The following is a 72,089-nucleotide window of genomic DNA, read 5'->3' on the forward strand; positions in this document are numbered from 1 at the left end:
CAGACAAAATGGCAGCATCATTCAAAATGAGCATTCAGTAGAGATACTGTGAAGCTAGGCAGGCATCAAATCTTGGGTGTGTTTCTTATTGAATGAAAGTGATATGCTTTTTAAAAAATTTAATTTAATTTATTTTTTATACAGTAGGTTCTTATTAGTTATCTATTTTATACATATTAGTGTATATATGTCAATCCCAATCTCCCACTGAAGTCCATTAATTTCTCCATAGGCAGGAGTTTAGGGCTGTAGACTCAAGTCAGAGGTACACAAGAAGAATACCAGTGATTCTCAAAAGTGTGGTTTCTCGATCACCTGTATGGCAGGCTGAGGTGCTGGCTAAAAAGAAGAAAAGAAAAGAAGAGAACAGAAGGGAAGAGAAAAAAGAAAATCCTCCCAAATTTTATCCTAGGAACCTATATTTTAATCCCTCAAACACTAGGTTAGCTGAACCCATGGGGAAGGTCTGCTGAGCTATCCTGATCACCATAGCTCAGGAATGCCAGTGGCAGGCAGGTAAGCAAATATGGAAGCTGTGAAGTAAGTACATAAGATAATGGGAAGTGAATGGTGGGACTCAAGATGAATTGGAGAGGCAGTTTCCTCTTAAAGACATTCATATACAATTTTTTAAACCTGTTAGTTAACAGAAAATATCTGTGGAAATTGCAGTGCCCACATGTTTAACTTGAAGGAATCTTGAGTGCATGAAGGATGTTGAACTTGGGGACTTACACAGTTAGCCATCTAATTTTTCTTTTAATCTACTTGATTTTTGTCCCATAATCTCCTATCCTATTTAACTTCTGTTTGTGCATGTTTAGATCCTTTAGGCTTGTTATTATTCTTTGTAATCTTTCAGTATGTCTGTTTTAACTGACTTACTGTGTCTTCATTTTTTTCTAGCTTGCTGCATCCACAGCCCAGGTAGAGTACTTAGTGACCCCTTTCACTGAGAGACACCAAGCGAATCCTGTGTCACAGGTGTCTTGACAGACATAGCACTGTCACCTGGATGACGAAACTTCAATATCTAGCCTAACTAACTGCATGTGATACCTGTATGCCACGTGCTGCCTAGAATGTACTGATGATCAGCTACTATCCAAACCGTGAAGGAAAAAGTGATATTTTTGAAAGACAATTTGACTATTCCAAATCCTGCCCTAAAACACATTAGGCAGGAGACTACTTCTTTAGTTGCTCACAAAATCACCTTCAGAGAATACACGCCTTTATTGAAAGTCACTGGAAGAAATAATGTTAGGGATTCCAAGGTATTCTAAAATTTTGCCCCAAATTAATGTGATGTTTAGTGATCTAGAGTTTAAGCAGCTATTTCTCAAAGTATGGTCTGGGTCCCCAAGACCCTTTCCAAGTTTAGTAAGATCAAAACTATTTGCATAAAAGCACTAAGACGTTTTTGCACTCTCATTCTCTTGTGAGCCCACAGCAGAGTTTTTCAGAGGCTATGTGGCCTGATGATATGATCACTCTGACAGCAATGGAATGTATGCTTTTATATTCTTGTGTCTTCTAGAATTTTCTAAAGTAAAGAGTTCAAGGTATAAATATGTGCATTTTCAGAGATTAACTCAGCTTTCCCTCACTATTTCTACTGTGTTCTTATGATGCTTCTTTGGTTTTACTAGCATAAACTTTGTAACCCCCTTATCATTCCAATAGATCACTGTTTTGAAATCAAGTTTTCCCCATATGTGGAAATACATCAAGAATAAGTAAGTTTTTTGGGCTTCCCTGGTGGCACAGTGGTTGAGAATCTGCCTGCCAATGCAGGGGACACGGGTTCGAGCCCTGGTCTGGGAAGATCCCACATGCCACGGAGCAACTGGGCCCGTGAGCCACAACTACTGAGCCTGCGCGTCTGGAGCCTTTGCTCCGCCACAAGAGAGGCCGCGGCAGTGAGAGGCCTGCGCACCGCGATGAAGAGTGGCCCCCGCTCACCGCAGCTGGAGAGGGCCCTTGCACAGAAACGAAGACCCAACACACCCAAAAATAAATTAAAAAAAAAAAGAAGTAAATTTTGTTATCTTGGTTGGTAATAATACTTCTGAATTGTTTGTGGAACTTTTCTAAATTTAGAAATCTTATAAATGTTATTTTACAATTGTATAGTACTTTATTTTTAAATGAAAGATATCATTTTATAAGTAAATTTATATTTAGTGATAGATTGTTTAATTAAATAAGGAAAATTAAAGGCTCACTTTCTCAACCCATGGTTGTACCATCTATTCTCAAGATATTGAAAAAGATAAAACTGACATTTCATAATGTCCTCTTGACTCATAGAAGGGAAAAATCTACTCCTAATGCAACTGTAAATAATAAATAAAATATGATGAAAGCTGTCTTTATAGATATTAATAGTTTATTTTGTCTCACACAACAGAACATTTCTGAATAGTATTATGTTGCCGGTTAAGTTGCAGCATGATTTTAAGTTAAAAAAATGGGGGAGGGAGATTTGATAGTTTAAAAATAGACAAGGATAACCTCAGTAAAAGCCAAAAATAATTGTTATAGCTTTTCCAACTAGGAATGAAAAAGTCACTGACATTATAAAGGCTAACTTATCATATTGCATTGGCCAAAGGCACACGCCCAACAGCTGAGACACTAACGAAGCTCTGTAGAGTTCACCTTGCTGGCTGCCTGCTGCATGAAAAGTTAGTGAGAGGAAACACTGTACTGCTCCTTTCCAACAAGATGACAACACGCGAAATTAAAGATTTAGTTGCAAACATGAAGACTAGGTTAATACGTTGTCAGCAGAATTATACTTTGCCTTAAAGATGGGTGAATCTACTGACAGGATTAAACTTGTGGTTTTGCTTATTTTTGATCAATGATGGCATCAACTTGTTAAAGATATGTGACTTGTTGGCAACAAACACAAATGGTGCTGAAATTTTCAGTGTTGAATAATTATTTTGGATTTCATGGTTTGTTAGGAAACAAGAATGTCCTTGATGAAGCTGTAAAATGAGCATTAATTCTTATTTGATTGTTATTGGTGAAACTATTAATTGTATTCAATGTGACCTTGCGTACACATCTCTTACTGGTCTGGGTTATTCCCGTGTGTACTCTTTGAGCTGCTGCTTCTCAGAAACCCTATGCCAACAAGCTCTGTGATCAGTGGTTACTTACTTCATCCCCCCTGATTTGAAATTTCCTTACCTTTAAAATGGGGAAGCTAATTTCTATCTCATGGAATTATGGTGGGGATAAAATAAGCCAGTTAAGTGACTTTTACTGTAAGGCATAAGCCTTTTAAAATATTATGACTTGTTCTTTTAAAATCTGAACTAATTATAGGATCCCACTAGGCAACAAAATCAGAATCAGTACTTTACTCTTCCCTCCAAACTGGATCCACCTATAATTTCACACTGAAAAATTCTGACATTGTTCGAAATTGCATGGTAATTCCATTCATTCTATACTCTACCTTCTAAAAATAAAATTGTTTACAAGATGGGTCAAGAATGTATTTGCTATACCTGTAGCTAAACAGGATGGAGAGCAGATGTGTGGCCCACTGAAGCCCTCATCTCTGCTTTATTCTAACTCTGTGACAGTTTTGAGGTCAGTGTAAAAACATATTCAATACTGTCCATCTGTTTGGATAGTTTTGTGTACTTTTACAATGATATCATTTGTGTGACTTTTTCATTTTATTCAAATGTAAATAAGAGTTCTGCATAGACATTCTAACACCAAGGCTGAAGATTTCTATGCAAGCATGCATCTTCTTTCTGCACCTCCCCTACAAATCCACTGACCCCTTTCCAAGTAACCCCTTGGTTACTCACATTTTCTTACACTATTGCCTACATTGTGCTTCTTGACACTTTCTCTCCCAAGGCTTCCATCACTCCTTTCTCTTCCTTCTCTTGTTCTTCCTCTGATGACCCTATGGTCTTCTTCACAGGCTCCTCTTCCTTTGCCCACTTTTCAATGTGCTATCAGTACCCTCGGAACTTGCAGAGTGCCTGTGAAATAGTCATTATCTTCATCCTCAAGAATAAACAGAGATTTGTTCCTTTATTCATTCAATCAACGAACATTTATTGAGTGTCTCCTATGTACCTAGGCAGCATGTTAAATGCTGAAGATACGGTGATGAGCAACAACATGGTCTCTGCTCTCTAATAGAACTTAAAATCTCTTGAGGGAAACATTAGTCAAGTAATCACCCCGAAAAGCCAGAGTTTAATTGCATATAGAAATAAATGCTGTGAAGGCAAGGCACTTGGTTCAGTGAGAACCTATCATCCAGGAACCTGACCTAGATTTGGGGAGGGGGAGCAGGGAGCAAGGAAAGATTTTGCTGATATTTGAAAGAAGAGTGAAATTTACCAGATGATATGAAGGGCTCAAGGGGAGCTGCAGGTTGGGGAAAATGGCATGTGTGAAGGACAGTGTAACTAGAGTTGAAAGACCAATGATAGGAGTGGTGCAAATTGAGACTGCAGAGAGAGGCAGAGGCTGGATCACACAAGGATGCATAGGGCTGCCAAGGCTTTGAGTCTTTATTCTAAGTACAGTGGAAAACTCTGGAAGGGTTTCAAGCTGGGGCTCCAGGTTGAGGGGAGCCATGCCCTGTGGATTAACATGTTAAGATTCATTTAAAAGAATACATGCAATTATTTTGGTGCATAAGCTTTCTTCTCTTGGGTTTGTTGAATAGCTGACTCTAGATGCAGGTGATGCACTGAAGGTAGGAGTGAGCCGTGAAGAAAATTGGCCTGCCCCCCTTTGCAAAGTAACTACCCAAGATGAGTTTGGTATAGGCTTTGAAGCAAATCAGTTTCTTCAGACATAATATTTGGGGTTGATGACACAGCCAGGACCACTGCTGCTGCTGCCTGTGGCTCACCACAGTCCCCTGGGAAAATTCCAGATGCTTCTGCCAACAAATTTGTCTGGCGTTCAAACCCCTGGTCACGGGGCTTCTGCCTCATGTTCCTTCCTTCTACCTCCAACTCTTGTGCTGCTTTTGATCGATGAAATCTAGGTTCTATGTCTGCTCCCCATCTGAAAAGGAGTCTGGAAAATCTAGGAGCTCTGCCTTGGGCAGGCAGGACTCAGAATGTAGGAAATAGCAAACTGTCAAAATATTGTTCCAAGGTGCTGGGCACTAAAAATAACAGATTCCCACAACAGTTATTATAGTAATTACAGTAGCTCATGTATAAGCCATGGGACCACCGTAGCTTAACAGTAAACAACGGTTTGTGGTTCAACCAGTAGTTTCTCTGGAGAAATATATGTATCATTTATTAAATGGCAGAGATTACCTTTCAAACCATCATGGAAAAAATGGATTACTCAAAAAACATACTATTTTGAAATATTAAAGTTGGATTAACATCCTACTCCTCGCTCCAAATAAACTCATATTGTTTTATAACAGCAAAAATACTGGAAAGAACTTAATCTCTATCAATAAGGCACTAATTAAATAAAACACACATTTGGGAAGATGTCCAAGACAAATTGACATATGAAAAAAGCTAATTGCATAACAATAAATACAGTAAATATAGTATGATGATAGATAAGATCTATCATCTTTCTAATCTATCTGTTTTATATATGGCAATATCCTTTATGTGCAAAAAAATTTCACAAAAGATATTCAATGCACAGCATGACCTGATACTGGGTGATATCAGGGTGCAGATGGGGAAGATCTTATTTTCATTTTTAAGTTCTTTTCCAGTAAGCATATATTACTTTGATGCTTGAAAAAAGAAATTAACACAGTTGGAAAGAAAGAGAAATGCTTAGGACCTAGAAGTTAGACATCAATTGAATTCAAGCCAAGTGTACAGATAGGAGTGTCTGAAATGGATTTTCCCCCTTCTGATGATGATATATTTGGAAAGGCCTGGAAACAGCATTGAAGTCCAAAACTGTCATCTCCATCAAAAAAAGGGAGTTGGTCTGTGCATTATGGGAAGATAAAAAGGGGAAGTGAACTGAATATTACATTAATAACAAAAGTAAATATCTTTGTTTAAAACAACAACCCTGAGCTATTGAATCGCAGCAGTCAGAACCAGACGAGAACAGGACTAACTGCCCAGATAAGACCTTGCCAAGAGTGAAAGTATCAGCAAGAGGAAATGTATGCTAGTCTAAAACTCAATTAATTTCATCAAGGGTATCACTGAAAACAAATTATCATGTCTGATAACACAGAACCCTAGCAAGCCAAAGGACAAAGATAACGCTCAAGTTCAAAGGCTTGCAGTTTACTTTGTTTTTAGTAAGCTACATTTTCTCTAAACCTAAGAGGAATAATTAAAGGATGTTTCCTGTGCTGTTTCTGGTATTAATTAAAGCTGTCCAATGGAACTGATAGGAGAACAATAGTAACAGAGCCAGCCAGCTTCAAGTGCACTGCTTGTTGCAAATCAACAAATAATTTGCCTTATGGTAGTAGCTGAATTTCACTTGTTCATATTTGGAGTTAAAGCAATGCGAAGGGTATCCTCGTTCTCAATAATTGCCCTTTGTTTTCCCTTTGGTGAAATTAAGACAGGAGCAGAATGAAAGCTTGGTATCTGCACAAGCACAGACAGACGTTCCTCTGTAGGTGGCTGAAGTCTTCCCGCAGTAGCCATTGGCTCGTGCACAGTCTGATTATCTTTGTTTGGTCACTCAAATGTGGTTGTTTTTGCTTTTTGATGTATTAAAGAAAAATGCAGAGTTGAGGAAACGGCTCAGGAATGAAGGCTGTGGCTCTGTGTTCTCACTCCCAACTGTGACTCATGTCTCTAATGAGGCTTGCAGCAGGCACTTAACTCCTGTGTCTCAGCGTCTTCATCCATAAAATAGAAGTGGCAGCACCACACTCTGCAAGGGATTTTTTGAAATTAGCTAATCAGTGTGAAGAAATCTGGAAAAAAATCTCTCTCTCCATCTCCTACCTATCTCCCTATGTATCTGTCTACCTACCTGTCTGTCTCCCTAGCTAGCTAGCTAGCATCCTCTGGCAATAAGGATTACTAAATGTAAAACAAATTGTCAAGGAGGAGTACTTGGGAGCACAGGGGAGAGCTTTAAGAATAGAATACATTTTTATTTCTCCGGGGTGGTCCTAAGGGAGCTGAAGGCAAACACTGGAACTAGATAACCTCTCCAAGTCTTTTCCAGTTCTTTGATTTCATAGTGTCAAATCCTGAAAGATTGTCTGGGTTATATCTACTAAAATATATGTACCGTTCTAGTCATTGAAGGACAATAATATATTATAGTGTTTGTGTGTTTTACAAATTGAGCAAAACTGCTGATCTATGAACAAGGTTTTTTTTAAAATAAATTTATTTATTTATTTATTTTTGGCTGCATTGGGTCTTCTTTGCTGCACGTGGGCTTTCTTTAGTTGCGTCTAGTGGGGGCTGCTCTTCGTTGTGCGGGCTTCTCATGGCGGTGGCTTCTCTTGTAGCGGAACACGGGCTCTAGGCGTGAGGGCTTCAGTAGTTGTGGCACGCAGGCTCAGTAGTTGTGGCTAACGGGCCCTAAAGGGCAGGCTCAGTAGTTGGATCTGAGGGTTCGAACCCGTGTCCCCCGCACTGGCAGGTGGGTTCTTAACCACTGCGCCACCAGGGAAGCCCTATGAAAAAGTTTTAAATCTCAACTAGTATCGTTCTTGCAAACCTCAGGAAATGTTCTAAAATCTTGACTTATGAACATGAATTTCAGCAAAGACATTGGTTTACTTACTTTCAATTAAAATTCTAAAGGAGCCCAAATATCTTGAGAAGAAAAGATACAGAAATTGTTTTCAAATACAGATACGCACACTCACAAATAAAATAATTTAATGAACATATGGATTTTTGCAAATGCTGGAACTTGCTGCCAATTTTGCAGTTAATATTTCTGAAAGTCAGCATATGCTGATCACCATGTGTTTATAAAACATTCTCAATAGTGAAGACAAAAGATTGGGCTTTGGCACGTTTACTGACCACATGGGCAATTATATCAGACTCTTACTTCACCCAAAAACCAGGAGAGTAAAGTAAGGAAGCCTCTTCTGCAGCTTTATTTGATCTGTGTTAATACCTTAGGACTCCTGATGTAATTGCTTTCTGTGTGAACAGCTCACCAACATAAAAACAAATGAAAATAGTCCTTTAAGTATTTAGTAATTGTAAAAATATTTGGGAAGATAAAAACGTGGGATTTTGTGTGATATTTTCCAATGACAGCTGGAAATATGATTTTTCTTTACTTCAGGAAACTAAAACCTCTGGGATTTTTCAAATATTTATTTTGGACAAAGACTATGAAAACATTCAGTATTTACCCTGGTGCCATTTGAAACTCATGTTTTGTAGGTTTGGGTCATTTGGGCCTGAGATGGGCTCAAGCAAATTTGCATTTGAGTAGATGTAACTTTGACTTGGAGCAAAACACTGCCTGTCACAGATTTGCTGCTATGGAGAAAAATTCAAACCATGAATTAGTATCTTTAAAAATGTATTTTTCAAGATTGTGATCCTTTGGGGAGGTCTGAAAGTCAGGAATTTCAGGCTTTCCCTAAATAAAGGGGTTCTGGTACATCTGGAAGATGCATTTTTTTCCTCTTCCTTACAAAGTCACTGGATTTCAGGCTAACTTATCCATTGAGATACCAGGAGAGCCCTACCACTATCATTCTCTGTCTCCTCTAACCAGGACAGGTGGAAAAAGTCCTGGTTAGAGAAGACAGAGAAAGAAACAGTCTCTGACAGTTATGGAATAAGATGGTATTTATATAACAGGCACTCTTTCAGCTCTGCTCTCAAGAGCTGCACCTGTGCCTTCTCTTCATGGTGGGGAGGAAGGAGGGAGGGTGTTTTTTTCATTCACTTTATCTGCAAAGTCTCACAGAAGCATCTTGTGTCAAGGTGCTCTCCTATTTTATTTACCCCCATGTTTTTTCACCTGGTTAAAGTTATGGGCTTACAATCATTTCAGCATCTTAATATGATTTCCCACTTTTAATGAGGTAGTGAGGATGTGAGTTTGAGAAAGACAAAGACTTAGGCAAGGAAGCCAGTAAAGTAGGCAAAGCAGAACAAGGTTGGGGAGGAGTCTGGGAATATCTGCATGGGAGCAGGTATTTTTTGAGCCTGAGGAGTGAGAACTTTCTATGGAGATAAGACTTTGTCTTTCTAGAAGAGGATCTCATCTAGCCAGTGTCTGCCCAGAAGTCTCCCAGTAGAGCTTAGAAAAAATAAAAAAATAAAAATGCTCTATCTCTTGTCTCAGTTGTGGTTCCCTCTACAGGGGGACCTGGACAGCAGACAGTCCAGTAAAGCATTGAATTCCCTTACCTAGAAGTGTACAGAGAGCAGCCAGATACCTATATGGTCAGCTGAGGCAGAAATGGACACTGTGATTTTAACCTAAATCATAATCTCTTCTTGATTCAATGTCAAAACTTAGTAACATGATTTTTAACCAAGGAGTTAGGTATTTGAAAAAAAACTTGTGTGAAAACTCAGTATACAAAACAAATAAAAGTAGAGCTGTTCTTGGTCCATGGTGGGATGATAGCCTGAGATCCAGCTCACTTGACCTCCTCCAGTCCCTGAGAATCTGTCCTCAGAGCATCACGTGAAAATCATTGCTGTAGGATACAAGATTAACATACAGAATCTGTGTCATTTCTTTACACTAACAATGACATATCAGAAAGGGAAAGTAAAAAAAAAAATCCCTTTTAAAATCACATAAAAAAAAATAAAACATTTAGGAACAAACCTGACCAAGGAGGTGAAAGACTTACATGTTGAGAACTACAAAAGAAATTGAAGATGATTCAAAAAATGAAAAGATATTCCATGCTCTTGGACTGGAACGATTAATATTTTTAAAGTGGCCATACTACCCAAAGTAATCTGTAGATTTAGTGCAATCCCTATCAAATTACCCATGATATTTTTCACAGAACTAGAACAAAGAATCCTAAAATTTATATGGAACCACAAAAGACCCAGAATTGCCAAAGCAATCCTGAGGGAAAAGAACAAAGCTGGAGGCATAACCCTCCCAGACTTCAGAAAACACTACAGAGCTACAGTAATCAAAACAGCATGGTATTGGCACAAAACAGACATATGGATCAATGGAGCAGAATAGAGAGCCTAGAAATAAACCCACACACCTGCAGTCAATTAATCTTCAACAAAGGAGGCAACAATATACAATGGAGAAAAGACAGTCTCTTCAGCAAGTGGTGTTGGGAAAGCTGGACAGCCACATGTAAATCAATGAAGTTAGAACACACCTTCACACCATACAAAAAAATAAACTCAAAATGGCTTAAAGACTTAAATATAAGACATGACACCATAAAACTCCTAGAAGAGAACATAGGCTAAACATTCTCTGACATAAATTGTACCAATGTTTTCTTAGGTCAGTCTCCCAAGGCAATAGAAATAAAAGCAAAAATAAACAAATGGGACCTAGTCAAACTTATAAGCTTTTGCATGGCAAAGGAAACCATAAACAAAATGAAAAGACAACCTATGGACTAGGAGAAAATATTGGTAAATGAGGCGACTGACAAAGGCTTAATTTCCAAAATATACAAACAGCTCATACCACTCAATAACCAAAAAAACAAACAACACAATAAAAAATGGGCAGAAGATCTAAATAGACATTTCTCCAAAGAAGACATACAGATGGTCAATAGGCACATGGAAAGATGCTCAACATCGCTAATTATTAGAGAAATGCAAATCAAAACTACAAAGAGGTATCATCTCACTGGTCAGAATGGCCATCATTAAAATTCTACAAACAATAAATGCTGGAGAGGGTGTATAGAAAAGGAAACCCTCCTACACTGTTGGTGGGAATGTAAATTGTTGCAGCCACTATGGAAAACAGTATGGCGGTTCCTTAACAAACTAAAAATAGAGTTGGCATATGATCCAGCAATCCCACGCCTGGGCATATATCCAGAGAAAACCATAATTTGAAAAGATACGTGCATCCCAATATTCATTTATTTACAATAATCAAGACCTGGAAACAATCTAAATGTCCATCAACAGATGAATGGATAAAGAAGATGTGGTATATGTATACAATGCAATACTACTCAGTCATTATAAAGAATGAAATAATGCCATTTGCAGCAACATGGATGAACCTAGAGATTATCATATTAAGTGAAGTAAGTCAGACAGAGAAAGCCAAATATATGATATCACTTATATGTGGAATCTAAGAAAATGAACTTATTTACAAAACAGAAATAGACTCACAGACATAGAAAACAAACTTATGGTTACCAAAGGGGAAAGGGGGGGAGGGAGAAATTAGGCATTTGGGATTAGCAGATACAAACTACTATATATAAAATAGATAAACAACAAGGTCCTACTGTATAGCACAGGGAACTATATTCAATACTCTGTAATTAACCATAATAGAAAAGAATATGGAAAAGAATATGTATATATATGTATAACTGAATCACTTTGTTGTACACCAGAAACTAACACAACATTGTAGATCAACTGCACTTCAATAAAAAAAAAAGAAAGTCATTGCTGTAACCAAACACCTCTGCTTTGAATTCACACACACCTAGCACACCACATATTATAAACAGATTCTCTTTTTCCCTATTGTGAGTTACATACTGCCAGCCTTCAGTATTCCTGTGACCTATACATTAAACAGTCCATGATTTCATCCACTCGCACACAGATGCTTACCATTATGTTCCAGGCACTGTCCTAATAGCAGGTATACAGTGACGAGTCACATGGCAATCATCCCTGCCCACAGAGAACTGTACTACAGAATGAAGCTTTAGTGAATGGATAAAGTGGTCACAAAAATAGCAGCATTTCCATTCCCATCCTCCTTCTCCACATTTGCCTTCTCCTCTGAGCTGTTCCTTTACAACCTCTAACTCAGGAATCCAAGGCTCTAATGGTATCTTCACTTTTCTCACTTGACCATATAAGCACTCCAGGTGAATTCTTGAGCAATAGCATTGGCATTGGATGGGGGAGATGGATCATGTCACAAATCATCTGCAAAAGCCTGGAAGTTTTACTTCACTGTAAGTGTGTGACAGGGTTCACAAAAAGACCTGGGTTGCATGGACAGGAACGAAGTCGTGATCCACTGAACTTCCCGTCCTGCTCTCTTCTCTCTCTTCAGACTACTTCCAGGGACCAGGAACAGTTCTGGGAGGCATTTTGATAAGGAAACTGACCAACTAGAAAGCATCCTGCAGAGGTAAAGCAGGACCATAGGAGATTCATGGGAGATTAACTGAAGAATTCCTTAAGGAAGTGGGGATATTTAGCCAGAAGAGGACAAAGTGCCTTTACTCTGTGTGTGTCCAGAGGAGAAATGTATATGAAAGTTATTGGCAACCTTTAATAGAGCTACTGTGTTAAAGAGGAACAGCTTGACCTATGTTCTACAAGGAAGAGCCAGAATTCATGAGCGAACATTAAAGGGGAGAATATTTGGGCTCAATATAAGGAAGACTTTCCTAATTATTGCAATGTTCCAAGCATGGAATGGGCTGTCTCACAAAGGAGTGAGGGCCCTGTAACTGAAAACATTCAGGTTAGGACTAAATACCCATCAATTAGGGTGATGTAATGGAGATTCCTGTGACTGTTTCAACAAGCATATTTGTACACCGGTCATGTAGATGATGAGAGACATAGAGAGGAAGGACAAATGCTTCCTCCTTCAAAGAGCACACAGTTTAAAGAGACCACCAAGTAAGCAAACCAATAGTGACAATAAGGTATAATACACACAATCAAAGGACTATGTGCCACATTCTAACTAGCAGAGAGAGAAAACTTGATGTTATGGTGGAGGTGGGAGGAGACTAAAAATGGAAGCAGAGATTTTACAGAGAAAGTGATGCTTGAGCACATTTGAGGGATAAGTAGAAGTTTTGTTTTTGTTTTGTTTGTGGATCCTGTTGTTCAATAAGTGGTGGTCCATAAGGAGGACATTCGGGATAAAGAGGAGGTGGTTGTATATGCAAAAGGCATGGGGGGAGGAACAGCATGGCTTATCAGGGAACCAAATGGCTTTCAATGTCTAGAGCATGACGTGGTGGGGAAAGTGAGGAGATGGGAAGTGGCAGGAGACCGGGATGAGGTGGGAGGTCAAGAAAGAGAATGGCCTTTGATCTTGAACAGAAGGGATTCTCTCACAGAGATAAGAGGAAATGCACAGGGATATGGAGAGAGTAAGGACTGGTCAGTAAGATAAATATGGCTAGTGACAACATAACTTTCCGTGACATAAGGGGTGAATGGCTCAGAGTGGGGGAATGAAGGTTTTGTGGGTATTTTATTGAGACTGTCACAAAGGGTTAGCAAAATTGTGGGTAATGTGAAATAAAGGTAAAATGATTGATAGATTATCAACTTAAGGACCCAAAATGAGGATGAAACTTGTAGCATCACAAGACTGTGATTTTCTTCAGCAGCATTCAGATGTATGGTAGGTCAAAGTAGATGACCTCTAAGGTCTTTTCTAAATTCAAGAATCCCAAATTCCATGATTTGCCATCATTCCTTCTTGGGAATATGGAGTATTTCTTTGTTTGTTTTTTGTTAAAACTTTTTTTTGCATATACCATACAATTTACCAAGTAAAATTATAAAATTCAATGTTTTTTAGTATATTCACAGAGTTGTACAAGCATTACCTCACTTGGTTTTGGAACATTTTCATCACCCCAAAAAGATGTCCCCCTTAGCAGTCACCCCTTAACCTTACCTGGCTCCTGGCAACTACTAATCTATTTTCTGTACCTATAGGCATGTCTATTCTGGACATTTCATATAAATGGAATCATACAATATATGGCCTTTTGTGGCTAGCTTCTTTCACTTAGCATAACATTTTCAAAGTTCATCCATGTTGTACAGCATGAATCAGTAGTCCATTCCTTTTTATGGCTGAATAATACTCCATTATATGGATATACCACATTTGTTTATCCATTCATCAGCTGATGGGCATTAGGTTGTTTTCACTCTTTGAATATCTTGAGTAATGTTGCTATGAACATTCATGCACAAGTTTTTGTGTGGACGCTGTTTTCATTTCTTTTGGCATAATAAATATTTTTTGACCCCCAATGTCTGAGGTAACATATGATGGGTTCACTGTGTTTTCAGAACTACTGAAACATTTCTAAGTGAAATTGTAGAATTTTCATCCTACCAACTCCTCCAAAGTACAAAATAGCAGCACCCTTTGGGGTCTATCTATAGACTTTTATTCTCTTCCTGTGGGAGGCCTGCCTGCAAATTCCAGGGAATGAGGCATATCTAAGAGGCCCTGTATGCTGTTGCCCTCACAAAGCATGTGTGTGTGTGTATATATATATATATACACACACATACACATATACATACATTTATATATTAATTTACAGTGTTTGTAAATAGATTACATATCTTATGATAGAATGTTGTTGTTTTTTCATCTGATTAAGGGAAAATCTTTTTCCCCCTAGCTGTGGGCTCATAGCCATTTCATCACCTTGGAATGATTCTCCTCTCCTGTCTGCTCTGCCTTATAAGGACACATGAAAGGGAGAAATTTGGGCAAAGTTCCAGTGGGGCAACAGATGCCTTTCTCAAGGTAGAAGAGAGTTACCTGGCCAAAGCTCTTGTAGGTTACTTTATGTAGGGGGACGAAGTACAGTTAACTCCTTACTTGCATGAGTTCCTACTCAGCAATCCTGAATAGGAAAAAGGGAAAACAGGGCCCACTGGACAGTCAACTTTTCATACTTTAACAGGGGACTGAATCAAGGGGATTTATTAATAGGAAACTGGCTCAGAAAGCATTAGTACTCAAGCTTGTATGTGGTGACTGAATTTGGTAGGCCTCCAACTCTGGGAGGACCTTCTCCTAAGATCACTCACAATGTCACCAGGGAAGAAATGAAAACTCTCCTTGTCCTTAGGTCTGCAAGATCCTTGGCAGTGCAACTCTGGCAGTAGGGTCTCTGTTTTCTCCTAGCTTCACCCCCATTTCCATGCTTCTCTGAAAACCCACACAGATTCAGGGATGTAGAGTTGAGATGGAAACTAATTCAGAAAGCTTTGAATAGGTTCTTCTTCGGCTCCTTGACTCTCACCTGCCCCAAGTCCTTCCACACTCCTCCATCTGCCCAGATTGTTCTTTCTTCCCTATGTTTCCCATCTGCCCAGGAGCTTGTTCTCTATTCTCTTCAGGAAACCAGATGTGAGGACATTCACTCTGCTCCCACGGCAGAAGGGGTGCTCTCATCCAGGAATAACTTATACTCTAGTTTAGAGAGCAGCATTTTATAAGAAACTCTGTAACAGCCACCGTGGAATGTTCTTACAAATTACAGAAATATTCATGCTGACATTATCCATTTTAATAACTGTCTCCCAACAGATATGGAGATATCACCATCACCAGCCTTCCTAAAAGTGGACCAGTGAAAAGATAAAATTTAACTGAGTCAGAACGGAACTGGACATGTGAGGTGTTGCTCATAATCAGAAGAAATAATTCAAAGTATCATAAACTGTTATCTTACTGTGGCCAAACCTAAATCTTGCAGTTAGTTCCTAAGAGCTTTAGCAATAGATGTTTTTAGCAGAAAATAAGACTATTATGAAATTTAAAAAAATATTTTAAAATGGTGATTGAGGGCTTTTGTTTCTAAGTAGGATGGAATAGAAAGCAACAGAACACCACTCCCAATGTAACAGCTAAAAGAGGCAGGTAATTTGAAAAAATATATAGAAACATATAATTTACTTTAAAACATGTATAACATATAAAAATATACATTTATATATAAATATAAAGATCATATATTATATTTATATATTAAAATATATACATTATATTTATATAAATATAAGTTGTTCCTTATTATTTGCAGATTTCTTAGAGAAATCGCCTATCCGCTAAAATTTATTTTTAATGCTAAAATCAAAGCTCACAGTGCTTCTGAGGTCATTTGCGACAAGCCCATGCACAGAGCGGCAAAGCATTTGAGTCACCCAACATGCATGTTCTCACCTGAGGTCAAATAAGGCAACACTCTGCTTCTTGTTTCAGCTCATACTATAAACAAGCATCCTTTTTATAGTCTATTTAGTGTTTTTTGTATTGATATTTTTGTGGTTTTTGTTGGCCATTTTGCTATAAAATGGCCCCCAAGTAGAGTGCCAAAGTGCTGGCCAGTGTTCCTCAGTGCAAGAAGGCTGTGTGTGCAATATGGAGGAAACACATGTATTAGATAAGCTTCATTCAGGCATAAGTTGGCCATAAGTTCAACATTAATGAACCAACAAACTGTATTAAATAACCTAATCCTCTATTTCCCCTAGGGACAACAATTCAGTATTTGCTAATTCAATGTTTGTGGTGACTTTATAGAACATAACTACTTCAAAAAATCGATTGTGTGTATACATCTTACATATATAATTTTTAGTATCTTTTAATATAATTCTTATTATATATTTTTTACATATATATGTATATATTTTTTAAGACATTGGAAAGATGTGGTATAAAAAGGAGTGAATGAACTAAACCAGAGAGTAGCAACCCCTTCCGAGGCACGCAGGCTATTGCTGGTCAATTTCTCATCTAGGGGTATTTGCAAATTATGGGTAAGAACTGAGGACTGGGCTTGAGGGGAGAAGAGAACCCAACAAGGATTTGGTGGTCTTGCAGGACAATTGTAACAAGGTGGAAATTTCAAGAGCTCCAAAATATGGTGACCATTTTCCCCCAGAGTTCATTTGCTAAATCCAAGTCTGTGTGGGCGGCTAGAAAGCTTCCAAAAGGCACACTATAATCCCTGTTTTTCTAGCAATATTTGGGAGACAAAGTAGTACATGAAGAAGGGAGACTTCATCAAACACAGGGCTGGTCTTCTCCTCAAGACATTTAAAATATTTGCCAGATCAAGGACCAGAAGGCTGCAGAACACAGCTCAAAACTGCCAGAGAGCACATTGAGTCTCTCAGTCTTTGGGGATGGGAAGATTATATGGAGACTTGCTAAGTTTTCAGTCAAAAGTTGGGAAGGTTTCTCTCTTGAGACATTTGGAACCAGAGGTAGATAGAGTTTAATTAAAGCTAAATCTCACTTTCTGGTTGGATCTAGAAAGGGAAAACCCTTTCTGAAGAGAAAAAATATAAACTTCAATCTTTACGATTAGTTTATATACAAAGCCCGGCATAAAATTTTAAAAACAAAAAAACAGAACATGTGAAGAACCATGAGAACAGAGATCAAGACCCAACACAGTCAATAGGCACAGAGCTACAGATGATTCAAATGCTGGAATTAGCAGACAAGACCTAAAAGAATTATAATAAATACGTTAAATAAAGTATAGGATAAGACTGACAAAATGGTTGAAAGGATTAGTAATTTTAGCAGGAAATTGCAATCTATAAAATCAGATAGATCTTCTACAAGGCATACTTTGTTTTATTGCACTTCACTTTATTGTGCTTCACAGATATTGTTTTTTTACAATTTGAAGGTTTGTGGCAACCCTGCATTGAGCAAGTCCATTGGCACAATTTTTCCAATAGCATTATTTTTTAATTAAGGTATGTACATTGTTGTTTTAGGCATAATGCTATTGCACACTTAATAGACTTCTGTATGGTGTAAACATACCTCTATATGCACGTGGAAACCAAAACATTTTGTGACTTGCCTTAGTGTGATATTCACTTTATTGTGGTGGTCTGGAACGGAGCCTGCAATATCTCTGAGGTATGCCTGTATCTGAAATTAAAAACTGAGTGGATGAACTTAAGAGCAGTCAAGATACAGCAGGAAAATATCAACAAGAGAACACTCAAACTGAAAATCAAAGAGAAAAAGGAAAGAAATGATGAAACAGAGTGTAAGAGACATGTAGGATACAGTAAAACAATCTAATGTATATGTAGTTTGAATTTCAGAAGGAGAGAAGAAAGAGAACAAGGCAGAAGCATTATTTGAAGATTTAATAGTCAGTAATCAACCTATAGGTTTAAGAATCTCAGAGAACGCCAACCAGGTAAATACAAAGAAAATCACACGTAGGCATATGATAATCAAACTGCAGAAAACAAAAGATAAAGATAAAATCTCAAAAGTACCTGGTTAAAGGAAACACCTTACTCTCAGGGAGACAACAGTAAGAATCAAAGATGATTTCTCAGCAAAAGCCATGGATGTAGAGAACAATGGAATGATCTGTTTAAAGAGCTGAAGGTAAAAAGCTATTAACCTACAATTCAATACCCGGAGAAAATTTTATCTTTCAAAAACGAAGGGAAATTAGAAGCAAAAGCTGGAATTAATTTATTTCCAATAGATATGCACTACAACGAATGAAGTTCTTTGGCTTGAAGGATATATGTATAGATTTATTAAGTTGTCACTTGAGATTTGTTAAGTTTACTGTATTTAAATTTTTAAAAATATATAATAAATGAAGTTGACCCTCAAAATTAGAAAATTCTCAGCCTCTCTTCCCATTTCAGGACTTCAAACCATCCACAATGTTGTTTATTTTCCTATGTAATTGGAAAAGCAAGTGTCTTCAATAAATGCCTTGAATAGGAATTCTGCACATCAATTAAAACAGTGAAAGAACAGCAAGGAAATGATGATAAATATATGAAACGAACTATGACCTCATTGATTTACTGACTTTTAACCTTCCTTTGCTCAGAATCCTGAAATTGATTAATTCTGGTTATTTTCAAAGAGGTTGCTGTCCTTTCTGCCTTCCAATATAATCTTTGAAAAAGTATCTGCTTATTGGGTCCTCATCTGCTATACCATAAAATAACCTCCAATGGATTCTAAAGCATGTATTGAATTATGTGTGATCCCATACAACGTAGTTATGAATTATATCCTATCTTGGGTATTTCCCTCTTTATTTCCTATCTTGCCTTCTCAAGTTTCTTGGGAGCAGATTAATAAAGATATTTTCTAGCTGTAGGCCTTTTCTGCTTCCTTGGTATACACTTATCTCTGAGATATACTGCCCTCCCCCAAGATTTTTCCTGAATTTCCCTACATTTATATAGGTGGGCCTGCATTGCCAGTCATATATACTGGCATACAAACTATCCAGCTAAGATTCTGAATCAAGATTTATAATTTCTCCTCCTTCTATCCTATGGCTATGCTAAAATTCTCTTCACATTTATCACTACTTCACATATGTACCTTACGAACTAAATCGTTCTTAGCCCCGGTTCGTTTTTGTAACTTTAGATATATATTGTTATAGACCCACTTGTTACATATTTAGTTACCACCAAGATATTCCTGAAGACAGTCTTCCTCAATTTCAGTCAAGTCTAAAAAATTGTGCCAGTGTTAATTCTCTGCACAAGATTATACACGTCACAGATTCAGGTGTGGAAACAGAGAAGATCTTGAAAAAAATAAATTTTCAAGAATTTATAGATAGTACCCAGCATTCAAGGTATGATGCTCTGGATTCTCATAAGCCTTGAAATCAGCATTTTAAACCAAGTTTACCAAAATCTCCAAGGAGCAATAGGCCTCAGATGACACCTCAGATGTAAATAAATCTAATTAGTAATGTGCAGTAAATGAGTAATTAGAAAATACGTATTAAAAATGTATAGTCAATTCATATTTAGTAAACACTTATTAGCGATGTGTAGTAAATTAGTAATCAGTAGTAAATACTTTTGAGTAACGTGTGATAAGTGTGGCTCACAGGAGACTGCTAGGTGGCTTGTCCTCCTGTTTCTTTCTTAGTACTCCTGGGACTATCAAGAAATGGGGCAAGCATCCTTTCCATAAACTCATACTAAAAGTTCAATTAACCCAAAATGCTATATTAATTTTTTCCTTTATCCTTTAACATTTAAACATGGTAATAAAAAAAAAATTCCCATGCTCCTGAGGAAAACATTTAGTATGAATCAGCAAAAACATCTATCGGTCATCGGAACGTCAGAGTTTCTCTTTCACCTCCTCCTCAGTTTAACCACAGCCTTTACTCTGTGTCAGTTCTGGTCTCACCTTTGGCCCCTCAGGCTGCCCTCTTTTCAAGTTCTGACTTTGGAGAAGCTACAAGATCATGAAGCAGTTACTCTCCTGCCTAACTCTCCTCTGGCACACTCACGTTGCCAAGAGGAAGGAATTCACTGTCTACCAGTTATATCGTCTCATTTCCCTTCTAAGATCCTTGTCAGATTTCCTTTCTTGAGCAGAGTCATTTCCCATATCCATGAGGTCTTTTGAGGGAAACCTTCAGTCCTCTGAGCCCTACACATTCGATGTTACTTCTTGGCATTACAGCCTTGTTAGAAAAACAGGCACTTCTTGAAGGTAGAGCCAAATCTAAATGAGACAATATACTCATTTAGATAAAATTGGAAAATTGAAAAAAAGGTTTTAGAACCAAACCAGCCTGGGTTCAAATTCTGACTCTGTCACTTAATACTACAGACACTTGAAGGAAGCTTGGCATAACTTCTCTGAATTTATTTCTGTAAAGAGGAATAATAAAATCTACTTTGCAATGCTGTTGCATTGTAAGAATCAGGGACAATTTTTGTAAGGTGCTAGGATAATGCCTGGACAACACTGGTGCTCAGTCAATGGTAACTTGTTATTCTTGGAGTAGCTTCTCTAATATCAGGGAGAGAATATCCTGATATAAGACACACGACTATGTTGGCTTCTGTGGAAACAAAGGGTCACTTAACAAAGTGGGTATCTAGCTTTGTACCGTAAGCATGCAATAAATTCTATTGAATGAATGGTAAAAGACACTGTTTCCCATTTATACTAGAAGAAGGATAGCTTTCCTTTTCCCTAAACAGCTCGTGAGAGTCATTGTTTTCAAGTGTTCATTGTGCTCTGATATTCTCAGCTATAAAATGCTGTGTGCAACAAGTAATACACTTCTAGCTGCAGACGACCAAATCGAAGCTATTAACTAGAATGTCAGGGCTTTGATTGTACCATGATAAATGGTGCTCGTAACATGACCTTGGTGACTGAAAGATCTGGAAGTATCTTCTGAATCTTCAAAGACTAAATTGATTCAGTATGATTTTTCTATTGAGAGTATTTGTGGTGTTCAAAATCTTTGAATTTGATAACCTAGGGAAGCTCCGTAAGGAAAGGCCAGGGTGTGGTTGGTTATAGTCTATCTATTTATACAATGCCTAGAGAAGAGGAGCTCAATAAACACTTGTTGAACTTTTTTTAAAAAAAGGGGGGGGGGGAGTACAAACTAGTAAGGTATGTAGCATATATGGCAAGTCAATATTCTAACTAGGGATTTAATTAATAAGAACATCATATTGCTAAACCACAAGAGAAAACACAGACATCATTAAAGGTTAGGTGCCTTAATATTACTATTTATAGCAGAATTTCTTTACAAAATGGAATTTCTCTAGCTTTGCAGCCTAGTGAGTCACCTTATTTTTTTCTCATCTGTATGAACAGTGATTTCTAAAGATAGATAAAGAGATGGGTTTCCTAAACTTGCAGACATTCCCCCAAATTTGGCAATGTTAATTTCAAAATATCAGCACTTTAAAAAATTGTATGTTGACTCCACACTGATTTTTACACACCAGATTTAGACTTTAGAGCACTAGCTAATGCCAGTATTCAAGCCATTATTTTTATAGCTGCCTGCCAGACAACAATTGAATTTTGGCATCATGACTTTATTTATCCCCAAAGCAGTTTGTATTATTGAATATTAAATATATATATTTTATAATGTTTTCATTACAGTTCTATAAAAATGCTGCTACTAGTAACAAACATAGTTCTGATATACTTCATACCACTGAAACAAAGAAAATAATTATTAGGTAATCCAAACCAGAAAATATTAATCTCCAATTAGAAGTTTGTTTAATTCAAGTTGGTCAAAGATCAGAGATATAAAATATTTCAAATACATCATCAAAGATAAGCTCTAAATAAATGGTCAAATATAATTGTGAATTTATAATCTTTTATAGATTCCTCCTTATTACATATGTCTATATACATATACAACTTTTCAGAAGTATATTTTTGTAAAACAGGATGAAATCAGCTGTAATTAAACAAGGAAGTTGCAGGTGCAATAGCAAAAAAAGAAGACTTTAGAAACTTTTAGCTATTTGTCCACTTTTCCATAAAATTTTTTTTTTTTTTTTGGTAGCCTTTGCTTAAAATATTGGCATATTCCATTTGGAACATACTTCTGTTCTCTTCCTTCCACTCAGGTGGAAACAAAGCGAGGTTTCTTAAATCTCAACGAGATGATGATTTTTTAAATGCAAAATCAAGCCTCAACCCTGAAGATCCGCTTTGCTGAAGCTAATGGCAAAGTGAAGACAATTTAAGAAAAGAGAAGGCAGCAAAGTGACAGATGTTGAAAAGAAACGACTAGCTTTCATACCTAATCCATTACTTCACCCCTTATGTCAAAAGCCACGCTGACTATCTGCCTTAGCCGGCATTGTTCTTCCTCCAACCCTGGGTTCCTGCCCATCTCTGCACGCACATGCGCTCTGCCTCCTCCCGGGCGCCTCACGGGACAGGTTGCTGGTTCCCGCACTGCCCCACAAGGCGCCGCCCACACCTTGTCTTTCCTGGAAATCTAATGAGAAAGGAGAAGAGATTCTTCCCCCAACCTGATGTTTTATTTTCCCATTTCTCTTCTGGATCTACAGCTTTCATATTTGCTAAATATTTGCTAAACTTACTCTGCCATGCTTTGTGTGAATTTTTGTTTGGAACCAGACACATCAAATTTAACCTAGCGTTCCTGGGAAAATCATAAAATGGCTGTTTCAATGGATTTTTTTATTGAATTAGGACATACAACATCTGTTTCATAGTTACAATAATAAATAATGTTTCACTTCTCAAGACTGTTATAAAAATAATTGATTTTGACATTAGCCCATCTATTTAATACGGTCTATAAAATGTTCAAAAAATTCCGAATAATGTGATGGCCTAACAAAGGAGTCAATCTGCTAGCTGGATGAGGATGTTGGAACTCTGTCGGGGGGACTCTACAGAAGCACAGTTACAAAGACTGTAGCATGGTGTCAGCTGTCTAGTCCCAGTGTTTGTTTATCCATCCAGCATAGCTTAGGGTAAAAGTCCTGTATTTGTTTCTATGGTTATAAACGGCCCCACCCTTCTGGACATTTACATTGAATCAGTCAGCCAGCCAGCCAGTTGTGCAAAAAAGGGTCTGGGAATAATTAAAATGAGAGTTATAAAAATTTTTTTGCCATTGTACCATTTCTTTGTCAGATTCTAACAAAACCAACATATCTGAGACAAGACTGAGATATCTGAAAATGCTGAGACTATACCAGCCAACATAAGAACAGTATAGTAATCATTTATGGCTGTTAAAGGTGCACGGATCAGTATCTCTCCCAGGAATGCAAACAAGTACGCAAGAGCCTGGCCCACTAAGGGCTAGCCCAACGGGGCCTGGATTGTGTGAGGAACCCTGGAGGATCCTGGGAAAGAACTCTTTCTAAGGGGAGGAAGGGTCAACCACATGAGTTTGTTCCAGTAACAGTGCCTCAGCAGTCAGAGGAGTTGGGGACGATAAGAACAGCAAAGCATTTGTCACTCAGATTTGTCTTTCAATGTCCTCTTCAAGAACTGGCTGTGAGGAAGCTGCCAAAGAAGGTGGAAGCAAGCCTCTGTGACATTTGGGAACTGTGAGATTCTTGACTGGCACACAGTGGCTCTAAAACTTTGCTGGCAGTAGCAGCAAAGACCTGCTGGTGGCGGCTGCACCAGCATCAGAAGGTCCAGGGGCCCCTTTGGTAAGAAGAGAGGGACAGAGGGACCTTGGCTGGTGCCTCAATATGGCCCCACCACCAGTGTTGTAGCAGAATAATTTATTGAATTTCATTTCTATTTTGTGTTGGGAAAGGATGAACGGGTGGCTGTAGTTCTGAGAAAATCAGGAGCTTGAGCCTCACTCAGTCTTCATAGGAAGGCTGAACCAAGAGCCCAGGGTTCCAAGACTTGCCTGGTGACCCAGCGGAGCCATCCGTTTTATGGAACCACACAGGCCTGGGCAACGAGCATATCAGCGGGCCTTTCCCAAACACTAGGGGCCACACACAAATCCTAACTTCCCCTGGACCCCAACAATGACAGTTGTGCATTTCAGTCTGGCAGGATGGGAGCTATAAACATATTTAATTCAATTTGGAAAAAATTTATCAAATGTACCATTTCTCATGTTACAGTATTGTGGTGGAATCACATCCATGCCTACTGTATTGGGGGGAAAAAAGAAATTCTACCTATGACTGCTAAGACCCCATTTTCATTCCCAGGTTAGAGGAGGAAGGGTTACAAAACCAAATGCTAAGAAGTTACTAGATTTACTGGGGTCACCATCTTCGGCTAATGTCAAACACCTACAACTTGCTTAGAGTAAGTGTTAGAAAAGAAGTATGTGTTTCAAGGAAAAGAAAAAAACATATGGCGTTACTCTGGCCCAGTTACAAGCTCTAATTTCTAAATAGAAATCTCTGTTATTTATCTGGGAAATTGTTGATAAAATGGCAGCAGTAAGCCCAGACTTCAGTTTCATCTCATCCACTCAGGAGGTGTAGTCCTCCGTTACGCTCATGCTGACAACATGCCCATCCTCATTCATGTCAACTGTATCTGCTCCATGAGATCCAGTGTCCATCAAGGGGCATCATGCACTATGAAGAAGGCCTTCACACTACTGCCTTGCGGTCACCACCATTCTGATCTGATGTGATGAGAGTGAGTATGGAAGTCAGATATTTACTAATGCTAGGCTAGTCTTGAAATGTCTGTCCTGAGATGTGAGGATCTGGGGTAGGGGAAAGGAATCAATGTGATATTTACACAGATCACACTTAGTTACCATGAGCGTCAAGCAGTTTTGGTGAACGGTCTTGAGGGCCAAGTCTAGAATCAGAGTGGGATGATCCATGGGGCACAAAAAGAACATATTAGAGTTTCTGTTTGTATGTTTATCTTATATAATTCTCAATCATTTTAAATATATGGATTGACACTGGTGCCCACACTCTGTATCAGACAGTCACATGCCATAAACAGAAGATAAGGTAGATACTACAAAACACAGAGAGGTTCCTGGCATAGCTCTTACTTGTGAATTTCTTTTCAGTATATTGAGATTTATCACTGTGCCCAGTTCAGTGAATTTATAGATTATCTCGTCTAATTCACATAATAGACACAAGGATTAAAAATATTCTTAAAATGAATTCTCATATTAAAGTATTCTCAATAATTCAAATATGTATAAACAATAAGAGACTGCCAGAACTGACATGTCACCTTCCCTCAGTTATGAAATGAAAACAAGGAACTTATATATAAAATATATATATATATATATATCTCCAGAAGTTCTTTGGAATTATTAAAGACAGTATTTGAAATTATAACTTCATAGTCACTCTAGTTAAAGTTGAACTTTGTACTAAAAATATAAAATTACTTAGGACATTAACAAATAATGTTCAGAAGTATCACTGTCAGCAACAAAGAATCTAGAATATTATTAATAACATACATTATTGTGAGAGAAAATATTTTTGTGCTATTTAGAAGTAATTACAATTCCTTTCTTCTTTCCAATATATAATGTCCATATGAGCGCATGAGGGAGAAAGTTTTACTACTATATGGGGATCAGTGAAGTTCAGAGACTACTACTGGTGTAAATCCAGATCAGGAATATACACAAAAATATTTCACAGCGGGCCCTACAGTCTTCCCCTGCAACCGTATTTAAATCGTTTCCCAAAATTAGGCCCTAAATATTTAATTAAAGAAAGGATTCTGAAACTAACAATAAAATTTTACAACCACTGTGCTAGACAATCTTATACTTTAACCTATGATACATAGGAAAAAAATCCACCCATTTTAGAAATAGTCTCCTAATCTTTGTTTATTCACTGGAAACATATAAACCTGTTATAGCTTTACGTCAACATAATTGCCAACATTCTACCAATTCCTCCATGGAAGCTCAAGAAAGATAGGTTCAGGGAGATCCATGGGGAGCACTGGTTTATTGTCCACAAGTGACCACAATACAAGTTCATGTACTGAGATGTAGCATACATTTTATTGAACCATTTTGAACCTTACTAGCTAAGTTAGCTCACAGCTTGATATATATATATATTTTTTAACATCTGTATTGGAGTATAACTGCTTTACAATGGTGTGTTAGTTTCTGCTGTATAACAAAGTGAATCAGCTATACATATACATACATCCCCATATCTCCTCCCTCTTGCCTCTCCCTCCCACCCTCCCTATCCCACCCCTCTAGGTGGACACAAAGCACCAAGCTGATCTCCCTGTGCTATGCAGCTGCTTCCCACTAGCTATCTGTTTTATAATTGGTAGTGTATATATGTCCATGCCACTCTCTCACTTTGTCCCAGCTTACCCTTTCCCCTCCCCATGTCCTCAAGTCCATTCTCTATGTCTGCGTCTTTATTCCTGTCCTACCCCTAGGTTCTTCAGAACCTTTTTTTTTTTTTTTTTTAGATTCCATATATATGTGTTAACATACAGTATTTGTTTTCCTCTTTCTGACTTACTCCCTCTGTATGACAGTCTCTAGGTCCATCCACCTACTACAAATAACTCAATTTCATTTCTTTTTATGGCTGAGTAATATTCCATTGTATATATGTGCCACATGTTCTTTATCCATTCATCTGTCAAGGGACACTTAGTTGCTTCCATGTCCTGGCTATTGTAAATAGTGCTGCAATGAACATTGTGGTACATGACTCTTTTGAATTATGGTTTTCTCAGGGCATATGCCCAGTAGTGGGTTTGCTGGGTCGTGTGGCAGCTCTATTTTTAGTTTCTTAAGGAACCTCCATACTGTTCTCCATAGTGGCTGTTATCAATTTACATTCCCACCAACAGTGCAAGAGGGTTCCCTTTTCTCCACACCCTCTCCAGCGTTCACTGTTTGTAGATTTTTTGATGATGGTCATTCTGACTGGTGTGAGGTGATACCTCATTGTAGTTTTGATTTGCATTTCTATAATGATTAGTGACGTTGAGCATACTTCCATGTGTTTGTTGGCAATCTGTATATCTTCTTTGGAAAAATGTCTATTTAGATCTTCTGTCCATTTTTGGGTTGGGTTGTTTGTTCTTTTGATATTGAGCTGCATGAGCTGCTTGTATATTTTGGAGATTAATCCTTCGTCAGTTGCTTCATTTGCAAATATTTTCTCCCATTCTGAGGGTTGTCTTTTCGTCTTGTTTATGGTTTCCTTTGCTGTGCAAAAGCTTTTAAGTTTCATTAGGTCCCATTTGTTTATTTTTGTTTCTATTTCCATTTCTCTAGGAGGTGGGTCAAAAAGGATCCTGCTGTGATTTATGTCATAGAGTGTTCTGCCTATGTTCTCCTCTAGTAAGAGTTTGATAGTGTCTGGCCTTACATTTAGGTCTTTAATCCATTTGGAGTTTATTTTTGTGTATGGTGTTAGGGAGTGTTCTAATTTCATTCTTTTACATGTAGCTGTCCAGTTTACCCAGCACCACTTATTGAAGAGGCTGTCTTTTCTCCATTGTATATCCTTGCCTCCTTTGTCATAGATTAGTTGACCATATATGTGTGGGTTTATGTCTGAGCTTTCTGTCCTTTTCCATTGATCTATATTTTTGTTTTTGTGCCAGTATCATACTGTCTTGATTACTGTAGCTTTGTAGGATAGTCTGAAGTCAGGGAGCCTGATTCCTCCAGCTCTGTTTTTCTTTCTCAAGATTGCTTTGGCTATTCGGGGTCTTTTGTGTTTCCATACAAATTGTGAAATTTTTTCTTCTAGTTCTGTGAAAAATGCCAGTGGTAGTTTGATAGGGATTGCATTGAATCTGTAGATTGCTTTGGGTAGTATAGTCATTTTCACAATATTGATTCTTCCGATCCAAGAACATGGTATATCTCTCCATCTCTTTGTATCATCTTTAATTTCTTTCATCATTATAGTTTTCTGCATACGGGTCCTTTGTCTCCTTAGGTAGGTTTATTCCTAGGTATTTTATTCTTTTTGTTGCAATGGTAAATGGGAGTGTTTCCTTAATTTCTCTTTCAGATTTTTCTTCATTAGTGTATAGGAATGAAAGAGATTTCTATGCATTAATTTTGTATCCTGCTCCTTTACCAAATTCGTTGACTAGCTCTAGTAGTTTTCTGGTAGCATCTTTAGGATTCTCTATGTGTAGTATCATGTCATCTGCAAACAGTGACAGCTTTACTTCTTCTTTTTGGATTTGGATTCCTTTTATTTCTGTTTCTTCTATGATTGCTGTGGCTAAAACTTCCAAAACTATGTTGAATAATAGTGGTGAGTGTGGATAACCTTGTCTTGTTCCTTACCTTAGTGGAAATGGTTTGTTTTTCACCACTGAGAACGATGTTGGCTGTGGGTTAGGCATATATGGCCTTTATTATGTTGAGGAAAGTTCCCTCCATGCCTACTTTCTGGAGGGTTTTTATCATAAATGGGTGTTCAATTCTGTCAAAACATTTTTCTGCATCTATTGAGATGATCATATGGTTTTTCTCCTTCAATTTGTTAATATGGTTTATCACATTGATCAACTTGCGTATATTGAAGAATTCTTGCATTCCTGGGATAAACCCCACTTCATCATGGTGTATGATCCTTTTAATGTGCTGCTGGATTCTGTTTGTTAGTATTTTGTTCAGAATTTTTGCATCTATGTTCATCAGTGATATTGGCCTGTAGTTTTCTTTCTTTGTGACATCTTTGTCTGGTTTTGGTATCAGGGTGATGGTGGCCTCGAAGAATGAGTTTGGGAGTGTTCCTCCCTCTGCTATATTTTGGAAGAGTTTGAGAAGGATAGGTGTTAGCTCTTCTCTAAATGTTTGATAGAATTCGCCTGTGAAGCCATCTGGTCCTGGGCTTTTGTTTGTTGGGAGATTTTAGATTACAGTTTCAATTTCAGTGCTTGTGATCGGTCTGTTTATATTTTCTGTTTCTTCCTGGTGCAGTCTTGGAAGGTTGTACTTTTCTAAGAATTTGTCCATTTCTTCCAGATTGTCCATTTTATTGGCATATAGTTGCTTGTAGTAATCTCTCATGATCCTTTGTATTTCTGCAGTGTCAGTTATTACTTCTCCTTTTTCATTTCTAATTCTATTGATTTGAGTCTTCTCCCTTTTTTTCTTGATGAGTCTGGCTAATGGTTTATCGATTTTGTTTATCTTCTCAAGGAACCAGCTTTTAGCTTTATTGATGTTTGCTATCATTTCCTTCATCTATTTTTCATTTATTTCTGATCTGATCTTTATGATTTCTTTCTCTCTGCTAACTTTGGGGGTTTTTTGCTCTTCTACCTCTAATTGCTTTAGATGTAAGGTTAAGTTGTTTGAGATATTTCTTGTTTCTTGACGTAGGATTGTATTGCTATAAACTTCCCTCTTAGAACTGCTTTTGCTGCATCCCATAGGTTTTGGGTCATCGTGTTTTCATTGTCATTTGTTTCTAGGTATTTTTTGATTTCCTCTTTGATTTCTTCAGTGATCTCTTGGTTATTTAGTAGTGTATTGTTTAGCCTCCATGTTTTTGTATTTTCTACAGATTTTTTCCTGTAATTGATATCTATTCTCATAGCGTTGTGGTCAGAAAAGATACTTGATATGATTTCAATTTTCTTAAATTTACCAAGGCTTGATTTGTGACCCAAGATATGATCTATCCTGGAGAATGTTCCATGAGCACTTGAGAAGAAAGTGTATTCTGTTGTTTTAGGATGGAATGCCCTATAAATATCAATTAAGTCCATCTTGTTTAATGTATCATTTAACGCTTGTGTTTCCTTATTTATTTTCATTCTGGATTATCTGTCCATTGGTGAAAGTGGGGTGTTAAAGCCTCCTAGTATGATTGTGTTACTGTCAATTTCCCCTTTTATGGCTGTTAGCATTTGCCTTATGTATTGAGGTGCTCCTTTGTTGGGTGCATAAATATTTACAATTGTTATATCTTCTTCTTGGGTTGATCCCTTAATCATTCTGTAGTGTCCTTCTTTGCCTCTTATAATAGTCTTTATTTTAAAGTCTATTTTGTCTGATATGGGAATTGCTACTCCAGCTTTCATTTGATTTCCATTTGCATGGAATATCTTTTTCTTCCCCTCATTTTCAATCTGTATGTGTCCCTAGTTCTGAAGTGGGTCTCTTGTAGACAGCATATATATGGGTCTTTGGGTTTGTTATTGTAAGTCTTTTCCTTCTCTTGTGTTTCCTGCCTAAAGAAGTTCCTTTAGTATTTGTTGTAGAGCTGGTTTGGTGGTGCTGAATTCTCTTAGCTTTTGCTTGTCTGTAAACGTTTTAATTTCTCCGTTGAATCTGAATGAAATCCTTGTTGGGTAGAGTAACCTTGGTTGTAGGTTTTTCCCTTTCATCACTTTAAATATATCCTGCCACTCCCTTCTGGCTTGCAGAGTTTCTGCTGAAAGATCAGGTATTAACCTTATGGGGATTCCCTTGTAGGTTATCTGTTGCTTTTCCCTTGCTGCTTTTAATATTATTTCTTTGTATTTTAATTTTTGGTAGTTTGATTAATATGTGTCTTGGCATGTTTCTCCTTGGATTTATCCTGTATGGGACTCTCTGTGCTTCCTGGACTTGATTGACTATTTCCTTACCCATATTTGGGAAGTTTTCAACTATAATCTCTTCAAATATTTTCTCAGTCCCTTTTTTTTCTCTTCTTCTTCTGGGACCCCGATAATTTGAATGCTGGTGTGTTTAATGTTGTCCCAGAGGTCTCTGAGATGGTATTCAGTTCTTTTCATTCTTTTTTCTTTATTCTGCTCTGTGGTAGTTATTTCCACTATTTTATCTTCCAGGTCACTTATCCGTTCTTCTGCCTCAGTTATTCTGCCATTGATTTCTTCTAGAGAATTTTTAATTTCATTTATTGTGTTGTTCATCATTGTTTGTTTGCTCTTTAGTTCAAGGTCCTTGTTAAACGTTTCTTATAGTTTCTCCATTCTATTTCCAAGATTTTTGACCATCTTTACTATCATTATTATGAACTCTTTTTCAGGTAGACTGCCTATTTCCTCTTCATTTGTTTGGTCTGGTGGGTTTTTACCTTGCTCCTTCATCTGCTGTGTGTTTCTCTGTCTTCTCATTTTACTTAACTTACTGTGTTTGGGGTCTCCATTTCGCACACTTCAGGTTCATAGTTCCTGGTGTTTTTGGTGTCTGCCCCCAGTGGCTAAGTTTGGTTCAGTGGGTTGTGTAGTCTTCCTGGTGGAGGGGACTGGTGCCTGTGTTCTGGTGGATGAGGATGGATCTTTTCTTTCTGGTGGGCAGGGCCACGTCCAGTGGTGTGTTTTGGGGTGTCTGTGAACTCATTATGATTTTAGGCAGTCTCTCTGCTAATAGGTGGGTTTGTGTTCCTTTCTTGCTAGTTGTTTGGCATAGGGTGTCCAGCACTGTAGCTTGCTGGTCATTGAGTGGAGGTGGGTCTTAGCATTGAGATGGAGATCTCTGGGAGAGCTTTCACCATTTGATATTATGTGGGGCCGGGAGGTTTCTGGTGGACCAATGTCCAGAACTCAGCTCTCCCACCTCAGAGGCTCACGCCTGGCACCTGGCTGGAGCACCAAGACCCTGTCAGCCACACGGCTCAGAAGACAAGGGAGAGGGAGGGAGGGAAGGAGGGAGGGAGGAAGGAAGGAAGGAAGGAGGAAAGAAGGAAAGAAGGAAAGAAAGAAAGAAAGAAACAGAGAGAGAAAGAAAGCAAGAAAGCAAGAAAGCAAGAAAGGAAGGAAGGAAGGAAGCGAGGAAGGAAGGAAGGGAGAGAGGGAGAAAGAAAGGAAGAAAGGAAGAAAGAATAAAATAAAATAAAGTTATTAAAATAGAAAAAGATATTAAAAATGAAAAAATAAAAAAGTAATAGAAAAGAGAGAAAGGAGAGAGCAACCAAACCAAAAAACAAATCCACCAATGATAACAAGTGCCAAAAATTATACTAAATAAAAAAGCAAAAACAACAAAGCAGACAGTCAGAACCCTAGGACAAATGGCAAAAGCAAAGCTATAAAGACAAAATCACACAAGGAAGCATATACATACACACTCACAAAGAGAGAAAAAGGAACAAAAAGAATAAATATATATATAAATAAAATTAAAAAAGAAAGAGCAACCAAATCACTAAACAAATCTACCAGTGATAATAAGCTCTAAATACTAAACTAAGATAAACATAAAACCAGAAACAAATTAGATGCAGAAAGTAAATCCCAAGTCTACAGTTGCTCCCAGAGTCTACTGCCTCAATTTTGGGTTGATTCTTTGTCTATTCAGGTATTCCACAGATACAGAGTACATCAGGTTGATTGTGGAGATTTAATCCGCTGCTCCTGAGTCTGCTGGGAGAGATTTCCCTTTCTCTCCTTTGTTCACACAGCTTCTGGGGTTTAGCTTTGGATATGGCTCCCCCCTCTGCGTGTAGTTCACCTGAGGGCATCTGTTCTTCACTCAGACAGGACGGGGTTAAAGTAGCAGCTGATTAGGGGGCTCTGACTCCCTCAGGCCGGAGGGAGGGTGGGGTACGGATGCGGGGCGAGCCTGCGGCGGCAGAGGCCAGCGTGACATTGCACCAGCCTGAGGCATGCCGTGTGTTCTCCTGGGGAAGTTGTCCCTGCATCAAGGGACCCTGGCAGTGGCGGGCTGCACAGGCTCCCGGGAGGGGAGGTGTGGAGAGTGACCTGTGCTGGCACACAGGCTTTTTGGTGGTGGCAGCATCAGCCTTAGCATCTCATGCCCGTCTCTGGTGTCCATGCTGATAGCCGCAGCTTGCGCCCATCTCTGGAGCTTGTTTAGGCGGTGCTCTGAATCCCCTCTCCTTGCGCACCCCGAAACAATGGTCTTTTGCCTCTTAGGCAGGTCCAGACTTTTTTCCGGACTCCCTCCAGACTAACTGTGGTGCACTAGCTCCCTTCAGGCTGTGTTCACACAGCAAACCCCAGTCCTCTCCCTGGGATCTGACCTCTGAAGCCGGAGCCTCAGCTCCCAGCCCCGCCCGCCCCAGCGGGTGAGCAGACAAGCCTCTAAGGCTGGTGAGTGCTGGTCGGCACCGATCCTCTGTGTGGGAATCTCTCCGCTTTGCCCTCTGTACCCCTGTTGCTGCACTCTCCTCCGTGGCTCCGAAGCTTCCCCCCCGCCCACCCGCTGTCTCCGCCCGCAAAGGGGCTTCCTAGGGTGTGGAAACTTTTCGTCCTTCACAGTTCCCTCCCAGAGGTGCAGGTCCTGTCCCTATTCTTTTGTCTCTGTTTTTTCTTTTTCCTTTTGCCCTACCCAGGTACATGGGGAGTTTCTTGCCTTTTGAGAAGTCTGAGGTCTTCTGCCAGCATTCAGTAGGTGTTCTGTAGGAGTTGTTCCACATGTAGATGTAGTTTTGATGTATTTGTGGGGAGGAAGGTGATCTCCACGTCTTACTCCTCCGCCATCTTGAAGGAGCCACTCTCAGCTAGATATACTTTTAAAGCCAAGATAAAAATTAATTGTACCCTTAGTATTTCAGTCTCATTCTTTAAGATGCTAGACGACCAGTTATTCAGAAACAAATTCTGAATTCTTTCTACTCTTCTGTATGCTTGAAAATGTTCATAAGACTCTGTTGAAAAATAGGTTTTTTCTCTGGCTTAAATTTGGAAACATAATTTAATGTTTAATGTGTGAAAATTTATATCAGAGAAGAGTATAAATTAGAAATGCAGATGTTAATAATGATCCTTTACTTTAAACTTGCTGCTCCTATTTGTATCATTATAGCCCTGTGCATGTGGAAAAACGCGTCTGAGATTTAAAAAGGAGAAGATGCTTCAAGTGTGATAGCCACCCTCTATATGTTAATGAAAATAATTATAAAAATTATGATCGGACAAATTATTAAATTTTAACCAAACTTAGGTGGAAACAAATAATTTGAGAAATGGAACTCATCCTACCTCTTGTTTCACAAAAGAGGGGGCAGAGCCCCAGAGAGACCCAGTGACTCCTGTGTAGGTTGGTGCCCAGAGCCCAGTGCAGTGGTTTTTCCATCACGTCATATTGCTTTGGTACTCTCTGGGAATGGAGATATCTATCAATCAATCGATCAATATGGCATTAAAAATAAAATTAAATCAAACAATTTTTTTTTCACTGACATGGCCCTTCTCTCCTCATATTTCCTCCTGATAAGGGACAGCAACCTCATGAGACAATAATCAAGATGGCATTTTTTTTTATGAGACTGTGATATTTCATAAAGATTGACGTCTCTATTGCTTGAAGCCCAGATCCTCTCATTTGTGGTGCATGCCGACCTGCTACACCTTCTCTTTTATTTGTCCTGGTTTTATGCCTTCTCTGTGAGTCAAGCTTGCACTCACTTGATTCCCACTTATTAAGCACCTTAATGGCGCCAGAAGCTGGAGATTCATGGGAGGAATGGAACCCAGCTCCACCCTCGAGGATTCCTATCAGGTGGATGGGGAAGGAATGGTCACCTCCTTCCCTCACACTCTTGTTCCCACGGTGCTGAGGGTCTCCAACTGCAGAACAACGAATCCTGCCAGGTTGCATCTGGCTGATAATTTGGCATCCTTCAAAGTGATATTCTTCAAATATCTTCCCCAAGTTACTTAGAGGAGCAACTAAGTACAAGAGAAAGGAAGAAAAAGAAGATTGGCATCCCTGTTCAGTGTTGCAGCTGGGGTTGCAGGAATATCAGGCACACTTTCTACACTGAGGACAGAGTAGGATGGGTGTGGAGCCAGCACTAACAACTATATTTTGTCAGGCCTTTAATTCGATGAACATTTTCTCTCTGAGGGTGTCATGTCTGATTCTGTGATGGGCAATGTCATAACAGGGTTCTGTTCTATCTTCTCTCATTTCAATTCTTTTCCTGTTATACAGAATTCTTCCACGTCTCTAGAACTTAAATATCTTGAGCTCTTCAGATTTTGGCTTCTTTGGCACGAAGGCACCCCAAAATGAGCTAGGTCCTTGATTCTCACAGAAATCTGGCATACACTTACAGCAAGCTATTTGATCTGCTCCAAACAGGTCAAAATAAAAACGATTGATCTGTAGTCTCTTTCTAAACATTCAAATGTTTGGTCTGATGGGTGTGCTTAGGTCGTTTTGGGCCCCACAGGATGTTAGGCCTTTTTTCTTTTTACCATATTAGAGATAATGTGTCCTCACAGGACCCGTGACTTCCTTACCCCTCCCATATTCCCCACGCTCCCCTCCTGCTTCCTAGAGATGTAAGTGTTCTTCTTTCTGCTGCACCCAATCCCTTCCATAACACAAGGCAGATGTCTCACAAAGATCAAACTGATAAAGCACAAAAGGTTACTGAGAGAAGAAAATTCCATAAATATCTATAGGGCAATAGGACTATGAGAAATAGGCTTCATGAGCATGTAATAACATGACTTTGTGTCTTTTGTGAAGCTCTCTGAGGGCTTTATGTACTAGTCCGTATTATTAGCCTACTTTACAGGTGGAGACCTTGACACATAGAGAGACATACACCCCCAAGGTCATACACTGAGTCAAGAGTATAGTAGCACACAGAGCAGTAAGCAGCCATCCTATAAAGCTACACTTATATCAAGTGTGTTTTGAGAAAAGAGCAAAGCTTATGAATGAAAACAGAGCTATTATATCTAGCAGCACCACCTATTTCTCCCATTCCAGACAAAGGTCTGAGAGAAAAGAGAGAAGAGGGAGAGAAAAAAGAAAGCAATGTTAGGATTTACAGTGCATGATGGGAGAGAAAGATATTTAGTCCAACCTTTAGTTTTAAAACATTTTTAGTCTATAACTATGCAAATAATTCCAGGAAACAAAGTAAAAATTATGTATCAATAGTTTAACATCAACTTCGCTTTTCTCCCCCAACTTAAAACCTGCACAACCCCACTGTCTCCACCAAACCCATCACACGCCAGGTATAGCACCATGCTTTGCAAGTATTGATAGCTTACTTCTTTTTATAGTGCCTGGCATGTCACAGTCACTCAAAGAGCTATTGAATAGATAGAGAGATAGATATTAATACCTATCTTAATATTAATACCTTCTTAGCCATGACTGATGTCAGCAAAGAACAATTAATTTGGACAGAGTCACAAATTAGTTCATGGCAGAGCTGGGATTTTTAACCCTCCCTCCATCTCCTCAAGCTAAAGGGCTGGCTTATCAAGGTATTTCAACCACATAAGTAATCTTAGAAGAGATCCAGCAAATATAACGTTCTCTACGTTGTCACATTTCCAGCAGTGTTCAACTGTCTTAGGATCTTTCTACCATCCCACACTGTCTAGGTCAACCTACAATACCTCAACTCATAAAACAATGGTTTATGTAACTAGTTTAGCAATGATATAGCATTTCATTGTGACGTCACTAGTGCTATTATTTCATTTAGTGTATTTTGTAACTTCATTTCAATTTGAGGTTCGTTGAGGGCAAAGGTGTTGTGCTATTTACATTTGTACATTACCCTCAGCATCTTACTACACAGTACTAAATAGTTAGCATTTTTAGCAAACTGATTACAATGAAAGGACATTATTGGTGCCACTCTGTGATTGGACATCAAGAGACACTGAGGAAAAACTAAAAGCTGGTTTTCTGAGATGATAAACAAAATTGATAAACCATTGGCCAGACTCATCAAGAAAAAAAGGGAGAAGACTCAAATCAATAGAATTAGAAATGAAAAAGGAGAAGTAACAACTGACACTGCAGAAATACAAAGGATCATGAGAGATTACTACAAGCAACTATATGCCAATAAAACAGACAGCCTGGAAGAAATGGACAAATTCTTAGAAAAGCACAACCTTCGGAGACTGAACCAGGAAGAAACAGAAAATATAAACAGACCAATCACAAGCACTGAAATTGAAACTGTGATTTAAAATCTTCCAACAAACAAAAGCCCAGGACCAGATGGCTTCACAGGTGAATTCTATCAAACATTTAGAGAAGAGTTAAGCCCTATCCTTCTCAAACTCTTCCAAAATATAGCAGAGGGAGGAACACTCCGAACTCATTCTACGAGGCCACCATCACCCTGATACCAAAACCAGACAAAGATGCCACAAAAAAAGAAAACTACAGGCCAATATCACTGATGAACATAGATGCAAAAATCCTCAACAAAATACTAACAAACAGAATCCAACAGCACATTAAAAAGATCATACACCATGATCAAGTGGGGTTTACCCCAGGAATGCAAGTATTCTTCAGTATACGCAAGTTGATCAATGTGATAAACCATATTAACAAATTGAAGAATAAAAACCATATGATCATCTCAATAGATGCAGAAAAAGCTTTTGACAAAATTCAACACCCATTTATGATAAAAACCCTCCAGAAAGTAGGCAGAGAGGGAACTTACCTCAACACAATAAAGGCCATATATGACAAACCCACAGCCAACATCACTCTCAATGGTGAAAAACTGAAACAACTTCCTCTAAGATCAGGAACAAGACAAGGTTGTCCACACTCACCACTATTATTCAACATAACTTTTGAAGTTTTAGCCACAGCAATCAGAGAAGAAAAAGAAATAAAAGGAATCCAAATCAGAAAAGAAGTAAAACTGTCACTGTTTGCAGATGACATGATACTACACATAGAGAATCCTAAAGATGCTACCAGAAAACTACTAGAGCTAATCAACGAATTTGGTAAAGTAGGAGGATACAAAATGAATGCACAGAAATCTCTTGCATTCCTATACACTAATGATGAAAAATCTGAAAGAGAAATTAAGTAAACAGTCCCATTTACCATTGCAACAAAAAGAATAAAATACCTAGGAATAAGCCTAGCTAAGGAGACAAAAGACCTGTATGCAGAAAATTATAAGACACTGATGAAAGAAATTAAAGATGATACAAACAGATGGAGAGATATACCATGTTCTTGGATTGGAAGAATCAACATTGTGAAAATGACTATACTACCTAAAGCACTCTACAAATTCAATGCAATCCCTATCAAACTACCAATGGCATTTTTCACAGAACTAGAACAAAAAATTTCACAATTTGTATGGAAACACAAAAGACCCCGAATAGCCAAAGCAATCTTCTTCTTTTTTTTTTTTTAATGTATTTTTTTTTAAACGCATTGTTTACTTTGTTTATTTATTTATTTATTTTTGGCTGTGTTGGGTCTTCGTTTCTGTGCGAGGGCTTTCTCTAGTTGTGGCAAGCGGGGGCCACTCTTCATCGCGGTGCGCAGGCCTCTCACTGTCGTGGCCTCTCTTGTTGCGGAGCACAGGCTCCAGACGCGCAGGCTCAGTAATTGTGGCTCACAGGCCTAGTTGCTCCGCGGCATGTGGGATCCTCCCAGACCAGGGCTCGAACCCGTGTGTCCTGCATTAGCAGGCAGATTCTCAACCACTGCGCCACCAGGGAAGCCCCAAAGCAATCTTGAGAAAGAAAAACGGAGCTGGAGTAAGCAGGCTCCCTGACTTCAGACTGTACGACAAAGCTACAGTAATCAAGACAGTATGATACTGGCACAAAAACAAAAATATAGATCAATGGAACAGGATAGAAAGCCCAGAGATAAACCCACGCACATATGGTCACCTTATTTTTGATAAAGGAGGCAAGGATATACAATGGAGAAAATACAGTCTCTTCAATAAGTGGTGCTGGCAAAACTGAACAGCTACATGTAAAAGAATGAAATTAGAACACTCCCTAACACCATACACAAAAATAAACTCCAAATGGATTAAAGACCTAAATGTAAGGCCAGACACTATAAAACTCTTAGAGGAAAACATAGGCAGAACACTCTATGACATAAATCACAGCAAGATCCTTTTTGACCCACCTCCTAGAGAAATGGAAATAAAAACAAAAATAAACAAATGGGACGTAATGAAACTTAAAAGCTTTTGCAAAGCAAAGGAAACCATAAAGAAGACGAAAAGACAACCCTCAGAATGGGAGAAAATATTTGCAAATGCAGTGACTGACAAAGGATTAATTTCCAAAATTTACAAGCAGTTCATGCAGCTCAATATGAAAAAAATAAACAACCCAATCTAAAAATGGGCAGAAGTCCTAAATAGACATTTCTCCAAAGAAGATATACAGATTGCCAACAAATACATGAAAGGATGCTCAACATCACTAATCATTTTAGAAATGCAAATCAAAACTACACTGAGGTATCACCTCACACCAGTCAGAATGGCCATCATCAAAAAATTTGCAAACAATAAATGCTGGAGAGGGTGTGGAGAAAAGCAAACTCTCTTGCACTGTTGGTGGGAGGTATGGAGGTTCCTTAAAAATCTAAAAATAGAACTACCATACGACCCAGCAATCCCACTACTGGGCATATACCCTGAGAAAACCATAATTCAAAAAGAGTCATGTACCACAATGTGCACTGCAGCTCTGTTTACTATAGCCAGGACATGGAAGCAACCCAAGTGTCCACTGACAGATGAATGGATAAAGATTATGTGGCACATATGTATAATGGAATTAGTTAGCCATAAAAAGAAACGCAATTGAGTTATTTGTAGTGAGGTGGATGGACCTAGAGTCTGTCATACAGAGTGAAGTAAGTCAGAAAGAGAAAATCAAACACCGTATGCTAACACATATATATGGAATCTAAAAAAAGAAAAAAAAAAGGTTAGAGGAAAGGAAGAACCTAGCGGCAGGACAGGAATAAAGACTCAGACCTAGAGAATGGACTTGAGGACACGGGGAGGGGAAAGGGTAAGCCTGGACGAAGTGAGAGAGTGGCATGGACATATATACACTACCAAATGCAAAATAGATAGCTTGTGGGAAGCAGCTGCATAGCACAGGGAGATCAGCTCGGTGCTTTGTGACCACCTAGAGGGGTGGGATAGGGAGGGTGGGAGGGAGATGCAAAAGAGAGGAGATATGGGGATATATGTATACATATGGCTGATTCACGTTGTTATACAGCAGAAACTAACACCCCATTGTAAAGCAATTATACTCCAATAAAGATGTTAAAAAAAAATAAAAATAAAAAATAAAACAATGAAAGTAAAATTTCTTGATTAAAAACACTATTTACCCCCCCCCCCAAAAAAGAAAGACAATGAGGAGGGTTCCTTAACTCTCAACAGCCATCAACTTATCACTATAAGGACCGCTGAAGTACTAATCAATGATCCAGACCTGGCCCATGAGACAGGTCCCCAAAATAAAGAAATCTGATTTATCCAGATACTGTAGCCTCTATCCCTTGTTCCTTCTTCTTCCTCAATAAACAGTGACACACATTTGGATTAAAATGAGATAATTCAAATATTCAATACTTTTTTGGTCCTGCTATGAATGAGAAATGTTGAGGCCTTTAGGACCATATTATATCCAAGTGGGGATTTTTTTTTTTTTTTTTTACAGTTCATATACATTCCTTTGGTATAACCAGAAACCACACATGTGACCATTTCCCACATCTATAACATGATTGGCAGTTTCCACTTTGCTCAAAGTGAAGGGAAAGCATTGGTTGTACCCAAGGAGGGGCCACATAGCTCATGGGTTCCAATGGCTTAAGCACAAAGTGCGATTTACAAAAGTGTCCAGTGACTGTTCTAATCCAGGGAAGTTGGTGGGCCATGTTTGTCAAGTGTGGAACTTTCGTGCACAGGTACTGACAGCTGGTAATAAGATACAGAAACTTTCACCACATCAGTAGCCCCAGTCCTTCCTGGCCTGGAGCCGTCCCAAGATCCGTGCCCTCTGCTACCGTGTTTATGATACACAACACGGTAGGGGCTGCTGAACATGCCCATTCTGCATTTAAGGGGTGCTCAACCATTCCTTCCACATCTTCACTCAGGAGAAGTGATTTTCCAAATTCTTGGATGCTGGAAATGACCCAAACGTAGCTCACTAAACTAATTTCGCTCAGAATTTTAAAATGCATGTGCATTGAACATAAACACTATCCATATGTTTCTGATTCATTTACACTGAACTCATCAAAGGGCTGTGTTGTAAGAGTTGTTTGATGTCCAAGAATACTTGAGGGTTTTTTTTTTTTTTAATGGAATTTTATACTTTCTTTCACCATTTTCCTTAGGAAGCCAAACGCTATTGAGAGTAAACAAACTTGGACCCCCAAGGATCTGGGGTTTACCCTTATAGTCAAAGCTCAGGAGGACGTAGCTTGGCAGCTTGGCAAGAAAAGCATCCCTAGCCTTGGATGGATCTTGGCACGCTTTCCCAAAGGATAGAAAGGCCTAAGGTTGAGCAGGGAAATCCCTTTCAGGAGACCTGCTTTCATTCGGTGGTTTATTCATTCAATTCCAAAATGCCATCCCAAATACAACTCTCAGAAATGACTTGCCAGTCTCTCCCTTGCTAGTTTGAGGAGAAGGCTTTTAAACGCTGCTGTTGCAATTGCCCTTCATTTTTTGAAAGGGAACAAAAGCAGGTTTTTTAGGAAACCAGTACTTGTTCACCTGAATGCATCATGTCCTACATTTATATGCTAAAGAGACAAGACAAGCAACTCTGGTTACAGCTGAGAACTAATTAAAGTTGCTCTTTTACAAACATTATGTGGTTCGTTCCATTCTTCTTTGATTAAGGACAAAAGAGAAGGAGAGTCATTTATTGCCATGAGTCACTTGAGGTACAATAGAAGGAATTCCAAGACACTGCTGAGACAAAACAAAACTGACATTATGAAAGCCATGTCTAAACACTAATTTAAACTGTCAACTTACTACCAAGGAAGACTCCTGACAGAGAATTAAAGCTTTAAAGACCTTATAAATCACTGAAGAGATTAGCACCAGCGTGAATGAGTTAAAATACATTTCTGCCTTCAGAATGTTGGAGTGGCTCAAAGCAGTCCTCTAGGATTTGATGGGAAAATTAGTTGTAATAACTAGGAAGAGAAAAGTTCTCAAATATAGCTTCTTGGGGATTTCAGTGTGCAAGCTTCACCCACCACAGTTATTTCAGGTACTTGAGTTAATGAAATATAATATAGATGCTTTCAGAACCCAATATATAGTACAATAAAAATGACTTGAAAAATGTTAGAATTTAAAAACATTGTTTACAAATACCAAACATTTTTCCAACCCCCAAACCCACTAAAACATCGCTAAAATTTCAACCTAAATGTATGACTCAGCAGCAGCTTCAACACCACTTTATCCATCTCCTATTTCCCATCTGTGCTTGTCTCCAAGAATGCTGTTACAGATGTATTATTCTCCAGCAAGACCCATCACCATGTCCCCCATTACAGGAAGCTTCCAATCTCTGTAGCCAACACTGAGAAGTCTTCAGAGAAAACTTTGTTAGGATTTCCATCAATTTGTATACTTAAGTATTGCCTCTTCAGGGCTTTTGAGTTAAGAATAAAAGAACCCCATACTCCCATGTGAGCATCCTCAATCCCACCTACTGCTGAAAAGGGGGAGGGCCTAAGGATCCCCAGTGGTCTGCACCTAGAGAGACTGAAACACCTCTATGAGAGAGAAGCCATTGGGAGTTGTGCAACCCTTCAAGAGAGAAGAGGCAGAGAGATGCGAACCCTTAAATCTACACTAACACTGCACTAACCCTTCTCTGCCTTCCCAAGGTTTCACTAATCATTCCTCTATGGGTTCTGTCCCAAAGACCGCATAAAATAAAACTATTTCCTAAGTCACTGGTGCACTCTAGATGATCTCTTTGACTTGGATCTTATCACATCTCTGTCTGTCTAAAAATTACTTTTGAAGCACATGTTGATCTGGTCTCTTCCTTCCCCAACTTGGAAACTTTTGCATGCAATAATTTTATTCCATTCTTTGATTTTTTCTTTTGGCTTAAATCAAAGTGATACAGAAATCCACATGGAGGAGACTGTAATTGCTACAGTCTTCAGACTGAGTCCATCCTTAGCCAGGATACAGCTGCTATGTTCTTTCCTCACAGGCTCTTTACTTCTCTCCATCTGCTCCCCTATTAGTGGCACTTGTCAGAAACAGTCGGAAGTGGATTTAAATGGCTAATATAGAACAACAACAGAAAATTTAGAGCAGCATCTCGAGGTGGAAACAGCTGATTCAACCATACACATCTAGCTGTGGGACACTCACTCCGAAGTTCCAAGACATAAAACTTAGACCTCAGCTTGGACACAGGTCTCGGGACCCCTTTAAGGATGTGGATGTGAATTGCTCCAGAAGCTTTTTGTCCAGGGTCATATCTATGTCAGTCTTTTGCCCAATGGGAATCTCAGTTTAACTTTTTAGTAGTGCTATAGAGGTTGAATTACAGTTATATTACTCTAAATTCAGTTCTTTAATACCCAAACCATTGTGCTTTATTCATTTTTTGGAAGAGAGGCAGGAAGCCTGCAATGTAATCGAGATCCCTCCTCGGGCTCCCCTTCCAGATTCCAAAATAGAACTCAGTTCAGAAACTGTAGAAGTGGTCTCAATAAAACTGTTGTCAGGAGCATCCTGCCTCTTTGAGGGCAGACTTGATAGCATGCCCATAATCCCACAGAGCCACAAACTCATCCCTAAACGACTCTTCAGCCTATTGTAAAATGAAGGATACTTAACTTCATTCCTCGCTCTGAGCAAGAAAACAACTTGCTCTGTCTCACATCGCCTTGTCTAAAGACAGGAAGAGAAACTCAACCGTGAAATCTACCCAAGTATGACCATCAGAAAGGAACTGATGGTCAAGATCTACTATCTGCTTCTGAACCCTATTGTCTACTTTTACTGATCACTGGCTCTCAAGCTGAAGCTGCGTGAAAACCCCACTAGCCCAGTTCAAATGGCTTGCAGTTATTCCCAGGCACTTAATTCATCATGAACTCAGAGATGTGTTCAGGCTCCTGTGGTTCCATTTAAGCATTAGTCCACAGAAGAGTATACCAGGTATTACGCAGAAACCCTGGCATCAGGAAGGGGCCAGCTTGCCAGCACTTGAAGTGCAGATGAATGATTTGACTTGGTTACACTATTTAAAGCTCTGAGTGCAGGGAACACCTTGCACAGCCAGAAACCATGCTTTCTGTTTATAGGTCAAATGACTAGTCACTTAGAGGATCATAAAGATCATATTTGGATTTGGCCATCTCTTGCTGACATTCCTCCTGTGTTTGTAAACATTGCTGACTTTGACCCTAATCTCTCACAAATCCATGACCAACACCAAACAGCCACAGAGGAGCTGCAGAACATAATGTGATTCTGTAATGCAAAACAGGATGGCTTGCTAAATGTGCAGATCTGGAGAGAATTCCTGACATAATCCTTCTTACATCTTTTATGGTAATCATTCCCATCTTCAGAACACACGCAAACAGTACTCCCTTGGACATTGCGTCAGGAGGCTGGACCGCGATCCCTTCTGCTGGGTGAACTGCATGTGACAGGGCACTGAGGCAAGGAGTATGTGAGCAGGACACAATGTTTCCTGCAGATAGAAAGAAGCAAAGAAAACCTAGAGACTGATTAGCTGGGGAGATGCTTCTGCTAAAGGAAAACATGCGAAAGAGCACCCGCTCTCCCCAAAACTCGGAAATCAGCTCCAGTCATAACTTACTTATCTGTGTATGCATTTAATGGACATTTATTGAGTGCCTACTATGTGCCTGTGTGGGAAAGGACCATTTCTGAGTGAAAGACTATGAGTTAAAATTAATTAGTTATCTCACATTTCTAGTAGTCATGCCAAACAAAGCCAGTCTCACCTCACTAAGCATGGAAATAGAGTCTTCACAGAGGACAGGGAGTGTTTGTTTAAAACACAGTTATCATTTTTAAATAGGTAAAAACTATCAAACACTGGGAAGGCTGAAAATGGGAAGAGCCTAAGCTAATTAAGAAAACAAAGGAGAAAGAGTTGGATCCTGATTCCCACCTAGTCAGTACCGTGTAGAAATGCAGTGTAGAACCAACTCTTTCCAACTTCAGTTGTCAGGACAAGTGAAGTTGGCTTTTCCCTACGGAGTCAGCTCTGTAAAGCAAATGTATAAAGATTCTTGTATCTTTTATTAAAAACACCAGTCTCATGCAGTTGTGAGGAAACCAAGTAAGTGGGCACAAGGCCAAGGGCTTGAGTTATATACCTTGAATCCTATAAAGTCTGATGGACTTTAAGGAGAATTTTGCCCTTGGGTCATTTATACAATCTTGCAAAATACCTTGAGAAAAGCAAAGGAGCATAGATCTCTCCCCAAAAGAGTCTCTTTAGGACTAGTATAGAATTACGGGCACATTTTTTAATACAATTGTCACTATTTGTACCTCAGGGATGAGAATATTTCAAATCCTGAAGAACTTATAACCGCTCAAATAAATAACCATTTCTTGAATTTGTTGGTGAGTCATAATAGTAGTAAGTATAGTCTAGAACAATAGAGAGGAGGAAAAAGTGGAGGCTTCAAACCTAAGAAAGTATATGATAAAACATGATAATAAATGCCCATTTCTGCAGAACACCCTACTGTATGCAGTGGGGTTTTTTTTTATCATACACTATTTTACTTTTTTCCTTATAGCAATCTTGTGAGCTAGACTTTATTATTCCTTTTGGTAGATAGGAAAAGAGATTGATGGATATCAAAACTTGCCTAAAATCCCACAGATCCCACTCTTTTTTTTTTTAACATCTTTATTGGAGTATAATTGCTTTACAGTGGTGTGTTAATTTCTGCTTTATAACAAAGTGAATCAGCTATACATATACATATCTCCCCATATCTCCTCCCTCTTGCTTCTCTCTCCAATTCTCCTTATCCCACCTCCCTAGGTGGTCACAAAGCACTGAGCTGATCTCCCTGTGCTATGTAGCTGCTTCCCACTAGCTATCTATTTTGCATTTGGTAGTGTATATATGTCCATGCCACTCTCTCACTTCGTCCCAGCTTACCCTCCGCCCTCCCCGTGTCCTTAAGTCCATTCTCTACATCTGCGTCTTTATTCCTGTCCTGCCCCTAGATTCTTCAAAACCATTTGTTTTCTTTTTTTAGATTCCATAGATATGTGTTAGCATACAGTGTTTGTTTTTCTCTTTCTGACTTACTTCACTCTGTATGACAGTCTCTAGGTCCATCCACCGTGCTACAAATAACTCAATTTCGTTTCTTTTTACAGCTGAGTAATATTCCATTGTATATATGTGCCACATCTTCTTTATCCATTCAACAGATCCCACTGTTAAAGTCAAGCTTCTGATTCTAAGACCTGTACTCTTTCCTTTATAATGGATTGTTAAAGGTGTATTTGGGCACTTCGCACAGTAAAATATTGATATCAATTCAGGGGAATATGTAATGTGGAAATAATATTTTTACCTTTACATAGCTGTAATAATACTTAATCCTGATTTGTACAGGGATTTTTAAGACACAGTGAAAATTGCCCAAGAACAGCAGTACATCTGCAAACTAGTATTTTGCCACTCTATTGTGAGATATTTTCTCAAGAGGGAAATCTTAACATGAATATATCTGAGTGACTGTGCAACCTGTAGAAGGTTCAGAGAAAACTCACTCCCCAGGAGTCAGGAAACCTAATCTAATCCAAGATTTAGACTATTGATGCTTTGCTCAAACTTCTCATCTGTAGCTTTGTGTGTGTGTCTGAAGTGTTAAATATTACCTTAGAAACTTCACACACTTACTTTTTTCATGGCAACTACTATGTCCTGGATGTCAGAAAGAAGAAAATTGAAGTTGTTGCCTTAGTATGGAAATGCAACCTTAAGACATTCATGGTATGAAACCTATCAAACAATGAATCATTAGGCTTTGCAGATGATATCTTTCCACTTCCTTCATTGGTAATTTACTGAAGCTATTTTACACAAGGAGAAAACAAAGGTCCAAGCAGGATAATGATTTTAGGTGAGAAATTTGTGACAGAAGTGTTGGCTGAAAAAAACCCTGCAGATAATATTCTATTATCAACATATCTTTTCAGAACACTAGATTCAGAAAGTTATATAGCTAAAAAGAAAGACATGCACTTGAGAGTAACCAGTTAATTTAATTTTTTGTTTTCATCAGAGGAAGTCCTAAAATTAAATGTGATGATTTTGTGAAAAAGAAAAACCTAACCATGAGTTGAACCTGAAGTAAGAAAACTCTTGGGATGAGAAGCTTCCTCAACGTTCTTACAAATAGTACATCCCAAGGCTGCTAAAATGGGTAATTAAAATTCAGTTCAAGTTAGCAAATTCATAGTAAATAGGGGCCATGTCCAAGGAATTGTGCTAGGTACCAAGTAAATGGATGAAATGATACAAAATTTAAGATTCTTGTATTGCCTTTGAGTAATTTATAATCTATACAAAAGTGACTATCTTCTTTTTGCTATTCTCCTCTCTTCTAGTAAAAACATGAAATAACACATAATCATACCAATTTTGACCAGTTCATCTGGCACAAAATGGAGGTAAAACTTAATGGGTAAAATCAGAATAAATGATGTGCTGAACTGGAAGTACTGAATTTTTCTCCAGTTTCCAGGTAAAAATCAATTACAACGGTTAAGGCTTATGTTTAACTAGGATAAACCTTTTAAATTTCTGCTTCCCACTTTCCATCTTTAAGGTGTTGCAAATAACATATGCCAGATCTTTCCTCACATAAGGAAAGAGCTAAAAATTTTAAGCTTATTGTTCAAGTAGAAACTTTAGTCGATCAAATGTAATTTAATCATCAATCAAATAATAATGGCACAGTTAAAAGACAGAGGCAAGGAAGAGAGATATAGGCATCCACCAAGTTAATGTATTGCTAAGACTGTCTAGATGACCTAATAATGATTAAATGGCTCTTCTCAGCTTGTAATTCAGCTATCAAGATTGATTCCTATTTATATAAAATTACGTCATCACAAATGCTCTGTTCAGATTTAGAGCTTGTCTTAAAATACTTAGAATTTCACTCTGGTTAAAGAAAGGAAAAATATGTAACCAATGCCAACTGGTTAATCTATTATTTGAGGTGAAATGTGGAATTAAAATTTGAATAAAATCCAACAATAACAGCAATATTGGATCAGAAGCTAAGTTGTAATGACAACCAAGACAAGGAAGGTTAAAAACGCTCTGAGAAAATCTATACCCACCCACAGAATTATAGATACCATTCAGGAAAAACAGCATGGGGCTGGGAGTAGAGGGGAAGCACCAAATTGGAAGCTAAGGGGAATGGCAAAGACTTAGGAGACAAGATTCCTCCTCTCAAGGAGTTTACCATATATTTGAGAACAAAAGATACAAATGTGAAACTACCAAAGGACATCTGTGCAGAGTGAAGGTGATGGAGGGAGGGGAAAAGAGGTGGAAAAATATAATCAGTGACTTCTGTCTTCTCTCTCCTTGAAGATTATCAATGAACCTCCACAACTGGGGACCAGTGGTGGAAATTTTGAGAAGGAAAAGAGTTCAAAATCTACAAGTGTACATGCATTCTCCTGTGGAACCCTGGAATAGCTTATCATAATAGTAAGCACTAAATAAATGAATATCTACTATTACCACTATTATTATTGTCATTAGAAATTGGTTTTTAGGTTGATATATATTAGTTATAGAGAGTAACTTCATAGAGCTCCACTAATGTTCTCTAATTTGTATAAGTAGTTGCTGAAGATAGTGGTAGGTCATAGGTAGGGTAACCCCATGCCCAGTTGGCTGAGACAGTCTGGGTTTGCACACATTGTCTCAGATTAGTTGCAATTGAGTCCTCTTTCATTCTCATAAGTATCATGATTTGGATGATAAATAACATGGTAACTTAGTTATAGGGCAGATTAAGAAGTCTCCAGTTGGCAAAGGGAACCCTCTTGCACTGTTGTTGGGAATGTAAATTGATACAGCCACTATGGAGAACAGTATGGAGGTTCCTTAAAAAATCTAAAAATAGAACTACCATATGACCCAGCAATCCCACTACTGGGCATATACTCTGAGAAAACCATAATTCAAAAAGAGTCATGTACTACAATGTTCATTGCAGCTCTATTTACAATAGCCAGGACATGGAAGCAACCTAAGTGTCCATCGACAGATGAATGGATAAAGAAGATGTGGCACACATATACAATGGAACATTACTCAGCCATAAAAAGGAACGAAACTGAGTTATTTGTAGTGAGGTGGATGGACCCAGAGATTGTCATACAGAGTGAAGTAAGTCAGAAAGAGAAAAACAAATACCGTATGCTAACACATATTTATGGAATCTAAAAAAAAAAAAATGGATCTGAAGGACCTATGGGCAGGACAGGAATAAAGACACAGACTTAGAGAATGGACTTGAGGACACGGGGAGGGGGAAGGGTAAGCTGGGACGAAGTGAGAGAGTGGCATGGACATATATACACTACCAAATGTAAAATAGATAGCTAGCAGGAAGCAGCCGCATAGCACAGGGAGATCAGCTCAGTGCTTTGTGACCACCTAGAGGGGTGGGATAGGGAGGGTGGGAGGGAGACTCAAGAGGGAGGAGATATGGGGATATATGTGTACGTATAGCTGATTCACTTTGTTATAAAGCAGAAACTAACGCACCATTGTAAAGCAGTTATACTCCAATAATGATGTTAAAAAAAAAAAAAAAGTCTCCAGTTGGAACTCACTTTATCCCTACTAATGAATAGCTTTTCCAAAGCAGAACCATGAGGAGGTCCAAGGCCAAGGGCAAGGGCAAGGGCAGCCTTTCCAGAACACAAACTTAGAGGCAGAGTTCCTCCTAGGCTCAAACTCTCTGCAATCCAGGAGGCATGAGTATCCAAAAGAAGGCACATAAAACACCATCTATAATTGAAGCAGAGGACAGGCAAATTTAGATATTAAGAGAAAAAACCACACACCCTAGGTCAATCCATAATTCTGGCTCTCTTCTCACTCCCTTAAGTCTACTGAATCACTGAACTGGTGGTATGACAACCAGAACCTCAGCTTAAGATATGAGAGAAGAATCCAAAAAGCAGCCCAATATTACTGAGAGAATCCAGGAAGACCTCACCAATACTCTTTGGAGGCAAATTCCAAATTTGGATGACATCTTATCCTAGAATTGTTAACCTCAAACCAATTTTTAAAAATATATAAAATAAGATGTTGTGAAGAGCTAAGAGTTTAAAATAACTACAAATAAATCAAGTCAATTTAAAGTAGCATCTGCTTTGTATTCTCAAGGAAATCCAGGAATATATGAAATCTGTGAAACAAGAGATAAAACGAGAAGACAAATGACTGAAATGAAAAAGAAGGGGGTTAGGAGGCATGGAAAAATATTTTTAAATCTACATGAGAAATAGAAGATTTTAAGTAAACAAAAATAAATTTAGTATTAGCTTTAAAATGAACATGGAAGAAGTAAAAATCAGAATTAAGCCTGAAAAAGTAAAATCAGTGATATAGAAAGCAGGATTATGACACTCTCTCTACAAATGGAAAGAAAAGGACAAGAAAATCATATCAACGAGAGTGAAGATTATGGATAGGAAAATTGACAAAGGAGATCTAACTGTGCATAACAAGACAAACGGAACAGATTGAATCATCGAAAATATAAAAGAGGAAAATTTTACTGAAATGAGAAAGGTCTAATTATACAAATTAAAATGCCTCACCATGAGTCAGATAAATTTAAAGAAAAGAAAATAAACCTAGACTTTGGTGAAAATTATAAATTTTAAGGAAAAAATAAACAATTCTAACATCATTAAAACAGAAAATATTTATCTATAAAAAATTACACTTTCTCCATGACATTAAATGCTAGAAGACCATGGCGTGGCAACATTTGAAAAAAAGGGTTCTGACCAAGATTTTGCATTTAGCAACATAAAAAGCTTCTGAGATATATACCAATTTACAATTATGCCATTCACATTGTATATTTTCTCTTTTAAATTTATACCAAAAACTGAAAAAGACTAAGGAATCAGAATAGTTATTAAACTACTTTTGGTGACAGAGAAAGCATTTACACATAAAGCTAATTTAAATTATATATGTCATACTAAAAGCAATAGTTTAACAATAATTAACATGATCAAATGGTTTCAACCATAAATTGAATAAAACTAAAAGATGGGATAAAAGATATTTAAATCAATTAAAATTACTTATTTTCCTCATTATTTTTATATAAACAATCATGTGTGTTATTTGATTCTTTTTTTTTTTTCCACACACACACACTGTATTTTATTTTTACAAGAGATAAATAGACTGACACCAAGCATTGTACATGGATGACCACAACAAAAGCAACAATGATTGCAATTACCAAACATGAAACACACTCATACTATGTCATAATATTGACATTCAGTCCAGTAATCCTCCACTGTAACAGCTCCTTTACTTTGCAGTGAAAATTGATTTGTATATTCTTTGCCTCTGAGTCCTTGTGGGATTTTTTTTTTTTTTAATTCAGACAGAAAGTCACAAAAATTATACTCATCCTCATCAGTTCACTCAGTCCCATGTAATTAATTTTTTTTTGATTGTTAAATTCTAAATGAATTAAAATAGGACATAAAACTTTAAATTATTAAAAAAAAATGAAGTCGGTATGGAAAAATATTGATAACAAAGGAAAAATAAGGGAACAGCAAAAAGAAGTATAAAATAAAGTAACAGAAGAAAGAATAAATATAGTTATGGCAATAATGGTTAAACTATTATAACCATGGTTATAATAGTTATAAACTATTATAACCATGGTTATAATAGTTTATAACTATTATAAAAATAATACCCAGAATGGGACAAAATTCCAACATTACAGTTTATAAAGTCTAATGAGAAATATACATAACTGAGAAATTTTTAAAGTTATTGGATGAAGATATACACATCTACTGCAAACTAAAATGTAACAGATCACAATATTTACATCAGAGGAAGTTAATTTCAAATCAAAACACTTTTAAGACAGCAAATTAGGTCATTCTGTATTAATAAAGGGTACATTTTTCAATAAATATGTCATTAGTATTAATATGCTAAATAATACATAAGAAAAACATAAGGGTAATACATAAATCTGCCTAATTAACAGACTTCTTGATGGATAAACTAGGCAAAAATAAATAAGAATGTAAACAATCTGAATTATATAATTTAAAAGTTTTCTTTAGGAAATATTTACCAAACTTAATACTCTATTAAAACTCACTTCCTTTTCAAGTGTCCAGATAATGTTTACAAAACGCTGAGCTGGTAGCATGTCAGAAGGAAAACCTTAATTCCTAAAAGGATAAATTACATTTTACATTGTTTGACCACAATGAAATAAAATCAAAATTATTAATAATGCATAAACAAATAAAAATGCTAAAATCCTTCTTTTTAACCTAAAATTCTACACCAAGTCAAACCATAAATTACAAATAAGGGAAAAATATAGATATTTTCAGATACATGAAAAAGAAGGAAGATCCCAAGGAGGTATATAAGAACATTGTCCAGAAAACTGAGAGTTAACATAAGAAGACAGCTTGAAATCCAAGGAAACCAATAAAGAGAAATCCAGAATGACTGTTGGACAACAGACCTTGAAAGCAATTATTTTAAATTAGAACAGTTGGCTCCAAATAAACAGGAAATTATAAACCCCAAATATTTTGATTCAGTCCTGTTTAAAATTACCGGTGAAACCCTATGTCATGAGGCAAAATGGTATTTAAACTAGAACCATGAAAGCAAAAAAGATTGTTGACACAACCCTTTGTTTTACAGATGAAGAAGAAGCTTGAAAATTTTACACAGAGGAACAAAGAGCTGTAGCCAAGTGGATGAAGTTTCTGCATAATTTAATTTATACTTATTTGTATCTTGTCAACAAGGAATTCAGTTTTTATCTAGTTTACCAAGAGGGAAAAAGAGTTTCCAATAATTTTCAAATAATCATCTCCCATGGACTGTAATCTGTGACCTTGGGACTGTGTATTGTTATTGGAAACTGCACTTGTTGGAAAGTTTTATCCTTAAAAATTGAATTTGCTCACCAGTCTTATGATAATTAATCCACCAACTATGTCCTCATGAATCTTGTTATAATTAATCTAACTAGTATAAAAACTGTAGACACTCTTGCAAATTAAAGAACACATTTTAAGATTTTCTAACAAGACATTTTGCCAATGAAATAGATTTTATAGCAAATCCATTTTTAAAATACAAAATGAATCTTTTACAGCCCCCCAAAATTTATTGTCAAGAAGGAGGAATGGATTCCAAACAAAAGACAGGATAACAAAGGAGCTGAATAAAATTAGTGCATAGTGAAGAAAACATGTTTCTTCTCCCAAAAGAGAAAAAAATGGCACGTAGAAATTTAAGGAAAAACACAACTGTATAAGAAGCCCTGATTCCACAGACGTAGAGAACAAACATATGGATACCAAGGGGAAAAGGGGGGTGGATGAATTGGGAGATTGGGATTGACATATATACACTACTATGTATAAAATAGATAACTAATGAGAACCTACTGTATAGCACAAGGAACTCTACTCGGTGCTCTGTGGTGACCTAAATGCGAAGGAAATTCAAAGAGGGGATATATGTATACGTATGGCTGATTCACTTTTCTGTACAGCAGAAACTGACACAGCAGTGGTAAAGCAACTATACTCCTATTTAAAAAAAAGGAACAAGCACTGTCAGTAATATTAAGAAATTGTAAGCAAGTTAAATAAATGAAATAAGATAGGTAAAGTGCTAGTGTACACTTAGAATATCATTAGCACTCAATAAATGTCCTAACACAGGGGGATTGGTTAATCAAGTAGTAGTTCAACTCAGAAGAGAAAAAAAAAATAATGAAATATTTAATAAATAGTACTAGCATCCTGGAATGGAAAACAACACGAGTTGTAAAAATGACAGTGCAGATCGATATTCATGCCATAGAAAGACATTAACAAAGCACAAGATATTATTAAAGGGGAAATGAAGTTGTAAAAAAAAGAAAAAAAAAAGCCCTGGTTCAATTACAAAGCAAACTAAAATGTGAACTAGTTGTGAACATTCACTAGAATGCAAAAACAGGTCAAAATTTGGACTTGGGTATTTGTAATTTGGTGAGATGGATATAACTTTGGTCACATAGAGAGGGAAATAAAATACTAGTACACTCCTTGGTTCCATGGTGAACAATATTTACATGGTTATAATATTATATATAAACACATAAATCTTAGGTTCAAATTATAGAATAAACTGATAAGGAAATTACTCCAAAGTTAAGTGTAGTTACAGACCAAATTTCGAATTTAATTTTAATGTAAAATTAAAGATATAACTGATAAAGTATGGGAAATGAAAAGAAAGAAGAGCAGGGACTATTATTGTGCCTATTCCAACTTAGGAGCCAAGACGTATAAATTTAAGTATAATGTTTAAAGGTATAATACAAACCGAAAAATAATAAAAAGAGCTATCAAAAATTGGAATAAAATCCTCAGTCCAACAGTTTGGTCCTCCAGTATAATGACCATTGACCCTCCCTACACCAAGGTAGAGCCTGCTGGTTGATAAGCCCCATCCATAGCCACAGAACTCCCAGACATCCTTTCTAAGCTCATTCATAGGTGTACATGGACAACCAAGACTCACTAGAAATTTGAGGAAAATCTGCATCATCAAAGAGAAAGGCCAACAGGAAGAAATAGAAGTGAACTTTGGAGAAATGGAAAAATCTAGATAAACAGAGAACTCTAATTTTAATTAGTTCCTTAGAGTCAAAATAATATTTTATTCTTAAAATTTTTAAATACACTAATAATCACAACCAGAGAAAATAGAGACCTTTTAAAGTTTAACAAGGTGAATGCTGAGATAAAATAACTTAATTTAAAGTTAAAAGATAAACTTGAATAAATCTCCTGAAAGCAGAACTAAAAAATACAAATGCAGAAAATATGGGAAGAGGGGGGTGGAAGGAAGCTAAGATGCATAAACGTTCAATCCAGATAAACAGAAAATCAACCCAGAAAGGGAGACAAAGAAACTCAAAGGAGAGGAATTTATAGAAGAATTAATGTTACTAAACTTCTCAGAGTTAAAGGGTAACTTATCATCAAAGTAGGGTGATTTACCAAGTTCTGAGTAAGATAAAACAAGAGAGATCTACATTGAAGTATTTCATTATGCATTTTCAAAATACCAAGGTTAAAAGCAATATCCTGAAAACTTCCAGAGAGAAATAAGAAAGATTGTCTACAGAAAAAACAAACAAACAAAAAACTTGATGCTAGCTAGTAATATTCTCCCTTGAGAGGCATACAGTCATGACACTGGAAAACCACCAAGAAAAAAATTCAGTCATCCCATAATACTGGCTCTCTGGTGAAACTTACATACAAATAACTTATCTGCAATTGTGGTTTTCAATAAAGCATAGAAGACAATCATGCTTACAGAGTAGAATGTAATTATCTGCCATGATAATGTCAAAGTATAGTGGAGAGAAGTTGGAAGGTGGAATGTGGAAGGGATATGCAGGGCAGGGTAAGGATGATAACATCCCCTTTGTACAACATGGGAGTCAAGAGAGATTGTCAATAATAGATGGAACAAGAAACAAAGACTGAAGTAAAAATTAAAAATAAGGAATTAAAAATTGTGATATGGCTATTATCAGGAGAGAGAAGGGGAAGATGGGGTTAAGTATAAAAGAACCAAATCCATATCTATTAGAGAGGGGAGTCAAGAGATGATGTCTAAAGTTGACAAGTCAAGAAACAGAGATACAAATATATTATTTAGAAGAATGGAGGTTACCACTGAAGAAATTAAAATAATTAAAATAGTGGCTTCTGCAGAGCAGGACAGAAAGCAGGGAACTGTGGCTTAGCTAGACTTTTTTTAGACCAACAGATAATGTTCTATCTTGATTCATCAAGGGACAGTGGTATAATAATTATTTAGGTTTAAAGGAAATCCTTAGAAGAACAGGCTGAGTAGTTATTTTGCCAGGTGTAAGATGGGGAAAGAACTACTGGAAGGAAATAGGCAGGACAACTCCTGGGGTTCACACAGAGATGAAAATAGCTACTGAGGAAAGACCATGTCATACTTGGGCATCAGGTAGAATCCTCAGAAGGCTTATGGGGCTTAATTAGCCCTACATTAAAGGCTTCTCTGCACTCAACCTAACAGTTCCTCAATTACCAAGGGGGAAAGCCTGGGGGAAGGGATAAATTGGTAGATTGGGATTGATATACACACACTACTATATGTAAAATAGATAACTTAATAAGAACCTACTCTATAGCACAGGGAACTCTACTCAATACTCTGTAATGGCCTACATGGGAAAAGAATCTAAAATAGAGTGGCTATATGTATATGTATAACTGAATCACTTTGCTGTACACCTGAAACTAACACAGCATTGTAAATCAACTATACTCTAATGAAAATTAATTTAAAAAAAAAAAAGGTTCACAATGATTCAAGTAATTTCAAGTAGTTCATTTGAACTTCTATACTTTTATCTCCATGGGCATGTATGACATGGGTTTAAAAAAATTGTTAAGGGGAAAGAAAATTAAACTTTTACCAGATTAACTTGGATCACACCTTAATGTGGTCAATATGATTTGTGTTTTATCTCAGGGATAAAACTGATAACTTTAAAATATTACAAAAGAAACCCAAAAAACAATGTAAAAGTCTCCTTCACATAGGCAAAACAATTTTCATGAAAAGCTCTTCTTGAGGTCAGTGAGAGAAGACTACACAAATGTTGAGATGTGCAGTTACAAGAAAGTCACAAATTGCTTTTTTTTTTTAATTTACAATATAATCCTAAAGTTCTTCTGGAAAAGTAAATATGCCAAGAATGCCTGAGTAAATGATTTCTGCTTCACAGAGCAAGGATGATACATATTTTAAAAATCATTCAAAACTCTCTTTGATTTAATATCATGCCCTGGTTTAGTGGATTTGTATATGTTTATAGCATTCCCCAGCTAAGTGATCTTGGTTTACAATAGATTCTTAGGAGGCAATACTGACTTATACTGAGCAAGAGTCTTCAAAATTCATACTCTCATTACAACATGAGATGTAGATAAACTGCACTTACTTAATGGGCTCAGATTTTAAATATTTAGTTTGTGAACTAGATTCCTGCAAAAAGGTCAACTTATACGTTCTGGAGGGTAGAGAAGGCCTTGTTTGAACAAACCTAGAACGTGCAAATTTGTTTGTCAATATACCCCAAATCTCCGCCAAATAATGGGCGTTTAAGAGCTTATGAATCAACCTGAACAGCTTGCTGATGATCATTTGACAGACTGTGTGGGAAATTGAGTTTACTTCAAATTTATGAACTGATGGAGCTATTCCTTATAATGATTAACAATGAGTCATAGAAGAAACCAAGGGTCATTCTCAGGCACATGTGCCTAATATCAGGTGTGGAGAGAGTGAGAACAGTTGTAGAAGAAGGAAAGGTCTCATGACAATCTGTTAGCTAATTTTCATTTTTAAAGTGAAGACATAGATTGGAAAAATTTTAAGGCAAACTTAGTACCTAAAGCATCTCCAAAATGGGTGCTTTGTGAAAAGTCTAGGTCACAATCCCCAAAAGATTATTATTAATATAAGAAAGCAATAACTCAGAGGAAGCTGTAATAATATCACAATACGTTTACTTAGTTTGGGGACTTGGAATAGAACATAAGTGCAGGGAGCATAGGGTAGTTGCACACATTGCTCTGATAATTGATGTTTTTACCTGAAAAACACATCATATATACATTCCAAGACCCAGATGTGAAACACTTAGAAAAATATATAAATAGTAACTGAAGCAAATGTAATAATAGATGGTTAAATAGAAAAAAGACACAGAACCAATCTTCCAAAAATGATTTTCTAATGCAATGTTAATCATGTTTAAAAAGAGGAATTCATAGAATGAACAATACTTACTCAAAGTTCTTTCAACAATTATTTGTCCAACAAATATTGATTGACCATCTGCCATGTGCAGAGACTGTGTTAAGCACCTTAAAAGCATTATCTCATTCCAACAACACAAGAATCCCATGAGAGAGGTTAAGTATTGTTATTTTTCGTATTTTACAGATAAGGAAACCAAACATATAAAGTGTAAAAACCTGTCCAACTTCACACAGCCAACTGGTGGAACTGGGTTTCAAACCCATGTATTGGGACTAAGAACAGAAGGGTTGACTGCTAAGCTGGAAAAAAAAAAAATCAGGTAAAGTTCAGTCTATTCACTGATTAAAAGTTTTAAAAATTGAAATAAATATAAAAATTTCTATTTCAAAAATTCTATTTTTTAAACAAAAAATAAATTTTTATTTTAAAATTTTCTATTAATAAACATTCTGGGTTAATTCCACCTGTACTAGAAAATGACCAATGTTCCTTCTTCCCCTTACTACAAAGAGATATACTTGGACTTCCCTGGTTGGGGCAGTGGTTAAGAATCCACCTGCCAATGCAGGGGACACAGGTTCGAGCCCTGGTCTGGGAAGATCCCACATGCCGCGGAGCAACTAACCCCGTGCGCCACAACTACTGAGCCTGCGCTCTAGTGTCTGCGAGCCACAACTACTGAGCCCGCGTGCCACAACTACTGAAGCCTGCATGCCTAGAGCCTGTGCTCCACAACAAAGAGGAGCCACCGCAATGAAAAGCACACGCACCACGACGAAGAGTAGCCCCTGATCACCGCAACTAGAGAAAGCCCATGCACAGCAACAAAAACCCAACGCAGCCAAAAATAAATAAATAAATAATTTTTTTAAAAAACAGAGATATACTTAAGAAATATCCATCTGACCATAACTACTAAGTTACTATTTCTGCATTTCTGTACCTATCAAGCATACAGTGTTTAGCCCTAAAATCAGACACTACAGAGGAGAAATATACACATAGAAGAAGTCTATAATCTAAAATAAAAGACTAATATATATGAAATGAGTAGAAATTACATCAGGAATAATTGTCTAAATGATTCTGTCTAAACAATTGGTGGATGCTCTGGATATGAACTGCTCTTGGTATAAAACAGCAATTCCCAAAGTGTGGTCCAAGAAAACCTGGGGATCCCCAGGACCATTTCAAGAGGCCCTTGAGATCAGAACCATTTTTATAATGGTGTTTTATCTCATTCTGTCGTGACTGTACATAGGCATTTTCCACTATCATGTGCTTACAATGTAAACTCCTAACTTTTCCCACTCCAGGAAAATGCTAACTCCCAGGGAAAAACCTAGGTGGCCTGAGACCACACGACAGAATTTCAAAGTTCATGAAAATGTCCCTACACAGCTCTGCACACAGACCTTCCAAATCTGAGATGGTAAATGCTCCTACCTTCTATACCAGTGGTTCTCCAATTTGAGCATCCATCAGGATCACCGGGAGGGCTTGTTGAAACACACATTGCTGGGCCCACCCCCAGATATCCTAGTTCTGTAGGTTTGGGGTGAGTCCTGAGAATCACTGTTCTCAGCTGTAGACTCTGACCCCTGTCCCGCTGGCTGGGTTTCTGATGGTAAAACTGAGTGTGTGACATACTCTACCCTTTACAACTGCCTGTGGTTTGTCCTCATACCTTGCTCTTCAAAGACTCTCTACCTGGATAAACTGCTCCCAGATAAGTACTTGTGAAAAAGCTTTCAAACATTTGGCATTAAAGGTTCTCTCTAGATATTCACGCATTGTAAATGTCAGTTGAAGTTGGGAATTTTAGTCTCAAAATGATTCATTGGAACTGCACAGTTATGCAGGTGGAGCCCTTGGAGCACAGGCAAATATCTGGGAGCCTCCCTCAATACTCTTTCAGTCAGTAAAAGAAGTTAAGTGTTTAAATAAAAATATTATCCGTAATTGCTAGGAACATGCCTTTCAAGATACTCTAAGGTGTGCACTGCACCCGCTAGAATTCCATGAGGCGGGGGAGTCTTTGAGGACCTGTTGTCCTAACAGAATGCTTGCCAGTATCCTGACAGAATTAGGAAGCCCTCCTTGAGCTGCCCTCCAGACACGAGCACACACAAAGGAAGGCTTCATCTGAAATCCTAAGCAAATAAAAGTCAAGTGAGGAAAGTGGAACACTAAATTTTAGAATTGGCAAGTAGTAGCAAGATTTTGCAACCTTGAAGATATTAATTAACTAGGAATTGGAATTCCATAAAACTGCAAATTTGACAACTAAATGCTCCCCAAATGTGAACATTTTACCAGGAAAAAGATCTAAAATGCACTTGCTTAGGTTAATCGGCAGGCACTAAAGTCACATATGACCAAATCCTGGGGGTGGGCGTGTCGGGGGGGAGAAATAATCTGCAGAAAAGAGGGAAAAGAGAGAATTTACTTTGGTAGGGGGACACTTTTTAACACTCCTTTAGATGGGCTGTAGTTAAGAGCCATCCCCCTCGTGTCTCTCCTTAGCTATTTAGCATTTCTATCCAGAGAGCTTCCTTCCCTAAAGAATATCAGGCTTCTGTGAAGCTGTTAGGATTGATGCAAAGACATTTTATCTGCTCCCTTTATATGTATCTTTTCTCATATCTGGAATTCTCAACTGTTTCTAAACCAAGAACTTCACAAGGATTTCAAAGCCACTCATGCCTTGTCCATTCAATTCATGCAAGCTTATTCAACAGGAGACTGTAGGGTGCCTGTTCCATATAACATACTGCATTAGATGCTTTGGCAAAAGGGAAAGATAAGTCTGACATGGAATCTGCCCCCAGAGAGCCTTACATATGGTGTGGTTGAAGAAATAAAGTTACCTACATTTATTACTATGAAATAGAGGGACAAGGATAATTGTCAAGAGAGGCAAATATAAGGTGCAAGGAGAGTTGAGTAGTGGAGTGGAGGTCAGGAAAGGCTTTGAAGAAGACGGGCTATTTACACTGAGCTCTGAGGAATAGGTAGAATTTGGACACAAAAGGTCAGGGAGAGCGGCTTTATTAAATCTGTCTGCACGACAGTATGTATGTGGATAGCAAACACAGCTCAATACCCAGAATCAACTCTCTGTGAGTCAGATCATCTCACTCACACAGCAATCCCCCCAAAGAAATATCTTTTTGGAGTTCCAGCAACATCCTTGTCTAGACATATTTTTAGAGTTGTTTTCTCCTCCCTGGATATTCAGTTTCCTAGTGTGCAGCCCAATGCTCCAGAGCACACACACGTGTTTGTCCTTTGTCTGGAGTCAATTCTTGAAAAGAGCCTTGTTGAGATTTATGTTGTTTGTATACAAGTGATGCATTTGAGATGGGAAAGATGCTACAGATCTGGCTGCCTCTAGACTCTTTTTGGAGAATAACAGAGAAATCATCCCAGTGTAAATTTCATATCCTCAGGTGTGTCCCAGCAATGCATTTCCAGTTGAATGGTATGAACTTCTCAGTCATAGAGGAAAGACAGTTGAATTAAAAAGACAGGGACAGATCTTTTTAAAAGGAGAGGAAGAAAGAGAAGAAAGGAGAAAAAAAGCCCAAATGCAACAAAATGAAGGAGGAAGTTGTCTGAAAACGAGGAAATATGAAAGGGGGCAAGGGGAGAGATGGAGAAGGGGAGATAGGGTTGGGTGACAAGGAGCCTTTTTAAAACAATCAAGCCCTTCCGCCTGTCCCTGCTGTGGAAAGTGCCATGGAGCTTGCTCCCCATGGGCACAACCATTATCAGGATTCCAAAGCGTCTGTCTGGCCCAGCCTTTGGCATTCCCGTCCTTGTGGGACAGAAGAAAGACAGACAGAATGCATGGGCTGGAGGAGGCGATGCATGCCAGAGAGGCCTGCAAGGACTGGAGGAAACAGACCACGCTGCCCCCAGAGCCAGACACCTGTGTAAACTGCAGGAAGCTGAGAGGAGCCCAGCTGAGCTGATGGAGACTCCACATGCACGCGGCAGCAGGAGGCAAAGCCACACGGAGACAAAAGGCAGGCAGGGGTGCGTGCGTATGCGCATGCGCGCGCACACACACACACACACACACACACACACACACACACACACACGCACTCACTCAATCGGGTAAATGAACAGAGGCAGACTGATCCCGGAAGGCAGCAGTGAAAGATTGAGAGGGAAAAAGAAATATTACGACATGGAAAACTACCCCCCCGAAAGTGTCTAAAGGAATATGACTGACTAGTTCTAAATGCCCTTACATTACATTATTATAGAAATTTATTTGCCAAAAAGTGTAAATAACACCTTTCAGTGAGCTAAGAGTACCCAATTAATTTAACTTAATAAATTGTCAAATACCTCGACAGAGACGAGTTCACACACAAAGCACACGTAAAAGCTTTGTAAAATCCATGTGCCCGGGCCCCACCCCACCCCTACTGAATCAGAATTTCCAGGCCTGAGGGCTAAATCGTAGGGGTACTAATGCCCACCCCTGCCTAAGAGGACCTGAGAGGTGGGGAGTGGCTCGCCTTCCACTGCGAGGAACACAGAGCCTGTCTCTGGGAAATGAAACTATTAACCTGCTCTGTGTTTTCAAGGGAACACCTCCAATGCACACCCAAACATAGAGAGGGAAACAGTGATAAAGATCTTGAAATCTGAATTCTTAGGAAAACAATATACAGTAAAAGTTAACAACAAGGACATTCAAAAATGCTCTAAATCTAATATCGTTAGGGTGTAGTACTTCTCACTTACTTAAGCATATTTATTCTCACATTTTTGGTACCCTTGAGCACAGTGCAAGCTAGAGTTTCCCAAAGTATGTTCCCAGGAATGCTAATCCCCCAGAAGGCTTTTTGGAGAAAAAAGTTCAAGGAGATTGAGAACTAATATGTATTTCCCCCCAGCATCCCCACATATACACCAACCACCACAATCCAATGAATATTAGTATTTTTTTAAACTTATTTTAACTTATATTAAAAAGTGTTTCCCAAACTGATGTGACCACAAAATCAATTTTCAATATAATGCCAATGAGTATCATGAGAAACTAGTCATACATGGAATCCACTTTTAAAAAGCACTAGAATCTTGTATAAAGTACCTGGTCACCAATCACAACTTCATTTTTTCCTTTTTCTCAAAGAGGCAAAGCCAGCGATTTGCAAAATCATTAAAGCACAGCAGCAACACAAGCCTATGTTAAAAGCACACATACTGACTGGCATTCAGTATTTTCCACGCTCTAAGTTTCTAAATACTTTAGGTGAATGTCAAACTAAATGATTTTCTGATACACCAAAAAAAAAAAAAAAAGCAGAAACAAACAAACAAAAAACCTTATTGAGGAATTTGGGCTCAACTCAGCAGTTCATGGGCCTATCAGACAGGAGAATACTTCTGGCTAATCTATAATCTACAGAAGTAATAAGCTGCATGAGCCTCTTCTCAGCTGGCCAGGACACCCTGACATTCGGCTGCAATATAGAGCGGGATCTGGTTCCATATGGTCCCAATCCCTTCACTTCGCAGCTTGTCTCGGTCCCTTACAGAGAGCCAGCACACGAGGAGGATGACCAGAAATAGATGAAATTAGCTATTGGTGAAAACACGGGGTTGATTCATAACTGCATAACTCACCAGCTCATACACGTATGTTATACAAGCAAAGCGAGCTTGATAGGAAGGCCTTCAGAGAGCCCTGGAAGGCGGGGCAAATCTGGTTTCAGAAAGGAACACAGGACGTGAGACAAAAAGTCTCATGAGGGGAATTGGGAAGATGGAAAGTTAACAATAAAGGTAAGAATATACAAACTTTGATTTCTAGACCTAATGAGCCAAGAGAAAGAAAACTCCACAAGACATTTCTGAGTGGTATACATAATTGGTACTGTAAAATGAGGAAGTAAAATAAGTTTTTAAAAGGCAGGCTTTTTGTCATGGAGGGTGGCTTTTAGGCATGGTTTTGGAGCAGATCGTTGCTAGGAAATAAGACAGAATGAGGAAACAGAATGTAAGTGACATCTGGGATGTGTGCACGATAGGGTGGGGTGGGCAAGGTGATCTAATGTAACTAAATACGGTCTTGTCTGTGGTTGATTTGGCATCAGTTTTAAGTCTTTATTTTGAAATTTCCAAAGCACACCTCTCTAACTTGGTTTTAGAATGTGAAACCTGATAGGCATTCTTTTAAAACACAGTGTCCACACGGTGGTTGACGGTGGCAAGAGAGAACAAGTCAGCAAGAAAATAACAAAAAATTCCGTTAGGTGGTTTAGCAGGTCAAGATTTTGTTCATTAAGTCTCAGTTTCCTTCTTAATAGAAACAGGTGTGGTTTTATTCTGAAGTAAAAATTTCAAATCATCTTCTAAGAGTGACAAAGCTATGTACCGTTGCTTGTTGATTCCCACTGCCCTCTTTTCCCAAACCTCTCCCCTGTCCCACCCCTGAACATTTCAGCATAGCACAAAGCCAGTAGCCGGGGGAATCAGAGCAAAGCAGCTGGCTCCTCTGGGTGAAGCAAAATAACAACCACACCACTACCATCGCCTCAGTGATGGAAATGAAATGCTGGTTTTTGAGGCATCCTCTGTGTGAAATGTACCAGAGACATGGACCTACATGAAATTCTCCTGTGTGACTTCATTGAGTCTCAGTAGGGTTCTTGCTAAAGAGAAAAAATGTTATTATTACTTTTGAATTGATTAAGTTACTCTTTTAGAAGAGTGATAGTACATATTGGATAAAGGTTTGTATTGATTTGGGTATTTGTTTGGGAAATGTTATTAATTGTAAAAAGCAGAGCCTAAAGAAGTATGTATAGGATGACCCTGTTTTGTTAAAACAAATATTCTTTTTTTCATGAGAAACATATTGTAGGTAACAGGCTGCTAAAATGATGGTCTCAGTGTATTAGTTTGAGTCAGGCATCAATAGGATAGATTCAGAATGAGTATGAGACAAGCCTCCATAATTTCTGATTTTAGAAATGAAATAGTCAAGTACCAGGTTTACAATTCTAGGTCATTTGCCAAAGGACCCTTCATTCACATTGAGAACATGAAGGGGTCAGGATAGTGAAGGGGGTTTTCAGGAAGATGACACTGTAAAGAGCTGCTGCTGGGCTCCCCTCCCCCAAAGCAGGAGAGTTAGGAAGTGCCACTCCGTCACCTCCAGTCTTGTGAGGATGGGCTTCCATGGGCTCGCTCAAAGACCTCTGAATATATTCTTTATCTTTGGGGAACACAGAGGACTGGTCACTAGCACACACTAAGAGTGTTAAAACACCCTGTAGCAATGGGATGGAGATAGTTGCCTTGGAATTAGTCTGTAGTCCTAGAGTTTGTTAGGGAAAAAGATGCATGAGTATTTCTTAGGGACTAGAGGTGAATCACATGTGAGAGCAGGCTAACAAAGGGTTGCCTTGGGTCCCTTAAAATAAAAGTATCTAGAGGGACAGAGGGACTGAGCACCAAAAAACTGAAGACAGACAGTTGGATTCCTAGAAGCTGTGGAAGTAGCTGTGAATAACCATCCCAAATAGAATTACACGTGGTCCTCAGTGGTGGGAATCTCCAAAGAACGAGCAAAAGGGTCAAAAACACGAGTCAGATTTACTTAGGGTGACCAAACTAGAACATTTTTGAGAGTGAAAATGGAAGCTATTAATAATTATTCTGGTACAATAAATATAAGCCAACATTGACCCAAGCAAACTGTAGAGGATTGTTATCCTAATTTTTATTATCTGTCACTCAGACAGTCTCATGCCAATGATCACAGCACTTGCTATTTAAGACCGTGCTCTTTCCCCCTTGGCTGGACCATGTAGGGATGAGAAATCTTGTAAGGAAAGGATAAACTACAAGCAGGAAGACAGAAAAGGACTACATTCCCCTTTCCCAAAAGTTAGTTTTCTGTTATTTACTTTTGAAACTTAAGGAGGTTTTAAGCTAGTCTTTTGTTGCTAATTTTTCATTGTACTGCAGTGTATTTTGAGAATATAGTCTGTATGATACTGATTTATTGAGGCTTTTCAATGGTTTAATACAAAGTTTACTTCTATAAATGCTACATGTATGCTTGAAAACAAGTAGTCTCCATTTGCTGGGATAGAATTCCATATATATATAATATATAATATAATATAATATAATATAATATAATATAATATAATATAGTAGCTCACACTTACTAATTGTATTTTTTTTTTTTTTGGCTTTCAAAAAGCTGTACTTATATTTTATCTGCCTTGATCTATCATTTCCTGAAAAGTATATATTAAAACTTCCAGCTAAAAATGCTCATTGATTTCTTTCTGGCGTTCTGTCATTTGTTGCTTGGTATACTTTGAGACTATATTGTTAGGCACATAGATATTAATGATAGCTCTATCATACAAGAAGTCTTAAAAGTAGCCAGGGAAAAGCACCAAGTTCTTTCAAAGAAATAATTAATAGACTGACAAATAACTTCTCAACAGGAATGGAAGTCATAAATTGAATATATTCAAAATACTGAAAAAATAAATTTCAACTAAAAATTTTATTTCCAGTGAAATTATCTTTCAAGATGAGGATAAAATAAATGAATAGTCAAAGATTAAAACTGAGAGAGTTTGATATCAACATTCCCTAATTAGAGGAATTTCTAAAGATGTAGCCCAAGCAGAATGACAATACTCCTAGATAGAAGGCTTTAGGTGCAAGAAAAAATAAATAGCAAAGAAAGTCTTAAATATATGTGTAAACTGAAACAAACATTGGGAATATAAAATAATAGAAATAGTATCATGCAGGTTATAAAAAAGATGGCACTAAAATATATTATTACAATAGTATTTATTGTTGGAAGATAAAATATCACCAGAGATAAAGTATTACAAGATTCTTGTATTATTCAGAAGGATAATAAAGGCATTGACTAAATTAAGTCTTTCATAAGTTAAAAGTGAAGGTTAAAAATTTCTGGGGTAGCTGATTAAAGGATAGAAATACAAAATATCTTCTCCAAATTAGTAAAGAGAAAAGGATTGAGAAAAAATATTCAGTCATCTAAAAGAAAGCAAAGCAAAAGAGGTGAAAAAAATTAAAAGGGAAAAGGACAGTAGAGAGCAAAAAATATGACAACAGAAATTTGAGAGGCATTGAAGTTTAAGAAGGAGGAAATTAGAAGGATAACAAAAGAAATCAATGAAATTGAAAGAAGAAAAACAATGGTGAAAAATCAGTAAATCAAAGAGCTATTTCTTTAAAAAGATAATAAAATAGATACACCACTAGTAAGATTGACAAAGAAAAAACAAAACAGGGAGAGAGAAGACATATTTACAAAGCTCAGAAATGAAATAGAAGTCATCACTATAGACGCTGATAAGGGAATACTGTTAACAACTCTATACAAAAAAATTTAGATAAAATGTGCCAATTGCTAGAAAAGTACAAATTATCATAACTTGCCAACAGGAAATAGATAATTTGAATAAACCTATAACTTTTAAAGAAATTGAGTTCATAATTTTAAAACTCCCAAAAAGGAAATCTCCAGGTCCAGAGGGTTTCATAGGAGAATTCTATTCAATGTGTAAATAATAGTTAATATCAATTCTACACAATTTCTTCCAGAAAATAAAAGAAGAGGAGCTCTTCTGAATTCATTCAATGAATTCTGTATTACCTTGGTTCCAAAACCACACAAAGATGGTCCAGAAACAAAAACAAAACTACAGACCAATATCCCTCTTGAGTATAGATGCCAAAGTTCTTAAAATATTAGCAAAGAGAATTGAACAACATATGAAAAGAATTATACACCAACACCAAATGGGATTTATCCAGGAATGCAAGGCTGGTTCAATGTTTGAAAATCAATTAGTATAATCCGTCGTATTAACAGGCTAAAGAAGGAAACTCCCATGATAATATCAGTCAATGCAGAAAAAGCATTTGACAAATTCAAGTTCACCTATTCATGATAAAATTTTTCAGAAAAATAAGAATAGAGGGAACATCCTCAATTTGAGAAAGAGCATCTACCAAAAACCTACAGCTATTAATACATTATACTTAATGGTGCAAGACTGAATGCTTTCCTCCTAAGACTGGGAATGAAGGAAGGATGTCTGCTCTAATGACTCTTATTCAACATAGTGCTAGAAGTTCTTTCCCGTGCAATAGGCAATAAAGAGAAATAAAAGGCACACCGATCTAAAAGGGAAAAATAATACTGCTCTTATTTCCAGAACACAAGATTGTCTACATAGAAAATTCAAAAGAAGCTTTTTAAAAAAATACTCCTATGACTAATGAGTAAGTTCAAAAAGGAGACAAGATACAAGATAAACAAATATTAATTGTATTTCTATATATCAGCAATGGACACCAAAATTAAAAATATAATACCATTTGTAATCACTCAAAATAAATCTCTAGGTTTCTAAATCTAACAGAATAGGTATAAGACTTATACACTGAAAACTATAAAATGGTGATGAGAGAAATCGAAGAAGATCTAAATAATTGGAGAAACATTCCTTGTTTGTGGATTGGAAAAATCAATATAGTAAAGATGTCAATTCTCCCCAAGTTAATATAGAGGTTTAATGCAATTACTATGCAAATCCCAGCCAAAAAAATTATTGATATAGACAATATTATTCTGAAATTTATATAGAAAGGCAAAGGAACTTAATAGCTAAAACGATTTTGCAAAAGAAGAATAAAGAGAAAAGAATCATTTTACCCGATTTCAAGACTTATTATGTAACTATAATAACCAACACTATGTGGTATTGAAAGAAGGACAGACACATAGGTCAATGGAACAGACTAGAGAACCCAGAAATAGACTTCTATAAGAATAGCTAACTGATTTTTGACAACGGTGTAAAAGCAATTCAATGAAGGAATGACCGTCATTTCAAAAAATGGTGCTAGGGCAATTGAATATCTCTAGGCAAAGAAATGCTTATTGACCTAAACCTCAAACATTACATGAAAATTAACTCAAAATCGATCATAGATTTAAACATAAAACTATAACATTTTTCGACGATAACAGGAAAAAAATCTTCTTGACCAAGGATTTGATGAAGAGTTCTTAGACATAATACCAACAGCATGATCCTTTAAAGAAAAAATCAGTAAATTTGACTTCATCAAAACTGAAATATTTGTTCTCCAAAAGATCCTGTTAAGAAGGTAAAAAGACAAGCTACAGACTAGGGGAAAATACGCAAATAATATATCTGACAGAGGATTAGAATATAAGAAGAATTCCCAAACTCAATAATATAAAAACAAACCAATTAGAAAATGGGCAAAAGTCATAAAGAGACATTTAACCAAATAGGATACAGGAATGGTGAGTACATACATGAAAAATGTTCATTACTAGCCATTAGGGAAATAAAAATTAAGCTCATGATGAGCTATCACTACACATCTATTAGAACAGCTAAAATTAAAAATAATAACAATGCCAAATGCTGGCAAGGATGTAGAGAAAGTAGATCTCCCATACATTTCTGGTGGGAAATAGTTTGGAAATTTCTTTAAAAATTAAACATATACTTCCCATATAAGTCAGAAATTTCACTCCTGAGCATTTATTCCAGAGAAATAAAAACTTACGTCTGCACCAAAATCTATATATGATTGTTCATAGCATATTTACTTGTAATAGTCAAAATATCCTCCAATAGATGGAGGGTTAAACAAACTGTAATACATCTCCACCACGGAGAATGGAATACTATTCAGTAATAAAAAGGAACAAACTACTGATACGTGCAACAACATGGATGGATCTCAAGGTCATCGTGCTGAGTGAAAAAAGACAATCTCAAAAGATTACATATTATATGATTCTATGTATATAACATTCTCAAAATGACAAAATTATAGAGATGGAAAAACAATGAGTGGTGGTCTGGGTTAGGAATGGTAGAGGGAGACGTGGAAAGTGGATGTGATGAGATCTCTATTATGGTGTAATAGCTGATTGTGGTGGTAGTTATACAAATCTACGCATGGGATAAAATGCCCAGAACTAAACTTACATGTATCAGTGCCAAATTCCTGTTTCTGATATTGTGCTATACAATACAGGGGTACAGGGGAACTCTCTGTACTATCTTTGCAATTTCTTGTGACCCTATAATTATTCCATGATAAAAAGTTTTTTAAAAGTCATGAGGAAGACAAACTCTAAAATAACAACCTTATAAACTGTAAATCGACTTTGATACTAGATCTAAGAAGAGTATGGAAAATACGAAATAAAGAAGAAAACATCAGTGAAAAATGAGTTATTCCAATCATATAATTTTCCCCACTGGTAAAATTTTTTAAAACAATGCTTTAAGAAGATAATTCCTTGGGACTTCCCTGATGGCACAGTGGTTAAGAATCCGCCTGCCAATGCAGGGGACACTGGTTCAAGCCCTGGTCCAGGAAGATCCCACATGCCACGGAGCAAGTAAGCCCATGTGCCACAACTATTGAGCCCATGCTCTAGAGCCCACGAGCCACAACTACTGAAGCCCACGCGCCCAGAGCCCGTGCTCCACGCAACAAGAGAAGCCACCGCAATGAGAAGCCCGCGCATCGCAACGAAGAGTAGCCCCCGCTTGCCGCAACTAGCGAAAGCCCATGTGCGGCAACGAAGACCTAATGCAGCCAAAAATAAATAAATAAATAAATTTAATAAAAAATAATAATAATTCCTTATTTTTTGACTCTCTGGCTGCTATCTTTATAAGGAAAACTATTTTTGAAATAATTTACTAATCATTTTTCAAGATTTTTTTCAAGTCATAATTAGTTTTACTGCCAAAGGACCCTGTACACATTTATCAATTCTAGTACCTTAACAGCTACCCAACAAGTCACCCACAGACAGAGGAACATGCATCATGAGAAGCAAGAAATATCACCATCCCTTCTGGTGTTAGCAACTTGTCACTCCTAAGTAGCGCTCACATCACTCCTAAGTAGCGCTCACATCACTGAGGTCTGTGAACACTTTTCACATTCATCCTGTGTGAAAGATGGAATAACTTCAGTACAAATGCAACATATTATAAGCAATTTCTTACAAAAAAGTCACAAATTAAACCAAAGTATTTTACAGAATGCAAACACCATGAAAAAAAAAAATGCCTTCACTTAAGCTCTCTCTCCCCACATCCAGCGAGCCAGCTGGATGTCTTTGGGCCTGATGGTGATTCTCTTAGCATGGATGGCACACAGATTAGGACCTTCAAGTAAGCCCACCAGGTATGCTTCACTAGCTTCCTGAAGCACGCCAGTGGCAGCACTCTGAAACCTCCAGTCAGTTTTGAAATCCTGGGCAATCTCCCTTATCCACCTCTGGAAAATCAGCTTCCAGATCAGAAGCTCAGTTGATTTCTGGTAACTGATCTGGGCCTGTCGCGGTGAGGTTTTCTCACCCCGCCGACAGAGGGGGCTCTTTTCCAGCAGTCTTAGTGGCCAGCTCCTTGCAGGCGCTTTCCTGCCCGAGGATCTGCAAGCAGTCCTCTTGGTTAGCATCCAACACCGAAGTCTTAGGCCACTTTGACCACCGCACGGCTTCTGCTGCCCAACGAAGAGCCGCAGTTGTGAGCCAAGGAAAGAAGCTTCTTCAAAGAACAACCAAACTGCTCTGTGCTCTACTAACCATTTTTAATAGCTGAAGGTAACAGAATATTGAGATTTACCCAAATTATGCATTCTAGGAAATAGTTATTTATAGAAAACAAGTTATTGGGGAAAAAGTTTGTATAGCATGCTTCTGTGCACAAAAAAGTTAGTAATATTAATAAATGTGACACTTCTGTATAATTTTGTTTATCAGTTTTAGGACATGCAGACAGTACCACAAGTCTTTTTTTAAGTGTGACAGACCCGGAGATTAATGATGAATTCAACTCCGC

The sequence above is a fragment of the Balaenoptera ricei genome, chromosome 2 (genome assembly GCF_028023285.1).
Source record: "Balaenoptera ricei isolate mBalRic1 chromosome 2, mBalRic1.hap2, whole genome shotgun sequence".
Taxonomy (NCBI): Eukaryota; Metazoa; Chordata; class Mammalia; order Artiodactyla; family Balaenopteridae; genus Balaenoptera; species Balaenoptera ricei.